At 44.9% G+C, this 72,089-nt stretch overlaps 1 protein-coding gene and 1 long non-coding RNA gene across 2 annotated transcripts; one reads left to right on the plus strand and one right to left on the minus strand.

Moving 5' to 3' along the window:
* Positions 1-17,732: 17,732 nt before the first annotated feature.
* On the minus strand, positions 17,733-24,232 carry LOC123130511 (putative UPF0481 protein At3g02645). The gene is made up of 2 exons (XM_044550395.1): positions 23,648-24,232; positions 17,733-19,101 (listed from the first exon to the last, which is right to left on the minus strand). The coding sequence occupies exons 1-2, from the start codon at positions 24,034-24,036 to the stop codon at positions 17,793-17,795; spliced, it is 1,698 nt and encodes a 565-aa protein (XP_044406330.1). The 5' UTR covers positions 24,037-24,232; the 3' UTR covers positions 17,733-17,792.
* An 819-nt stretch (positions 24,233-25,051) lies between these two features.
* Positions 25,052-27,630, plus strand: LOC123130512 (uncharacterized). The gene is made up of 3 exons (XR_006463856.1): positions 25,052-25,395; positions 25,491-25,543; positions 25,652-27,630. It is a non-coding gene; the product is annotated as an uncharacterized lncRNA (long non-coding RNA).
* The last annotated feature ends 44,459 nt before the right edge of the window (positions 27,631-72,089 follow it).

Genomic DNA, 72,089 nt, shown 5'->3' on the forward strand with positions numbered 1-72,089 from the left:
TCCAAACGATCCATCTGCATGGAGTTTCTTCATGCGTATACACCAATAGACATGGTTCGCATGTCTCACACTTTTCAAAAACGAGTGAGTCCAAAGATCCATCAACATGGAGCTTCTTCATGTGTTTTATACCAATATGACTTACATGGCAGTGCCACAAGCAAGTGGTACTATCATTACTATCTTATATCTTTTGGCATGAAAATGTGTATCACTATGATCGAGATTCAATAAACCATTCCTTTAGGTGCAAGACCATTGAAGGTGTTATTCAAATAAATAGAGTAACCATTATTCTCCTTAAATGAATAACCGTATTGCGATAGACATAATCCAATCATGTCTATGCTCAACGCAAACACCAAATGACAATTATTCAAGTTTAATACTAATCTTGATGGTAGAGGGAGCGTGCGATGTTTGATCACATCAAACTTGGAAATACTTCCAACACATATCGACAGCTCACCTTTAGCTAGTCTCCGTTTATTCCGTAGCTCTTTTATTTCGAGTTACTAACACTTAGCAACTGAACCAGTATCTTAATACTCTGGTGCTACTAGGAGTACTAGTAAAGTACACATTAACATAATGTATATCCAATATACTTCTATCGACTTTGCCAGCCTTCTTATCTACCAAGTATCTAGGGTAATTCTGCTCCAGTGGTTTTTCCCCTTATCACAGAAGCACTTAGTCTCGGGTTTGGGTTCAACCTCGGGTTTCTTCACTGGTGCAGCAGCTGATTTTCCGTTTCATGAAGTATCCCTTCTTGCCCTTGCCCTTCTTGAAACTAGTGGTTTCACCAACCATCAACAGTTGATGCTCCTTCTTGATCTCTACTTTCGCGGTGTCAAACATCACGAATATCTCAAGGATCATCATATCTATCCCTGATTTGTTATAGTTCATCACAAAGCTCTAGCAGCTTGGTGGTAATGACTTTGGAGAAACATCACTATCTCATCTGGAAGATCAACTCCCACTCGATTCAAGTGATTGTTGCACTCAGACAATCTGAGCACAAGCTCAACGATTGAGCTTTTCTCCCTTAGTTTGCAGGTTAAGAAAATCATCGGAGGTCTTATACCTCTTGACGTGGGCACGAGCCTGAAATCCCAATTTCAGCCCTCGAAACATCTCATATGTTCCGCGATGTTTCGAAAAACATCTTTGGTGCCTCTACTTAAACCATTTAGCTGAACTATCACGTAGTTATCTAAACGTGTATGTCCGATGTTCGCAACATCCACAAACGACGTTTGGGGTTCAGCACACTGAGCGGTGCATTAAGGACATAAGCTTTCTACTGTCCGCATAATCGCTACTTTCAACTTTCAACTATATTTTCTCTAGGAACATATCTAAACAGTGGAACTACAGCGCGAGCTTACGGCATAATTTGCAAAGATCTTTTGACTATGTTCAGGATAATTAAGTTCATCTTATGAACTCCCACTCAGATAGACATCCCTCTGGTCATCTAAGTGATTACATGATCCGAGTCAACTAGGCCGTGTCCGATCATCACGTGAGACGGACTAGTCATCATCGGTGAACATCTTCATGTTGATCGTATCCTCCATACGACTCATGCTCGACCTTTCGGTCTCTGTGTTCCGAGGCCATGTCTGTACATGCTAGGCTCGTCAAGTTAACCCTAAGTGTTTCGCGTGTGTAAATCTGTCTTACACCCGTTGTATGTGAACGTAAGAATCCATCACACCCGATCATCACGTGGTGCTTAGAAGCGACGAACTGTAGCAACGGTGCACAGTTAGGGGAGAACACTTCTTGAAATTGTTGTAAGGGATCATCTTATTTACTACCGTCGTTCTAAGTAAACAAGATGCATAAACATGATAAACATCACATGCAATCAAATAGTGACATGATATGGCCAATATCATTTTGCTCCTTTTGATCTCCATCTTCGGGGCTCCATGATCATCATCGTCACCGGCATGACACCATGATCTCCATCATCATGATCTCCATCATCGTGTCTTCATGAAGTTGTCTCGCCAACTATTACTTATACTACTATGGCTACCGGTTAGCAATAAAGTAAAGTAATTACATGGCGTTGTTCAATGACACGCAGGTCATACAATAAATAAAGACAACTCCTATGGCTCCTGCCGGTTGTCATACTCATCGACATGCAAGTCGTGATTCCTATTACAAGAACATGATCAATCTCTTACATCACATATATTCATCACATTCTTCTTGGCCATATCACATCACATAGCATACCCTGCAAAAACAAGTTAGACGTCCTCTAATTGTTGTTTGCATGTTTTACGTGGCTGCTATGGGTTTCTAGCAAGAACGTTTCTTACCTACGCAAAACCACAACATCATATGCCAATTGCTATTTACCCTTCATAAGGACCCTTTTCATCGAATCCGTTCCGACTAAAGTGGGAGAGACTGGCACCCGCTAGCCACCTTATGCACCAAGTGCATGTCAGTCGGTGGAACCTGTCTCACGTAAGCGTACGTGTAAGGTCGGTCCGGGCCGCTTCATCCCACAATACCGTCGAAACAAGATTGGACTAGTAATGGTAAGCATATTGAACAAAATCAACGCCCACAACTACTTTGTGTTCTACTCGTGCAAAGAATCTACGCAATAGACCTAGCTCATGATGCCACTGTTGGGGAACGTAGCAGAAATTCAAAATTTTCCTACGAATCACCAAGATCTATCTATGGAGAAACCAGCAACGAGGGGAAGGAGAGTGCATATACATACCCTTGTAGATCGCTAAGCGGAAGCGTTCAAGAGAACGGGGTTGAAGGAGTCGTACTCGTCGTGATTCAAATCACCGGAGATCCTAGTGCCGAACGGACGACACCTCCGTGTTCAACACACGTACAGCCCGGTGACGTCTCCCACGCCTTGATCCAGCAAGGATAGAGGGAGAGGTTGAGGAAGACTCCATCCAACAGCAGTACAACGGCGTGGTGGTGATGGAGGAGCGTGGCAACCCTGCAGGGCTTCGCCAAGCACCTACAGGAGAGGAGGAGGTGTCACGGGAGGGAGGGAGGCGCCAGGGCTTCAGGTATGGATGCCCTCCCACCCCTCCACTATATATAGGGGCAAGGGAGAGGGGGAGGCGCAGCCTTGCCCCTTCCTCCAAGGAAGGGGTGCGGCCAAGAGGGGGGAAGGAGTCCATCCTCCCCAAGGCACCTCGGAGGTGCCTTCCCCCTTGAGGACTCTTCCCTCCCCAAGTTTCCTTGGCGCATGGGCCTCTTGGGGCTGGTGCCCTTGGCCCATATAGGCCAAGGCGCACCCCCTACAGCCCATGTGGCCCCCCGGGGCAGGTGGACCCCCCCCCGGTGGACCCCCGGACCCCTTTCGGCACTCCCGGTACAATACCGATAAAGTGCGAAACTTTTCCGGCGACCAAAATAAGACTTCCCATATATAAATCTTTACCTCCGGACCATTCCGGAACTCCTCGTGACGTCCGGGATCTCATCCGGGACTCCGAACAACATTCGGTAACCACATACAAACTTCCTTTATAACCCTAGCGTCATCGAACCTTAAGTGTGTAGACCCTACGGGTTCGGGAGACATGTAGACATGACCGAGACGTTCTCCGGTCAATAACCAACAGCGGGATCTGGATACCCATGTTGGCTCCCACATGTTCCACGATGATCTCATCGGATGAACCACGATGTCAAGGACTCAATCGATCCCGTATACAATTCCCTTTGTCTAGCGGTATTGTACTTGCCCGAGATTCGATCGTCGGTATACCGATACCTTGTTCAATCTCGTTACCGGCAAGTCTCTTTACTCGTTCCGTAACACATCATCCCGTGATCAACCCCTTGGTCACATTGTGCACATTATGATGATGTCCTACCGAGTGGGCCCAGAGATACCTCTCCGTTTACACGGAGTGACAAATCCCAGTCTCGATTCGTGCCAACCCAACAGACACTTTCGGAGATACCTGTAATGCACCTTTATAGCCACCCAGTTACGTTGTGACGTTTGGTACACCCAAAGCATTCCTACGGTATCCGGGAGTTGCACAATCTCATGGTCTAAGGAAAAGATACTTGACATTAGAAAAGCTTTAGCATACGAACTACACGATCTTTGTGCTAGTCTTAGGATTGGGTCTTGTCCATCACATCATTCTCCTAATGATGTGATCCCGTTATCAACGACATCCAATGTCCATAGCCAAGAAACCATGACTATCTGTTGATCACAACGAGCTAGTCAACTAGAGGCTCACTAGGGACATATTGTGGTCTATGTATTCACACGTGTATTACGATTTCCGGATAATACAGTTATAGCATGAATAAAAGACTATTATCATGAACAAAGAAATATAATAATAACACTTTTATTATTGCCTCTAGGGCATATTTCCAACAAGAACACAAGGCATTACCACCATCCATGGGAAGAGATCGGAAGGCCTCCACGAAGAGAATCCACGGAGAGCCAAGGATCCGAAGCGCGAGATGCACTCTGGGGCAGGGGTAGAGATGGCCGGCGGCTAGGGCAAGAAAAAGAGGAATGAGGACGAAGGGAAAAAGACAAACCTTCAGCCCCGTCGAGATATATATAGGCCCGTACGCATGCCCCGGTAGAACCTCTTAGGGCAGCGGTTGTACCGCTCGTCTGGTACAGACCGGTGGATGGAGGCGGTACTTCCGGTGCCTGGAAGGTAGCGGTAGTACCGCACGGCAACAACTGGTAGTACCGGATGTGGGTTACTGTGGGATTGTGCGGTGGAACCGCCCAAGTACCGAACGGAAACCCTTGGGACGGCACAACCTGGTACCAGAGGTAGAACCGCTCGTGGTACCGGTTGTACTGCCCGACCACCCAAGCCCAAACCAAGATCAAATGAGTGCAATCTGGAGGGAGGAAGAAGGGGCACAAAGACAGGAGAGAAACAACACCCTAGGAGAACCTAACACAAAGAGCAAAGAGAGAAAGAGAGAAAACAACATGAGAACAGCAATGCTAACTCCAACTCCCCGAAGAGAGGACGGTGGCCGAGGCCACCTATGTTTGAGTCAATTGGTATGGCACCGCGAAGAATTATCCTTGGGTCCATGACCAAAACTCGTCTTTGAAGCACAAGTACCATCAAATATGGCTAATGTGAAAGACACAATCAATTTATGCATAATGGGGGAAGGGAGAGTTCATTGAGAGAACAACACTCCCCCTATGTCCATGCCTACACCTAAACTAGACAACAAGTTGAGCGTGGTAGGGTGTGCAAGGGTTCAAGCCACATTGCTCGAATCAATGATATTTAGATCATGCCTTAACTCGCGAAATCTTGCTTCATCTAAGGGCTTCGTGAAAATATCTGCAAGGTTGTCATGAGTGTTGACATAGTTGAGCTCGAACTCTCCTCGTCTAATGTGATCCCGGATGAAGTGATACCGGATCTCAATACGCTTCGTCTTGAAATGTTGTACCGGATTGAGAGAGATCTTGATGGCACTTTCATTGTCACACCAAAGAGGCACTTTGTCACAAGTGACACCGTAATCCTTTAAAGTTTGCCTCATCCATAGGAGTTGAGCACAACAACTACCGGCAGCAACATACTCCGCCTCAGTGGACGAGAGAGACACACAACTTTGCTTTTTGGAAGACCAACTTACCAAAGAGCAACCAAGGAATTGGCACCCTCCGGAAGTGGACATCCTATCCACTTTGTCTCCTGCCCAATCAGAATCCGAGTACCCTACAAGCTTGAAGTTTGATCCTCTGGGGTACCATAGGCCAAAATTTGGGGTATGAGCCAAATATTGAAAGATTCGTTTGACCGCCACATAGTGACTTTCCTTAGGTGCGGCTTGAAACCGTGCACAAATTCCCACACTCAACATGATGTCCGGTGTAGATGCACAAAGGTAAAGCAAGGATCCAATCATGGAACGATATACCTTTTGATCCACCACTTTACCATTGGGATCTAAGTCAAGTTGGCACTTGGTGGGCATTGGAGTGGAAGCCGGCTTGACGTCACTTAGCTTGAATCTCTTGAGCATGTCTTAAGTGTATATTGGATTGATTGATGAAAGTTCCTTCTCTTCTTTGCTTCACTTCGAACCCTAGAAAGAACTTCAACTCTCCCATGGAGGACATCTCGAACTTTGAGGTCATGAGAGCGGCAAATTCCTCAATGAAAGCTTTATTAGGAGAACCAAAGATAATATCATCAACATATAATTGGCACACAAACAACTCCCCTTTGACCTTAGTAAAAAGAGTGGGGTCCATTAGCCCAACTTCAAAACCACGGTCTTGTAACAACTCGGTAAGGTGGTCATACCACGCATGTGGGGCTTGTTTAAGGCCATAGAGCGCCTTATCGAGTTGATACACATGATCGGGAAAGTAGGGATCCTCGAACCCGGGGGGTTGCTTGACGTAAACCAATTCATTAATGGGACCATTAAGGAAATCACTCTTCACATCCATTTGTTGTAACTTAAAATTATGATGAGAAGCATATGCAATTAACAAGCGAATGGATTCAAGACGAGCAACGGGAGCAAAGGTTTCACCGTAGTCGATACCTTCAACTTGGGAGTAGCCTTGTGCTACCAAACGAGCCTTGTTGCGAATGATAATCCCATGGGCATCTTGATTGTTCTTGAATATCCACTTGGTTCCAATGACATTGTGGTTCCCCGTTGGCCTTGGCACCAATCTCCACACTTTGTTGCGCTCGAAGTTGTTGAGTTCTTCGTGCATGGCATTGAGCCAATCCAGATCTTCTAGCGCCTCATAGACCTTGTGGGGTTCCACACAAGAGACAAACGCGTGATGCTCACAATAATTTGCTAATTGTCTAGGAGTGCTTACCCCCTTTCTTAAGCTTCCAAGCACATTCGTCATGAGATGATCCTTGGTGGAGAGCTTGGATGCAATCTTGGCGGCACGACGCTCCAATTCCTCCTCGGTGGTGAGTTGAGGAGCGGTTACTTGATCATCTTGAGCGCCATCATGAACTTGTTCTTGATCTTGAACTTGCTCGGGGGAAAGAACTTGACCTTGGGCATCACTTGGTGTGTCAACACCGTCTTGAGTATGATCTTGCCCTTGGTCTTGTTCATGAGGTTGAGGGCCTTCACTTTGTTCTTCGGAAGCGTGTGGGCCTTGGGTTGGTGATGGCTCCACTTGAGTGGAGCATTGTACTTCTCCTTCGGCCACAAGGGGTTCCTCAATGGGTAGGATAAAACCAACACCCATTCTTCTTATGGCTTGAGGAGGAATTTCATCACCTACATCACAAGTGCCACTTTGCTCCACTTGGGAGCCGTTATTCTCATCAAACTCCATGTTACATGTCTCCTCAATAAGTCCCATGGATTTATTGAGGACACAGTAAGCATGAGAGTTTGTAGCATAACCAACAAATATGCCCTCATGAGCTCTAGCCTCAAATTTAGACAACCGAACACCTTTCTTGAGAATGAAACACTTACACCCGAACACCCGGAAGTACTTGAGGTTGGGCTTGTTACCGATGAGTATCTCATATGGAGTCTTGTTCAAGCCCTTGCGGAGGTAGAGCTGATTGGATGCATGACACACGGTGTTGATGGCTTCGGCCCAAAAGTTGTACGGAGACTTGAACTCCGCCATCATGGTCCTTGCCGCATCCATCAATGTCCGGTTCTTCCTTTCCGCAACACCGTTTTGTTGAGGGGTGTATGGTGCGGAATATTGATGCTTGATTCCCTCATCACTAAGAAATTCATCCAAGGTGTAGTTCTTGAACTTGGTGTCGTTGTCACTTCTTATTGTCAAGATCTTTGCATTGTGTTGACGTTGTGCTTCATTTGCAAAGTCAATGATGGTTTGTTGGGTCTCGCTCTTCCTCTTGAAGAAATACACCCACGTGTACCTTGAGTAGTCATCCACAATAACCAAGCAATACTTCCTACCTCCAAGACTATCAAAGGATGGAGGCCCAAAGAGATCCATGTGAAGGAGCTCCAAAGGCCTCTTTGAATAAATGATAGTCGTGGGAGGGTGAGCCTTCTCATGTAGCTTTCCTTCAATACAGGCACTGCAAGCACGATCTTTAGCAAAACCAACATTCGTTAGTCCACGGACATGGTCCCCCTTGAGGAGACTTTGTAAAGATCTCATATTGACATGGGATAAACGGCGATGCCAAAGCCATCCCACATCAACTTTAGCCATTAGGCATGTCACGGTCTTAGTGGGTCGCTCCGAAAAGTTAATCACATATAGACCGTTCTCGACATGCCCAACAAAGGCTACTTTAAGAGTCTTGCTCCACAAGAGGGCCACGGTATCGATATCAAAGAAAGTGGCAAAGCCCATGATTGCAAGTTGACGAACGGAAAGTAAATTGTATGCAAGGGACTCAACAAGCATGACCTTCTCGATCGTGAGATCATGAGAGATGACCACCTTGCCAAGTCCCAATACCTTAGAAGATGAGGCGTCACCCCACTCGACATTGGTGGGCATAGATGGAACCTTGTGCACGTCCACCACCAAGTCCTTGCTTCCGGTCATATGATTTGTAGCTCCGCTATCAAGCAACCATGATCCACCACCGGAAGCAAACACCTACAAGAGATCAATGCTTGGTTTTAGGTACCCATTTTGTAATGGGTCCTTTGATGTTAGTAACAAGGGTCTTAGGAACCCAAATAGACCATTCAATGTATTCATGAAGAGAACCAACAAATTTGGCATAAACATGCCCATCACTAGCACGGCATAACACATAAGAAGGATTAAAATCACCGGCTTTGTTGGAGGGGTGACATTGCCCTTCTTGACATTGTTCTTCTTCTTCTCCTCGGGGGCACTCTCTCCCTCCCTCACAAAGGTTTGCATGAGAGGAGGAGGCAGTTTGGTCTTGTCATTCTTCTTCTTGTTCTTGGAGTCGGGGACGTACCCAACCCCTTCCTTGGCCACACCTCCCTTTTGGTTGGTCAAGAGATCGTTGAGGTTCTTCTTGCCTTGTATGCAAGTCGCAAGACCTCTCTCAAGTTGCTCCTTCAACTTAGCATTTTCCTCAACAAAATGTATATGCTCACAACACGAGTTAGTAGCATTTGCATTATCAATTAAAACCATATGAGGAAAAGTAGCTTTCTCCTTAGTTAGCTTCACTTGGAGTTGATCATGAGACTCCTTGAGACTAGCGTGAATACCCTTCAAGGCCTTGTGGGCCTTGTCAAGTATATCAAACTCCTCTTTGAGTCTAGCAAGATCAACCCCGAGTTTGGCCTTCTCGGAATTTAGCACACGAGAAACAAAGAGGGCATGATCATAATCTTTCTCTAACTTAGCATGATCTACGTTGTGTGACTCCTCAAGAGCCAAACGAAGACCACGCTCTTCCTCAAGAGCATTGGAAAGATCCAAAATCTCATCGACATAGTCACGACTATGTCCTTCCATCTTAGAGATGGTGTCTTCGTGAGCCTCGATCATGTCATTGGCCTCACCAAGTTGTTCCAAGAGAGCAATAAAGTGCTTCTTGGATATATCCTTGAGTTTGCCCATAAAGGCCTCAAACTCGTTAGCCTCCACATTAGCTCCCTCAAATTCATTAATGCTATCCATTTGGGAAGGATGATTAATGATGGTAGTTTTGATGTTGGAGGTTACCTTGTTGGTGGCTTTAGCCATGAGGCACTTGGCGGTGATGCTCTCGTTGGGTGAGTCGAAGAGAGACACCCGTGACGTTGTTGCAATGGCAACGGAGGCCATGGCAACCGACTCATCATCTTCATCATCGTCATCATCCTCATTGTACTCTTCTTGCACAACCAAGGCCTTGGGATGAGTCTTCTTGGTGAAGTTGTTCTTGTTGAGGAACGACTTGGCCTTGTCCTTTCGGATGAGTTTGCCACCATTGTCTTCCCTCTTCTCATACGGGCATTCCGCAACAAAATGACTCACGTTGCCGCAATTGTAGCAAGTCCTTACACATTTCTTGCCCCTTGTACCACTCGAGTTGTTTTTGCTAAAGTTTGACCTTGAGTTTTTCTTGCTCCAAAATTGCCTTGAAGCAAGTGCCATGTGTTCATGATATGCATACTTCGTATCTTCGGGGTTGCTCTCCTCTTCTTCCTCTTCTCCGTCTTCCACTATGAGCTTGGCCTTCAATGCAAGGTTAGGCTTCTTTGCCCGTTGAGAACGGAGCACCGCATTGTCGGCGGTCTTGTCCAAAATTTTCATGGCCACAAACTCATCCAACACTTCGCTTGAGGTCAAAGTGTGGAAGTCCGGTCTTTGACGAATGACGGAGGATATGGCCTTGTGATAGGGCATCATTGCCTTGAGGAATTTGCGCTTGATCCAATTGTCATCCGTGTCCTTGCTCCCGTGATCTCGTAGTGAGACCGCGAGTTTGGTTACTCTCCGATAGAGCTCACGAGGTTCTTCATCTTCCTTCATTGCAAACTCATCGGCCTCATCTTGTACCACTTCATAGTTAGAGCGTTGAATGCTTGCGCTTCCCCGGTAGAGAGACATGACATAATGCCATGCATCTTTGGCCAAGGCGAAAGGACAAAGATGAGGTAGGTCTTCGGGTGGAATATCATCTTGAATGATGAAGAGAGCATTCTCATTGAGTTGATTGTCCGCGGCTTCTCGAGGAGTGAAGTTGCTTGGATCATGTGGATAGAAACCTTCTTTAATGATTCTCCAAAGGTTAGTGTTCACATGATTTAAATGACGTTTAAAGCGATAAACCCAAGAATCAAAATCCTCATTTTTCACAATCTTAGGGGGAGGACCGGCATGATTCAAATGAGTGGAAGGAACCGATCCACCATAAACAAGTGGTGGTTCCACATGGGCAAAGATGTCAGTGCCATTCTTGCCACTAGAAGAAGGAGCCTTTTCACTACTAGCTTCCCCCTTGTCGGGGATAGCATCCGTCACCTTGTTGGCGGGATCACCCACTTTCAACGGTGCGGTGGATAGTTTAAGCCCCTCAAGAAATTTAGTAAACATGCTTTCGACTTCGGTCGTCATGGAGGTTTTCAATGTCTCCAAGGCCATATTGAACTCCTCACGAGAGACCGAAGTTCCCCCATCTCCCGTAGACGAGATCGGATTCACACCGGAGTGTTCCTCCACACCGTCTACGGTATCAACCATACTCTTTGGACGGTAAAGTCCTTAATAAAGAGACGAGGCTCTGATACCAATTGAAAGGATCGATATGGTTGACTAGAGGGGGGGTGAATAGGCAACTAACAATTTTTTTGCTTTTCTTTAACAATTTAAACTTTGCATCAAAATAGGTTGTCTAGAAATGCAACTAGGTGAGCAACCTATATGATGCAACGAGGATAGGTACACAAGCAAGCAAGAGATATGAAACAAGTAAGCTTGCTTAAATAAAGGCACGAGATAACCAAGAGTGGAGACGGTGGAGAAGAGGATGTGTTACCGAAGTTCCTTCCCTTTGAGAGGAAGTACGTCTCTGTTGGAGCGATGTGGAGGCACAATGCTCCCCAAGAAGCCACTAGGGCCACCGTATTCTCCTCACGCCCTCACACAATGCGAGATGCCGTGATTCCACTATTGGTGCCCTTGAAGGCGGCTACCGAACCTTTACAAACAAGGTTGGGGCTCTCTCCACAACTTAATTGGAGGCTCCCAACAAAACCACGAAGCTTCACCACAATGGAATATGGCTCCGAGGTGACCTCAACCGTCTAGGGTGCTCAAACACCCAAGAGTAACAAAATCCACACAAGAAAGTATGGGGGAACCAAATATCCTTTGGTGGAAGTGTAGATCTAGGTCTCCTCCTTCAATCCCTAGCAAATCAACAAGTTTGAGTGGCTAGAGAGAGAGATCAGGCAAGAGAGCTTGAAGGGCATCAATGGTGGAGTGAGAGAGGTCAAAGGTAGGAGAGGAAGGTGGGAGAAGCTCCCTTATATAGTCACCCTCAATTTCCAACCGTTACTGCGAATTTAGCACTGTAGCGGTACAACCGGTCCTCGTCCCGGTACAACCGGGACTCATGGTGTATCTGCAGAACCCTACCAAGCGGTACAACCGGACCAAGGGGGCGGTAGTACCGGCTCAGAAAAATAACCGGACTAACCACCTGGCCACCGCACAATCACCGCATCAAAATAGGAGCTTGACCGGTACTTGAGTGGTGCCTGGCCGGAACAACCGTATGGCCTTGAGCTCTTGGGTGGCTAAGTCCTGAGAGGAAGAACCGCTCGGACCACCGGTGGTACCGGTCATCGTGGAACGACCGGACCAACCGGGCCACTATCACCCAAGAACCGCATCAAACCAGAAGCGAGAGCGGTACTTGAGCGGTGCATGGACGGAACCACCGCCCCAGCTGTTGCAGAGCATGGTGGCGGTACCACCGCCCGGAGGCAGCGGTACAACCGCTCGAGCACAGCTGGTGAGCGACAAGACCCAGCGGTACAACCGCTCCAGAGAGCGGTACAACCGCTGGGCAGAAACAGTGAGCAGAAAAGAAAAGAGGGGAAGAGGCAAGGAAAACTCTCTCACTCACACACACCGGAGGAAGGCAAAGAGAGGGTGAGAAAAGTGTACGTGAACTGATTCCCCCAGAGCTTCCTAATGAGGATTCCCTCTTGATAGTACGGGTACTCTACGACCAAAGAAAATAAAACCATAGAGGACACGTCTTTGATCTTTTCCTTCGAGAGGTAATAGCAATCCGATGTAAGCCTAAGCATCGAGAACCTGAAACATATAGCACACGTTTAGACCACAAAGGGTTGTCATCATCATCCAAAACATAAAGTAGGGAAATGTCCTTTCATACGGTCTCCGCCGCACATAACCCTTCCCTTGCCGGATCTCCGTCTGGTACGGCCGTGTCGACAAGGCCCGCAAGGACCTCCTCCGAGTACCCCACCCAGAGCACCTCGCACAAGGTGTCCAACGGTGTCGGCAACGGCGCCTCCGGTGAACCTCGAGGGTCGGCGTCTTCATCTTCATCTTCACAATCCGAATCTCCCGTGAGCGCCCAAAACCTCCCACCGACCCACCGGCGAATGGGTTTGCTGTCAGGGGTAGTGGGCGGCGGAGTCGCCCCGCGGGACTCCATTTTCCTGGGTCACCTTTAAAAATGGGAAAATCCATACAACAAAAAATGTTTATGATGTTTCACATGACAATTTAAGATATTTGTTTGTTTTCGTCATGATGGCAAGTTCTAAAAGAAGTGTGTGTGATGTAGACATGGAGAATTTTTTAAAAAAATGCCATCTACATTGTGGTAAATGAGTGTGTGCAAACTCATTCTAGAGTTTTTCCCCTGGAAGTTGCCATACAACAACTATAATAGCTGCCAGGAAGCAAACTAGAAATAAGTTTTTATGTTTGGTTTAATAAAGATTTTTCTTACGAAATCTAATAATAAGAAGAGATTAATCATTCTAGTTGGCACAAAAAGAGATGTGATGAAATTGCCACGTTTCTGGATTGGTGACACTAGACAACTAGATATAAACGCAAGTGCACACTACTAAGGAAAACTCTAGTAGTAGCGCTGGTTTTATAGCTACTAGTAGCACTTGTACAAGTGCTATCAGTAAGGCGCTACAGCTAACTGGTAGCAGTAGCGCTGGTTTTGCAGCGCTACTGCTATACCAAATTAGCAATAGCGCTTGGTAGGGAAAAGTGCTACTGATAATAGTAACTAGCAGTAGCGTTTCTTTTGAAAAAGCGCTACTGCTTATTTTTCCTGTATTTTTAAAAATGCAGCTTATTTTCACTGTATTTGTATTGGTTTTATATACAATATATACAACAATAGGTGAAATACTTGGACCTAATCCACATTCTATCATGATCAACATCATCGTCATATTAATATAAAAACTCTTGCATTATATCATCACCAACAACACTAGCTAATAATCATCAGTCATTACCACCAACACTATTTAATCATCATAGTCATAGTGTACTATCTAATCACCACCAACACTAGTTAATAATAATCATCATAGTCATTATCGTCAATACTAGCTATTTAATCATCATAGTCCTAGTGTAGCACACATCATCATCTTCAAACTCATTTTAGCTAGCTAATCACTCTTGCCACTCTCTCTCAGGTTAAATAGCATAAAACATGTGTAGCACTCCTGCTTCATCATATTAAAGAATGCAGATGAACCTGTCTCCTAATTGTGGGTTGCACTTTTGGTTGTTGCCCCTAGTACTTCTCTGCTATGATTCTTCGCAATTTTGTTCCAATCTTTGACTATTAAGACTTGCTCGCTTTGAGAAATCATGAATTCACGCTGTGTAATGTAGGATGTCTTGGCCGTAAGCTAACCATTGTCACGCGACCTTTAGGCTCTATCCAACGAGGCACAACATTCATCAGGAGTCCCTGTTGAAGAACATCATAATAGCATACTTAGCAATGAAGTTTAGCTTAAAAAATGTATGCAAAAGATGCACTGAGGACAAATAGTAAAAATCTTACCATCTTTCCTAAATAATGTGACCGTAGTGGTCACACGTTTTGAGTACTAATATTTCGAAGTCCAGGAAAATAACCTGTCTTGACAGTATCAAGATCCTCAAGCCATGGAACATAATGACTTATCTCCTTGCAGTTTAGTTCAACCCCGGAAGAGTAGTAGGTGCTGTCTACCAAGCGCCGGACATGTTTGCTTAAATGGAAATAAGCTGTCAATAGAAATTAGTTGTCAATTATTTTTAAATTGACAATATAAATTACTTAACAAATATGGTTGAAAAACTCACATAATGATAGAACTGGAGGCGTCTGCACATCGACCCAGATGTCGATATTACCTTCAATTTCATCTTCCGAACAAATATCAAAAGTGATAAGCATATTAGGCTCAAATGCATAAGCCTTGCATAGTGATCTCCAATTTTTGCATTCAAAATAGGAGTAGGTGTCTGCATTGTATAATTTTACGGCAAAAGTATAACCATACTCGGTCCTCAAGTGAACTCTCTTTACCTCCATACTTTCCATAGTACTGAAACCGATCTTATCCAAGACATAAATTCTTGCATGGCACGGGATACACTAGTAGAATAGTAAAAAATTAAAATTATAAGTTGAAGCAAAAGTAATAGAAGTCATGCTTAATTACGAAAAAGACTTGTCATTGTGACTTACTGTATCCACTTCGAAGTTCTCATCTAACATGATGCTCACCAACTAGGTGAGGCCTGTCGCACAGGTCACGCTCGTCTTTGCAGTATTCGCACATAATGAATTCCCTTTCGTTGTCAGACATTTCCTATGTTCATAGTTGAAACATTAATTGAAAATCGATCGAAGGCAACTATCAGGAAACTCAACACATAGATCACTATTACTCAATATGCAACGGGTTGACATTAGGTTTGTCGAGTCTTTCTTCCTAAGCTCTCATCTCATGTATATGGTGGGCACTCCCTCTCTGATATTGCGATCGTCGGTGATGGTCGCTACTCCTCCTTTCCCTAGTGTATTACAAATATCTAGCACAAGGAAAAGAAGGAGAAGCGACCCCTATGACAACAATCGGCTTTCTTCTTCTCTCATATATGATGGACACTCCCTCACCAATTTTTCGACCGTCGATGATGGTCACTACTCCTTCTTTCCCTAGTGCATAACAAAGGTCTAGCACAAAGAGAAGAAGGAGAAGAGACCCCCACGACAACAGTTAGCATTCTTCTTCTCTCTTATATGGTGGAGACTCTCCCTCGCTGATTTTTTGACTGTCATGTATGGAGCCCCGACAGACTTAAAGTCAACTCGAAATGTCGTTTAATTCTCTTTCTAGAAAATCCGGAGCACTTGATATTTCCTACATATTCTAGCACAAGTCATGCTTAAATTCATCGAAAAATCCGGCATGACCTTTGCTAAAATAGGACATATGGAGCGCCTGAAATTTGCCAGAACGGAAATGAATCAACACTCCGGCAAAACATAGGCCACTCGGATTCTCCCTGCGATACAAAGATGTCCATACACATACAACGTGGCATTTCAATGGTTCAATATTGACAAAAACATTTCAATATATCTTATAACCTGAACATTTCATTTGGTTAAGAAGCATAACTAAATACCCTAGTTGTACTCTATTCAACACTGAGGAGTACAGAAGGAGGAGGTGGACTTTTAGCTCACCAACTCGGGTGTAGAGGAAGTAGAGGTAGCTCAGATGACGTTCACTCCAAGGAGACACGACTCCACAAAGCCTACATATTCCACCGAGTAAAATTTTAGATCATCAAATCTCATATAGCATTCTTTGATGACAAAGTGATTATGACATAAAAATAATTAAATTTTCCAATACATTTCTATATTGAAAAACAAAATTACAAAAAATTTCTATACCTAAATTTTCTTACTAAAAATTTTTCTTATTAAATTTGATACCTAAAAATTTCTCATATAGCATTTCAATAGATTTCTATAATTGAAAATTTTCTATACCTAAAAAGTTATATTACTAAAATTTTCTATTAATAAAACTTTTGTATATTCAAAAAACCTATTCACTAGTCTATTAAGCACTTACTATAAATAAATTAGTTCTATTAACCACTTATTATAAATAAACTAGTTCTATTAACTACTTACTATAAATAAACTAGTTCTATTAACCACTTCCTAAATAAACTATTTCTATTAAACACTTACTAAAAACATCCTAGTTCTAGCCCTAACATTTACTAAAAATACCTTGTTCTAACCCTAAAAATTGAAAAGACCTATACATTTACTAAAAATACCCTAGTTCTAGCCCTAACATCCATCCATCTGTCCGTCCATCCATCTATCTACATTCTATTCCATTTGAAAAACATTAAAAAAGAACCTACAATCTACAAGAACAGAGGGAGGAGGGAGGTAGGAGGGAGGAGGGAGGGAGGGAGGAGAGAGAGGAGGAGGAGGGGGAGGAAGGGAGGAGAGAGAGGAGGAGGAGGGGGAGGAAGGAAGGAAAGAGAGGAGGAGGGCGGCCGACCGAGGAGGGAGAGAAGGGAGAAGAAAGGAGAGAGCAAGAGGGAAGGAGGGAGGAGAGGAGGAGAAAGGAGAGAGCAGGAGGAGGGAAGGAGGGAGGCGGCTTACCGATGAGAAAGGAAGAGGCGGCGACGACAATAGTGGGCGGCGGCGGCGACGCGACGACGACAGCGGGCAGCGACAACGGGGGTTGGACGATGAGAGTGTGAGAGTGAGAGTGATCGGGCCGGCGGGGGAAGAGGATAAGGTAGCATTAGCAGTAGCGTTGGTTCGTCACAAGCGCTACTGCTAAGTTCAGCCCACCGTGTAGACTTAGCGGTAGAGGTTGGCTGGTGGCCCAGTGCTACTGCTATGTCTCTAGTAGTAGCGCTGGTTCCAGCTGACCGCTACTACTATGTGTAGTCCCTGCGGGTGGCCATGGGACTACTTAGCAGTAGCGCTGCAAAAGGTCCCATCGCTACTGCTATTGTTGTACTTGTAGCGTTCGGTGTCAAACAGCGCTGCTACTAAGTATCAGTAGCGTTGTGCCTATAACCAGCGCTACTATTAAATTTCTATCTATAAGCATTTCCTTATTAGTGACGCCTTTCACAAGGAAAACAATTTTCGGCCATTCAAATTATCTTAACTACAGTGCGTAGCAGAAAGTATTCGTTTTCACTATCTCAGTACTGATGATATAGAACCACTGATTTACTGAATATATATAGTCACATGTGCAACCTACTGCAATGTATTGTACACACATGCATGCTACTGCCCTCCTCCGGGCGTTATCTGCGGCAGTTCCAGTATGCCGCCGAACCAGCGCTTGCAGTCGTAGACGGTGCAGAATGTCTGCAGCGCCGTCATGAGCAGCAGCACGACGGCGGCGAGCAGCGTGAGCAGCCTCCACGACCTGAACACGTAGCGCTTGAGAAACCTTCTCGCTTTCACGGCCGCCCTCCGGTTCCGGTGCGCGTTGACGTCCCTGATCACGCCGTCCAGCAGCGGCACCTTGCTCGGCCGCACTGCCCGGCACATCCCGTTCCACATGTCCGCGGCCTCCTTGTCGCTCTTCATGGTGTTGAAGATGATCCCACACTCTCTCAAGATCTTCACGTCCTTGGGGGTGTCGATGATGCCGTTCATCAGCTCCGTGTACCGCGCCAGCACGAGCGGCCCGCGCACGGCGGCCGTCTCGTATGCCACCAGGTTGCGGAGGATCACCTCCGTGTTGCTGTCGAGGTGGAGGACCGGCAGGGTCAGCGTCGCCGTGGCCGCGTCGAAGCCGATCCCTGCCATGCCCTCTGGAGCCGGCATGAACCGCACGCCGCACGCGGCCAGCTGCGCCACCGACGGGATCATGATCTCCTGCGCCAGCGGCGAGTTGATTATGGTGGACAAGTTCACGCCCTTGAGCCGCGCCTCGACGTCCGTCGAAGCCATGAACTTCCCGAGCAGCGGCGCCATCGCCGACAGCAGCGGCACCTTGCGCATGATCATCCCCGGGAGGCTCGAAGCCGCGCTCATCGGCTTGGAGATGAGGTTCTTCTTGATGAACCGCACAGGCACCACGTCGAAGCTGGACACCTGCATGCACGCCTGCTTCACCTTGTCGTAGTCCGGAATCTGCTGCTCGAGCGCGTCGAGGGAGAGAACCTCCTCTGGGACCAGCGGCGGGAGCTCCGCGGCGTCCTCCGCGAAGACGGCCGAGGCGGGCACGAGAAAGTGGTAGAGGAGCTCCAGCAGGTGCGCGTGCTTGGCGATGTCGCCGGCGATGGCAAGCGCGGTGGTCTTGATGGGGCACACCTCCCTGATGAAGCGGTCCAGGACGGCGTGCATGGCGTCGGCGGCGGCCTCCTCGGAGGCGTGGCAGAGCTGGAGCGCGCCCGCGAAGAGGAAGAGCGGGATCTGGTTCTCGAGCATCATGGCGTCGCGCACCATGGCGTTGATCCAGTTGGTGGCGGAGGACACCATGTCGGTGGCCCCGTCGACGTGGTAGCTCTCGAGGAAGTCGAGGAGGAAGCACGTGTCGATGGCCATCATCCATGCCAGCGTCTGCCCATTCAACTCAAGGAACCTACATTCATTGTATTTGTACGTATACATGATCAGTGATAGTATTAACTTTCATGACATCTTATATTGAACGCGCTTTTGCTTTAATAAAACATCAATAATGCTAAACATATAAAGAATGCACGCATGCATGCATCTGTTTCACGCATGCATGCAGGGAAGCATTCACCCGAATATGTCTATGCCTAACTGGTTGCGCGCGCAACTCGAATCGTCTTCGTCGCTGCATCATGTGGATCCGCACGAGCATGCCCCACCTGGTTCCACCCAACAACCCATATCCTTATTTTCTCAGCGCTATACGCGGCACGGCGGCAGGAATACATGTCACATCGTATCTCTCTCGTTCGGCCGTTCCCCACACCTCATTCCTTCTCTCTCTCGTTCCCCATCCTGTGTCTGTCGAATCCGGCTCGCCGCCGGCTCCCTCCTCCCTCGCCATGGCCGTGCATCGCCGGGTTACTCCTCCTCCATGGCCCCCTTCCCTCTCCTGAGACGTGCTTCTCACGGATAGTCGATTGTCCTCCGCCCATGCCCTGCTGCCTCTTTCGCCAGATCCGCCATCGAGGTAAGATGGAGCAGCGTGGTTGCCTCATCGCCATGGTGGGGGGTGGTGAGAGGATGTTGGGCATCAACGAACCACGAGCAGCATCATCACCACCGTGAGCAGCTTGGTTGTGGTCAGATCTAGAGTCCAGCGGCTCGGCGGCAAGGCACAGTGAGGAGTCTAGAGCTCCTCCTCATCTTCCCCGTCGTCTTCCTTGAAAAGTTTAGGTAGCAGTGATTCCTCTCCTTATTTTTTCTTAAACAAGATTTTTATTCTTTTCTCAATCTTTTCAGATGCATCTGGGTTCGCGTGCGATAGTGGCTTCTATCCGATGTATTTTTCATCCAGCAAGTTTAGGAATATTGATTGATCTTATTCTGTTTCCTCTCCTGCAGTTTTGGGATAGAAGACTGCACTTGTTTTGTCCCTCTCCATACTCAGGAAATTTTTTATTGATCTGAATGTGTATCTTGTAATCGTTACCTGAACTAGTGGAAGAAACGAGGACCTTTTTCTAATGCTATCTCTGAACTGTTTGGTCACTGTAATTATTATTGCCTTAGTTTTGTACATGAAACATAATAATTTAGTTTGCAAATATTTCTCAAGAATCATACTAACAATACATGAATATTTTCAGAAAAACTTTATCAAAAAATCCGAAGGACTTAATAAAAATTGAATCAAATAGCATATTTGTACTGAACTTTATGAAAGAAACTCGAAGGACTTTCTAAGATATGAAGAACTTATCTCATTAATTTTAGAAAGTTCTTTAATTGTCTAAGTCAAGTTCTTGGACGGTCAACATAAAGTTCTTTGTTGCTCAGTTGAAGATTTTTATTGAACATGAGGTGACTTTGTTAACACGGTATCCGAACTTTGCCATAAAAATCAAAAGAACTTTAGAGAAAACTTTGCCATGGCTAATAATTACTTTGTATTTTATTAAGTTCTGTGGGATTTCAAATAGAGTTCTCGACACCCATCTAAAAATTCCCTTGTTATTATCCAGTAACTAATTTCATTGGTTTTTTTTCTGACAATAAGTTTCTGACAATAAACTATTAATCACAGATAGTTAGACACACGATTAATCATTCATTAAGCATGTAATTTAATGGTCCATTAGCCATCGAAGCCCATCTGTCTCTCGCGTAGCTGTAGTTTAAAATTGAAATTGTACAGTGGAAACAGAGAGATTCCTTGTGCCAGTCTGGTGTTGATTTGACGCTAGATGTATATGCAATACGGGGGAGAGAGAATGTCATAAGAAAAACTCATATACACTAGAATACAGGGAATCTTTGTGGGACCTGCCTGCATGTTGATTTGACGTGCATGCTAGATATGTGGAAGAGATATGCGTTGGGCACGCAATGCGTTAGAAAAAATCCATGCCCACATTCACCCATGCAATATGGAATATGCATCCAATGAATGCACGCTTCTTTGGTCATGCAGTGGCTGGAAAGAGACGGACGCAAGGAAGGAATCCCGAGTTCAAGACTTTTGCCGCCTTCTATGAAAATAAGATGCACCTTTGAAGTACTCTCGCCAAAAAAAAATCCCAACTCAAATGCTCCTTCATAAATAGTAAAATCGAAACAAATAAAAAAATTCAAAAGATTTTCAATTTTCTTTTGAAGGCAAACATTGCTTAGTTTCCTTCCTCATTGCAATTTTTTTTGTGATTCCAAATCACGTTCATGGAGGTCTAGGTAAAAATAACAAAATCAACATTCCAAATTGCTTTTAAAATTAGTCCTTTTGGAACGACATTTTTTTTTCAACCAGAGCATTGGGAATGTTTTCTTCATGAATTTAACTAACCACTTTACTTGGTTCTATTTCTAATTATGAATTTAACTAAATCAGTTGCTCGTCGTTTTAGTTGTTGTATTTACCTTGCTAGCACACAAATAATTTCTTGCGTTTATCTTGCATATAATTTGTTGCTTATGTATAAAGCTTGCAATGACATCTTACCTCTCTTATAGGTTCAAAAGACTCCCGGAAAATCAATATGAAACAAAAAAAATTGCAATGAAAACAGAACAAAGCTCAGAGAAAAAATTACGACCATGCTAAAAAAACTGCAATGTGGTTTACGTTATTAGGTTCATGGAACAAGTCAAAAAAATTAATAGGCTATCCGAGTTATTGACAAGCATGGTGCATCAGATTGAAGAAACTGAAATAAACACAAAAATCAAGAATCCTAATGAGATCATGATTCAAAAATTTGATAGATGTTGCAACTATATACGGCTGCCTCAGTTTGATTTTATTGATTGACTAAACATAGTGCATTAGATTGAAGAAACTGAAACAAATATAAACATCTAGAATCCTAATGAGATGATGATAGTCATAGATTTGGTAAACGATGTAGGTGTGGAGTGGCTGTGACAACATTCACACTGAGTCAGGAGCGACCACCTACGGTCGGGGCAGTGGTCAATGATGGGAACATCTACCATCGACCGGCTAGTGACATCCCGGTCTAGCGCAAAGTACAAGCTAGCATGATTATTGGACGATCCGTCTTCAACATAATGGCTAGAACATTGTTTCATGTCTGGTGTGAAAACTCTTGTTTTGGCCTTGATTGGTTGGGCTCAGCAGCGATGAACTTATGTCATTACCTTGTTGAAAGTGTTGTCTCCTTGCATGTGTGTTGGCATTCAGTGATTGGTCTCGCCAAATAGGATAAAAATCCTTGTCTTGGACGTTTTTGGCCGGATATGGCAAGGGTGGCACGAGGGCGCTTAATTACTTCCTCTTGAAGACGTTGTTGCGCAAAAAGTAGTGTAGTAGATGTTTGTTTCATTTATGTTGTAGTATTCAATCATAGTTGCAATTGTTCAATACTCTGATTAATTATTAATAAAATGAATGTATGCATCGTAATGATGCAGGCAGGAGGTTTAACCTACTTTCCAAAAAAAAAGTGCCACTGCCATTTTGTTTTTGGGTGGCTAGCTTGCAGAAGTAACTGGATAATGCTAGTTAAACATTGAAAGTATTATGTTCTGTCTGTGTATACGTCCATGTCGTCAGTTTGAATGGTATTTATTATTATTATTTTATTGTTTGGGAGTGCAAGTTGCAATCCTCTATATAAAAAAAGGTTCCTATTTTATATTTGCCTATCAAATAGTACAACGCTAGATTACAGAATATCATTGAGGATAAGTGTTTCGTGAAAGCTACATGACACCGATTTTGTGATCGCCTGCCGGAAATGTCAAATTACTGTGCTTATCATTGCGTTGTCAAGTTCTCAGCAGCATGCCTTTAAGAAACATTCAAAGCAAAAGTAGACCCTCACTTGGCATTTCAATTTCAGGCAGCACAAGAGAAGATAGCACTCATGTCTGAAGTTTAAAACTCATGCATGGTTCTTAAATAACACAGAATAATAACGCAGAGAATTAATTTGGCGAGTGCTTGATTATAAAAGATAACCCCTAAGAGAGATGAGGCAGATGGATGTGTATAATTAGGGCCGGACCAAAAGCTTGTAGCTCACGAGCTTAATGAACGCTCGGTAGCTTGGTTCATTAAGCTTGCTGCTCACTTTTTTATGAGAAAAAAAGCACATGTTTCAGCTCATTAAACTTAACAAGCTTAATGAGACTAGCTAGTTTTATGAACAGCTCGTTAAGCTCACTGATATACAACAGACCACATTTTTTTTATTATAAGTGGCAACATTTTTTGGCACCTCAACATATCTATTCCATCTACTCAATCCGACCTAGCCCATGGGAGACAATCCCAATTCTTGTTAACAAGTACTTACGAGCGCTCGCGAGCTTAATGAGGTTAGAACGGACAGAGCAATCAGAGATTTTTTTGCTTGTTAATTTTAACGAGCTTAACGAGTCGAGTCTTAACGAGCACAAGTTTAATGAGCCAACCCTTAATGAGACGAGTAGCTCGTTAGTACAGTTTAATAAAAAGAAAAAGGAAAAAAAAAGTATACGTACGGTACCTGTTGTAGGGGGTCCGGATCATCTCCTGCATCTTGACAAACTTTTGCACGAGGTCGTCGAACCTGCGGTCGCCGGTGAAGAGCTTCCCGGCGCGCTTGGCTGCGGCGAGCTTGTAGCGCTCCATGTCCCTGAGCTCAGTCCGCTGGTAGTGGTAGGGCCCCAGGGCGAAGTGCTGCGGCGAGTACGCCTCGGGCTTGGTCGCCCGCAGCAGCCGCGGCACGTCGAAGACCTTGGCCACGGCGCCCAGCTCCTCCGCCCCGGCCTCCATCCGCCGCCGCACCTGGCTCACCCACCGCGACTGGTGGTCGTCCAGCTCCAGCTCCACGCCGGCGTTCGTGGCAGCCACCCCCACGAACCGCGCCTGCGCCTGCAGCTGCGCCAACGCCATCGAGCTAGCTAGCGCTCGCCGATCTAGATCTCTGCTCTGCTCTTCTCTCCTCCCCTAGCTTAGCTTAGCTGAGCTTAGTCGTTAGTAGCTACTTGGTGCTAGCTAGCTTCTTGCACGATCCGAATTGATCCGATCCGAGCTGTATGTAGCATGCATGTGAGCTGGTTGCCTCCAATGGCTTCTAACTTGATGGAGAGTTAACTAGGTCAATAGGGCATCATGGACTGTGCTGCTGGGTTAGTTGGGTGCTATATAGAGTATGCATGCAAGTGGGTGGGTGGTTGTGTGCGTAATCATGAGTTAAAACCAAGCTAATCAACAGCTATCGTGAAACATGCGCGGAAGTAGATTAGTAGGGTCGTCGTCACCGAGTGAATTTAGAAGAAACGCGCGACAGAGACCGGGGAATTTTAATGCCAGACGATGGATGAGCTTCTTCTTATGCGTACGTGCGTGTTGGCCGCATGCGCGTGGGCATCACGTCATGAATGTCGTCGTGTTAAACAAACGTTTTGTACGTGGTGGGTGTCGGGGAATGATGGTGCCATGAGCATATCTCGGTCGGACGTACGCGCCCAGTTGGTGCAGCTCAATGGAGCCATGATTTTTTTTTTTTTGCGACAATGGAGCCCTGATTATTGACTCAAGTCGGGCCAGCCAGGTTGGATTTGTCCATTAACTAGCAATCATATTTAGGACAGTATAACTGAGCCTAAACCCAGCCCTCTCACGCGCCCTCCATTTTTGGCCGTCCGTTTTAGAGATTAGGGCGTTTCTGGACGTTGGATGTGCTGTGTCTATCAATCTCCAGCGCTGTGAAGAATTCCTGGCCCAGCTGTCCTAATGGGCTGCTGCTCCAGGAGAAAAAACGGAGCCCTCTGGTTAACTGGGTCATTTCTACAGCCCAATTAGCTACCGCCCATGGTCCAGAGTGATCTGTCATTGTCCTTCCGTCCCCGTCTTCAGAAAAAAAGAGCGCTCAACAGAGGAAGAGCGGGTTTGTCGGCCAGATAGGTCATCGCTGACAGAGGGGGTCGATCGAGGCGCGTGTGATGCAGGCGATGTGGTCGATCGGTCCAGCCGATGCGGGCGATCGTCTGCGAGGGGATCGAGTCGTCACGCGAGAGGGGATCCAGCCGATGCCGTCGATCAGGCTCTGATTGAGAAAGCGAGGGGACGCGGGGATGAAGGCCAACGCTTCAGCTAATCAAAACTGCTCCATTGAGACTTGATAGATGCAATCATACTTCAGTTTCTCAGCCAATATTCATGGTGGGTGATCTATATATGCTTCCATCCCTGCCAGTCTTCGCTAACCCTTTCCACTCTCGGTACCACATCTTCCAGCATGTTTCTCGGGTAGGTTTCCTCTTTCCAGTTCATGTATGATTCATTGTTCTTCCAAGCAATTACGTTATCCTGATTTCCTCTCATACAAAAAATTCTACGTACAGGTTATGTTTATGCTGGCTGTACTTGACTGATTTGAGCATATCCTGGAGCTTTGGTACTGGGAATATTTTTGGTCAATATTTCATAATCTAAAATGACGTTCCGATCGACATGTAATTACTCCACACCTTATCCTTACACATTTTACCACCCATGTTTTTAGGCTGCACGATTTCTGTGATGATTGCAAGCGATGGGGATTGCTCGATCCCGATTCAGCATCGAGCACCTGGCCGACGGTACACGCGGACGTCAGGGAAGTTTTGGTTGGGGATCTCTGTTGAGACGTGCTGAGGGTGTGCGTCGCTTTTGCCGGGCAGGTTCTTTCACTTGCACACACCAACTTTCTACATCTACGGAAATCTGAACCGGAAGTTTTTAAACTTGAGTAACTGAATTTTATTTAGCCAAATGAGAATTTTGTCAGTTGTACATATTTTCTTTGATTTTCTTACCCAATTCTCTACGCAGTCATCCCTGACTATCAGGGAGACAATATACAATCTATTGTTACTTACACTGTTAAAGCTAGCAGCAGGAGGTTGTTAATGTCATCAAAACGTGCAACAAGAATCCAAGCCCAATAGAAATCATTTTGTTTGCATTGAACCAAAGTGCAACTACACTGGAGGTATGCTGATTATTTTCTCTAATACATCAAATGCTTCATCTGTCAATTATCTCCAAAAGATATGGCTTCACCGGGTACAGAGTTCGTCTTATTGGTGTCCGCTCCCTATTTTAATCTCTACGGAACCCTCTCCTTAATTATGACATGGTATCCTTTGAGAAGAAAATGTAACACTTTGGTTCTTTGTGGAAGTATCATGAAAAATAATAGGGGGAAATCGATATTTGCATCATGTAGACAAGAACATGTCACAACTAAGAGAGCTTCCCTTCTTTGTCAAAATTTTATTCTTGAGTTTATTGTCAATGAAAATTGTCTTCTTACAGGAATCCTTCATGCTGCAATCTAATTATCTCTGAAATACCAATATGGTGTTTTTATCAATTTGATCAGTCCAACGACATAGTATTTTTACTTTCAGAAATGTGTGTTGTGATGTATTTCTATTTACTTTATGCTTATTTCCCTTATTCCCTATTTGTAGGAAACAATACTAAGTTGAATGGCAAGAAAACAAAGCATGCACTATTATTCAGAATGGAGGTCCCCTTGACCCTTAAATCTTTAGATGAGTGTGTTCAATATTTTCCGGGCCTTTCATTTCTGGAATGTTCTTTTTCTTACATTATATTTTAGAATAAACAGTTGTTACATTTCCTTGGGATTCATGCAAGTTTAATGCTTGAAGTGGTCTACATTTTTGCAGTTAATGTTCAAGGCACCCTTTTGTGTATTAATACTTCCATTTCAATATCCATGCCATTTTGGCTAGCTGAAAGCCGATAGTGTTTGCTCCATGGAGAAGTTCCTTCTGCTTTTTTGGATCAGCAGACACCACAACTAATTGTGTGCATTCTTTTGGATAGCTTGCTATTGATTAGACTCAGTTCGAGTACTTTATGCAAGTTTTATATATGACAGTTAAGATGTTGGCTGACTTCTTTTTGGCAGCTCTGCATGTGTTGAAATTCACGTATTGAAGTCGAAGCTGTAGTATGAATATATTAATTAGCGAGTACTACTTAACATGCACTGTGTTATATGTAAATTGGTTGCGTACCATGTTGAGAACTTGCTTTCTTGGTTCAGGATTTCTTTTCTGGTTCTTTTTCTAAGGATAAAACTATTGAGATGCAGTCGTGAATTTTGCCTCTAATATTTCTACCATAATTTCATCAAGATGGACGCACGCCGCAATACACATCGTTATTTTCTCTACCAGCATGCTCTTGTTCTGTGTGACTAGGTGTCCAAAACATTGTCGTCTTAGTTCTGGCCAAGGCTATTCATATCATTGTATTAAATCACCTTTCTTTCCTCTAATGTTGTATTGCAGGGTTCAAGGATTCCTGATAAGTGACCAATGTTCAGTGAAACTGTTGTATGCTCTCGAGGAAAGTGGTGCTAAAAATCAAGTGTATTGCTCAATCATGAGCCATTAATTATATTAACCATGTTATATGTTTTCTGATTTCTTCGCTCAAAAGGTCATCGATTGCTGAATGTGTCGTCAATGCTACACTGCTTTAAGATATGAAATTCTATATATTAATAAATACAGACAAAAGAATTCCACAACCCCGGTTATTCTTTTAGCAGTACAACTTTGGGTTTGCGACCTATTGTCAGAGTGATAAAGTATATGACATCATCCATAAGGTTTGTCACCTTGATAAAGCAATATTATGTGTCCAGCACATCTAGGAACTTGAATATTTGAATTAAAGACATCACACGAAAGACTTTGGGCTTTTTCAACTGGATGCTATTAGTAACGGGTATTCATCTCTTACTACTTGAAAAAACATATACAACTATCTGTGTAAACTACTACCATTTTGTTGTAAAAATAGATGGGCGCGGCAACGCGGGCCATCAATGATCTAGTTATATGGATAACCCAACTGATCATCTAGAAGACGGGAAGAATTAACTATGGGAAAACATACATCGGGGCCGGGGTTAACAAAAGATGAATATGGAGATTGAGTTTAGCAATTCCCCAAGTGCAAGTGTTTGTAGTCATCGTTGGATGGTCTATGGACCTGAATGTAATTTTTACTTCTGACGTCATTTGTACTATACTACCTTAACAGTTGATGAATATATTGAAAGTTTCCCGCAATTTTTTCCCATGCGTTCCTGAACCAAACTGGTCTGCAGCGATGGCTTGGCCAACTTAGAGGAACTCTACCTGATCTCCTAAATTTTAGAGTAAACGGCCGAACCCTAAAATTTAACGGAGCAAAAAAAAATAGTGGCACATAAACACAAATCAGTGCTATCATCACCCCAATGTCTATCTTTGGGTTCAGGTTAGGGTGGTGGTGGGGCGGTGGTGTGGGGATTCGCCGGAGAAAAAGCTCAGTGTGCATGGGAGGGGGGGGGGGGGGTTAAAGGGATGGCCGGGGCGGCGGAGGACTGGCGATGGAGAGTGGTTCCAGGGAGGGCGGGGCAGTGAGGTGGCGCGGGAGCGCTGGCGGTTAGGCCGGTGTTGGCTGGCGACTCAAAGAAGGAGATGCGTCGAGAGGTTGAATAAAGACCGTGGGCCATTGATTTTCAAGAATCAGCTGACCTCAAAAAAATTCAACTGACTGATTTCTAGCCACGTCCAAACAAAATTTAGTGCTAGTTCAAAATATTTAATAGAAAAGTAGTACGTAAAACATACTAAACGAAGTTCGAAATTAAGATTAGAACTTTAAACTAATCACTAGTCCGATTTTTTCTCCACCTCCTTCTAGTCTGCCTTGCTCAGCCCGCCGATCATAGGGTTGGGGTTGTCGTCGTCACTGGGGAGGTTGATGACCTCTGTTTTCCCTGCTGCGTACTCGTACAGACGGCGCTCTGCCTCGACACATGCCGAGTAGCGGTGGCGGAGCTCCACCACAATACGCTCATGGACCTCCCGGTCTTCCTGCCTCTCACGTCGGGTGGCCACATGGGGGTCCACCAACTCCAATGGCGTCAGGCCGCCGAGGAAGTTGCGCTTCCTGGCGGCGCCGTACAGATTCACCGACTGAATGCCTATGTGTGCGCTACCTGCTGATCAGAGTGGAAGGAGCCAAGCCAATGGCGCTTGTTGGTGTCGCGGTCGTAAATCTCGTTCACCCACGCACCCACGCGCACTGCCGCACACCGATGTAATTCGGCTCCGGTGGCAGCGGAGGTAGGACGTCAAGGATGTGGGATGCGCCAAGGGAGGAGGATGCGCCGGCGCGGCGTGGATCCATGGGCCGAGCGCTGCGGATGGGCGACGGGGAGCGGCGGCGGTCGGATCTGGTCATTGTCGCCGGCGGTTGGAGCGGACGTGGGAGATGTTGGGGTTTCGCGGGCGTGGGTTGGCCAGGAGGGGAGGACAGTGGATTGGGCGACAGAGGCAGTTGTAAGTGAGGGAGATGGAGTGGAGATTTTTTTACTCAGCGGTCACGAGGTCGAGTATATTTAAGCATCGGCGGCACTGGGAGTAGATTTGTTACTCCACCAAATGCTTTAGGGCTTCGGCTCGTTCCGGTTTAGTGGAGAAAAACCTGACTTTTACTCCTCCAGTCAGTTATAGGGGGTCGGTTAGTGTTTCTCTTAGAGCATATCTAATAGGTGCCCTCTAACCAGGGCCGGTCCTGGTATTTCGAGGGCGGGGTGAAAATAAAACCCAAGGCCCTTTAATATAAACATAAATAATACCATGTTCAAGGCAAAAACTTCATCAGAGATACTAATTTCTGTGTCGCCTATGATTTCGCAAAAAAAAAATGTCGCCAAGGAGGGGGGGGGGGGGGGGATGATTTTGGCAGCTTTTTTCCCCACCGTGTACAACATGAAACAGGTACATAACTTCCTGTTGAACATCCTGATTTTTCTTTTTTGCCAACCAATATGTAGTTGGATGGTTAGAGGACAGTGGTATCCCCAGCCCACCGTGGTTCAAGTTCTGGTGCTCGCATTTATCCTAAATTTATTTTAGTATATTCGATGATGTGCGTTCAGTGGGAGGAGACTTTCCCGGCGATTAAAAGGCACATATAGTGACTTCATAAAATCTCAAGATGATGTGTCGGCTTAGCCTGCCGGGGGTGCTCATAGGAATAAGGTGTGTGTGCGCGCGTTCATAGGGGTCATTGTATGTGTGTATATACGAGTGCTTGCGTCTATATTCTGTTAAAAAAACATCCTGATTTTCTTGTTTTCTTGATTTGATAAAGTGGATCAACATTTTATAGCCTAGAAATTTGTATATGGCGTGCTTTGGAGTTTAAATTAAAGGGAGAATCCAAGCTATGCTTGTATATAAAACTACTCCCTCATGGTGAGAGGTCCGTCCCCACGTGGTAACGGTTTTGTTTCGTCCGGCGATTGCGGATGCGATTGGACTCCTTCATGTCTTCCCCAGCGGCTGTGGTCGTCTCCCGATCTCGTCGCCGGTCCTGCTCTCTGGGATCTCGTTCCAGCGAGCGCGGGCTCCCTGTGCGACTCCTCCATCCCCACTAAAGGCCTTTCTCGTGTCTCCTAGGGCACGGGATCGTAAAACACACACCTAGGGTTTCCAGGTCCAGTTTCTGTTAGCCGCCGCCATGGAGAGAGTGGAGGGTTTGATGGAGAAGTTGCAGCTCTCAAAGAAGGAACAGAAGGGGGTGAAGATCCGTTGGGCGTCCAAGGAGAAGATGGCGTACATGGAGATCCAGGCTGTGGGGAAGGTCCTGTCGGAGAGACCGGCGCACCCCGACGCGATCTGCTTGTCGTTGGGGCGCTGCTGGTGCCCGCTGAAGGGGGTGGCACCCCGACGTGATGGTGGACTTTGTGCCTACCAAGCGGATTGATCAGTATGTGTTTGAGGAGGTGCCAATTTGGTTTAGGGTGTTTGGGTTGCCGTTAGGAAAGATGGGTGAGGACACGGCGGAAGACATTGGAAATCTGGTGGGGAAGTTTGTGGAGATGGATACATGGGTAGACGGGTCGGCCATGGGTAGGTTCTTGAGGATAAAGGTGCGTATGCCGATCAATAAGCCTCTAATGAGGGGCGTTTATCTGGATGAGGAGGCGGAGAGTGATGAAGAGAACGGTGTCAAGCAGATTCTGGGTGAGGAGGAGGAGCGGCCATTCTGTCGCTTTGAGTTCGAGTACCTACCAGACTTCTGTTACATCTGTGGTATGCTAGGGCATGTTGACAAAGGGTGCTCGGTGAAGCTCAAGAAGGGAGAGAAAGCACAGTTTGGAAGATGGCTGAAAGCGGATATGGGTAGACGCCAGGGTGGTGAGGAAGGAAGGAGTTGGAGGAACCCCTCAAATGGTAGCGGGAGTGGTTTGGGGGGAAGCAGGGCGTATGGGTTTGGCAGGCCGGGGGCAAGGCGCGCAGCGATAGTTCCTCATGGCGCAAATCTGACCACCAGCAGGTCGAAGGGAAGACGGGAGAGGAGGAGGAGGCATCCCCAATAAGCTAAACTTTGGAGGCATCCCGGAGAATGCTGACAAGAAGACTGTTGGAGGAATGAGTGCTATGAAGGTGGTGGAGGTGGTGCAAGATGGGGGCAGCCATGCCAATTCCATGGCTGTGGAGGAACTGAAGGGGGGGAGGAGATTGGGTCATCTAGTCCTGTGGGAGGAAAGAAGGGAAGGAAGGAGGGGTACACCCCAAAGAAGTACAAGAAGTACAAGAAGGTTAGAAGGGAGAACAGGGCGTTAGGGAGTGGCGACGGGCTTGGAGCTAGGGTTCTTGGGCAGAAGAGGAATGCTGAAGAGGAGGGTGAATATGCAGCTACTAAAAGGGGAAGAGTGATCACGGAAGGGGGGGGTCCAGGAGAAGGGGCATGAGGCAAACAACTCCACCATTTCATTGGCCGGGCTGCAAGAGCAGCCCCGCCGGGCGCAATGAGGATCGTTAGCTGGAACTACCGGGGGCTCGGGAACAGCCCGGCAGTTCGTGGCTGATACGTCTCCGTCGTATCTACTTTTCCAAACACTTTTGCCCTTGTTTTGGACTCTAACTTGTATGATTTGAATGGAACTAACCCGGAGTGACGCTGTTTTCAGCAGAATTGCCATGATGTTGTTTTATGTGCAGAAAACAAAAGTTCTCGGAATGACCTGAAACTCCACAGAATATCTTACAATAAATAATAAAAAATCCTCACCAAAGATGAAGACCAGGGGGCCCACACCCTTGCCACGAGGGTGGCCTAGGGCGCGCCCCCTACCTCGTGCGCCCCCTGGAGATCTCCCGACTCCAACTCCAACTCTATATAACTGCTTTCAGGGAGAAAAAAATAAGAGAGAAGAAATCATCATGTTTTACGATACGGAGCCGCCGCCAAGCCCTAAAACCTCTCGGGAGGGCTGGTCTGGAGTCCGTTCGGGGCTCCGGAGAGGGGGATTCGTCACCGCCATCATCATCAACCATCCTCCATCACCAATTTCATGATGTTCACCACCATGCGTGAGTAATTCCATCGTAGGCTTGCTGGATGGTGATGGGTTGGATGAGATTTATCATGTAATCGAGTTAGTTTTGTTAGGGTTTGATCCCTAGTATCCACTATGTTCTGAGATTGATGTTGCTATGACTTTGCTATGCTTAATGCTTGTCACTAGGGCCCGAGTGCCATGATTTCAGATCTGAACCTATTATGTTTTCATCAATATATGAGTGTTCTAGATCCTATATTGCAAGTCTATAGTCACCTATTATGTGTTATGATCCGTTAACCCCGAAGTGACAATAATCGGGATACTTACCGGTGATGACCGTAGTTTGAGGAGTTCATGTATTCAGTATGTGCTAATGCTTTGTTCCGGTTCTATATTAAAAGGAGGCCTTAATATCCCTTAGTTTCCATTAGGACCCCGCTGCCACGGGAGGGTAGGACAAAAGGTGTCATGCAAGTTCTTTTCCATAAGCACGTATAACTATATTCGGAATACATGCCTACATTACATTGACGAGTTGGAGCTAGTTCTGTGTCACCCTATGTTATGATTGTTACATGATGAACCACATCCGCCATAATTATCCATCATTGATCCAATGCCTACGAGCTTTCCATATACTGGTTTAAGCTTATTTACTTTCTCGTTGCTATTGTTACAATCACTACAAAATACCAAAAACATTACTTTGCTTTCGTTACTCTTTTGTTACCGTTACCATCACTACCATATTACTTTGCTACTAAACACTTTACTGCAGATACTAAGTTTCCAGGTGTGGTTGAATTGACAACTCAGCTGCTAATACTTGAGAATATTCTTTGGCTCCCCTTGTGTCGAATCAATAAATTTGGGTTGAATACTCTACCCTCGAAAGCTGTTGCGATCCCCTATACTTGTGGGTTATCAAGACTAATTTCTGACGCCATTGCGGGGGAGCATAGCTCTATTCTTTGAGTCACTTGGGATTTATATCTGCTGGACACTATGAAGAACTTGAAGGACGCTAAGACAACAATTTATCCCTTAACTACGAGGGGAGGTAAGAAACTGCCATCTAGCTCTGCACTTGATTCACCTTCTGTTATGAGTAAGCTTGCGACTCCTAAACCTGCTTCTGCTATTCGTTCTGATATGTCGCATGTTATTGATGATGCTACTTCTGTTATACATGATACTTATGATGAAACTGTCTCTATGCCTGATACTACTATGCCACTTAGTGATTTTCTCGAGGAACGACTTGCTAGGGCTAGAGAGATTGAAAATATTGAATCTGATTATGAGGATAAAAGTGATGATGAAGAATCACTTGTTATTCCTGAGGGTTATTTATTTGATCAAGAAGCTTCTTTAGCTATTTTAGCTTGCAAAGATAGATACGAACTCAAAAAGTTATTAGCTAAATGGAGTAAGCAATCTCTAAATGCTAGAATGAAACCTGACCCTGCTTTTGCTACTTCAACTATATTTGTTACTGATAAGGATTATGAATTCTCTGTTGATCCTGATATAATTACTTTGGTTGAATCTGATCCTTTTCATGGCTATGAATCTGAAACTGTTGTGGCACATCTTACTAAATTAAATGATATAGCCACCCTGTTCACTAATGATGAGAGATCTCGCTACTTTTATATCCTTAAAATATTTCCGTTCTCATTAAAGGGTGATGCTAAGATATGGTTTAATTCTCTTAATCCTGGTTGTGTGCGTAGTCCCCAGGATATGATCTATTACTTCTCTGCTAAATATTTCCCTGCTCATAAGAAACAAGCTGCTTTAAAGGAAATATACAACTTTGTGCAAATTAAAGAAGAGAGTCTCCCACAAGCTTGGGGGAGGCTTCTCAAGTTACTTAATGCTTTGCCTGATCACCCTCTTAAGAAAAATGAAATACTTGATATCTTTTACAATGGACTAACCGATGCTTCCAGAGATTACCTGGATAGTTGTGCTGGTTCTCTTTTCAGGGAAAGAACACCGGATGAAGCTGAAATCTTATTGAATAATATGTTGACAAATGAAAATAATTGGGCACCTCCTGGGCCAGCTCCTGCTCCAATTAATGATCCTATTCCTAAACCAACCCCGAAGAAGAGAGGTATCCTATTTCTCAGTCCCGAAGATATGCAAGAGGCAAAGAAATCTATGAAAGAAAAAGGTATTAAAGATGAAGATGTTAAGAATTTACCTCCTATTGAAGAAATACATGGTCTTAATTTACCGCCTGCCGAAGAAACATATGATCTTGATCCTTTACTTATTGAAGAACCTCCAGACCTCGATAACCCGACACAGGTAGTAAAGGTAAATTCTCTCTATAGATATGATAAAGCTGAAATCCCATTTACTAAAATTGCTAGCCCATGCTTAGATGAGTTTGATAAATTTATGGCTAAGCAAGAAGACTTTAATGCTTATTTTGGTAGACAATTAATATACAATTCAAATATGCTTGGACACTTGGGTGATTATATGGCTAATGCCAAAGGTGAACTTAAACTTATTAGTAAACATGCTTCCATGGTTACCACTCAAGTAGAACAAGTACTTAAAGCTCAAAAGGAATTGCTCAATGAGATGAATAGTAAGAAAAATAATTATGTTGTTAAAGTGGCTACTAGAACTGGTAAAATGACTCAGGAACCTTTGTATCCTGAAGGCCACCCTAAGAGAATTGAGTAAGATTCTCAGAGAAATAAAATTGATGCACCTAGTTCTTCTAAAAGGAAGAAAAAGAAAAATGATAATCTGTGCAAACTTCTAGTGAACCTATTGCTGAACCACCTGATAATCCAAATGATATCTCTATGTCTGATGCTAAAACACAATCTGGCAATGAACATGAACCTAATGAAAATTTTAATGATGATGTTCATAATAATGCTCAACCTAGTAATGATAATGATGTAGAAATTGAACCTGCTGTTGATCTTGATAACCCAGAATCAAATAATCAACGTTGTGATAAGAAAGACTTTGTTGCTAGGAACCATGGTAAAGAAAGAGAGCCTTGGGTTCAAAAACCCATGCCCTTTCCTCCCAACCCATCCAAGAAAAAGGATGATGAGGATTTTGAGCGCTTTGCTGAAATGATTAGACCTATCTTTTTGCTATGCGATTAACTGATATGCTCAAAACCAATCCTTATGCTAAGTACATGAAATATATTATTACAAATAAAAGAAAGATACCGGAAGCTGAAATTTCCAGCATGCTTGCTAATTATACTTTTAAGGGTGGAATACCAAAAAACTTGGAGATCCAGGAGTACCTACTTGACCATGCTCCATTAAAAGAAACTATGTTAAAACTGCTTTATGTGATCTTGGAGCCGGTGTTAGTGTTATGCCTCTCTCTTTATATCGTAGACTTGACTTGAATAAGTTGACACCTACTGAAATATCTTTGCAAATGGCTGATAAATCAACTGCTATACCTGTCGGTATTTATGAGGATGTGCCTGTTGTGGTTGCAAACGTTACTATTTTAATGGACTTTGTTATTCTTGATATTCCCGAGGACGATAGTATGTCTATTATTCTTGGAAGACCTTTTCTTAATACTGCAGGGGCTGTTATTGATTGCACTAAAGGCAATGTTGAAAGTGCATTATATCGACTAGAGGGGGGGTGAATAGGCGATTTTTATGAAAGTCTTCAAAACGTGGAAGTTATGAAGACAAACGATAGAAATAAACCTATTACCCTGCAGCAGAAGGTAGACTACACTAGGCAAGCCATAGTCAAGTATTCAATAGAGTGAAAGCACAATGACTAATAGCAGCAATGTAGTAAGGATTAGGTAGGAAGATATTGTGAAGCCACACAGAACACGCAGTCACTCAGTGAAGACAAAAGATAGTGCGAACATACAATGACTTCACAAGGAGTAACAGTAAGTAAAGGGAAGGGAAGATGAAACCAGTGACTCGCTGAAGACAATGATTTGTTGGACCAGTTCCAATTGCTGTGACAACTGTACGTCTGGTTAGGGCGGCTAGGTATTAAACCTTAGGACACACAGTCCCGGACACCTAGTCCTGAACACGCAGCTCAGGACACTCAGTCCTCACCGTATTCCCCTTGAGCTAAGGTCACACAGACCTCGCCCAATCACTCTGGTAAGTCTTCAAGGTAGACTCCCAAACCTTCACAGACTTCGTTCACCGGCAATCCACAATGTCTCTTGGATGCTCAGAACGCGACGCCTAACCGGCTGGAGGATGCACAGTCCTCAAGTGTAATAAGTCTTCAGATCACACAGACAAGAAGACTTAAGTGATGCCTAATTCTCTTTGGCTCTGGGTGGTTAGGGCTTTATCCTCGCAAGGAATTCTCTCTCAAAGGCTTCGAGGTGGGTTGCTCTCAAATGACAAAAGCCGTACTCTGAATCTGAGCAGCCAACCGTTTATGGTTGTAGGGGGTGGGCTATTTATAGCCACTTGGCAACCCGACCTGATTTGTCCGAAATGACCCTGGGTCACTAAGGAACTGACACGTGTTCCAACGGTTAAATTTTAAACTCACACGGCAACTTTACTTGGGCTTCAAGCAAAGCTGACTTTCCTGACTCTGGACAAGATTCGCTCTCAAAGTCTTCACTCGAAGACATAGGTTTTGTTTAAGCATCACTTCAGTCATTCTGACTGGTTCTCTTGGACCCCACTTAACAGTACGGTGGTTCCTATGACTCAACACAGAAGAAAGAGAACTACGAAAGACCTAAGTCTTCGAGCTCCATAGGCTTCATGTGGTGTCTTCTCTTGTCATAGTCTTCAATGTGAGTATCTTCATATACCACCTTTGACTTCAATGTCTTCATACATTTTTAGGGGTCATCTCTAGTAGGAAAACCGAATCAATGAGGGACTTCTACCTGTGTTATCCTGCAATTCTCACAAACACATTAGTCCCTCAACTAGGTTTGTCGTGAATACTCCAAAACCAACTAGGGGTGGCACTAGATGCACTTACAATCTCCCCCTTTTTGGTGATTGATGACAAACTAGTTGAAGTTTTCAACAGGGAATATAATCTGTGAAATTGTAAAGGATAAGGAATTGTCTTCATAAGTTGCAAGGGCTCCCCCTGAAGATGTGCATATAAGTAATTTGCTTTTGGAATGCAAATGCACATGGCAGGTTGTATTTGTGGAGATCCACTTCAACTTATGATGACAATCCACTATGCATGTGAAAGTATATGAAGATAATGACATGCATAATGGAAAATGGACGTCTGCAGAATGATCTAAGTGCAGAATTTATCGTCGCACATGCAGAATTTATCATCGCAACACAAGGTGGCAAATAAGTAGTAGACGACCATCGAGTTTAAGTGTTACAACTCAAAGAACCAAATGTAGCAAAACGAGAGTTGTAAGCACAAAGCAAAATATAAAGCACCCGCCCATATGGACCCGCTTGAAGACTATCAACCTCATATGCTTCTCCCCCTTTTGTCAGTAAGGACCAAAAAGGTTTGAAGACAAAGAGCATCTACTCGTTCCCATGAGGAGTAGGTGAAGCAGCAGGGTCGTTGGTTGTGTTTGGCGGTGCTGAAGAGCTTGGAGCAGAGTCGAAGCGTGCTGAAGGAGGTGGCGGTGAAGTAGCATCGTCTTCATCCTCGATTACTCTGGCATTCACAGTTGCAGCAGAGGAAGAGAACTCAAAGTATTCAAGGGATGGAGTTCGTCGCAGCACTGCCCTTCGAGGAGGTGTGGAGTCAAACTTGAATCGCTCAGTGAGGCCATCCTCTTGAAGATCATCTTCAGAACACATCAGTGTTAGCCCTTTCCATGTTGCGAGAGGTTTCATGGGCAACAAAAGCATTCTTGGTGGCAAGATTGCGAATGCGATTAACATCCACCAAGAGGCTTTGCATCTGACGCTTCAGCCAGTCATGATGCCTATCCTGTTTCTGATGAAGAGCCACAAGAAGCTCTCGGTCGTTGAGAACACGAGTGCGCTTCTTGGGTCGTGGAGCAGTTGTACTGTCAGTGGCTTCAGTGAGAGCAAGATGCGGTGCACGTGTAGTGCCAGCCAAAGAATACACACGAGTTACGGCTTCAACGCCTTCAACGTTCTGAGTGAAACTTTGATGCTCTGCATTCTAAAGACTGAGAGGTTCCTTGGCAGGCTAAGGATAGATGGCTTCAATAGACATATCCACATCAGGCAAAAAGATCCGATGGTTGCGGGCCGAGGGCTGATATATAGCGGAGTGAAGTTTGATCAGCCGCATCACCCAAGGGGCGTAGAACTTCAAACCAAACAGATCAGAGCCAGATACAGCAAGTTGGCGAATGAAGAAATCCTGTGTATTGAAGCATTTTCCATGAAGAATGTAGAAGACCAAGGTCTTCATTGCAGCTTCCAGCTTGGCATGGGGAGAATGTCCTTTGATTGGCCAGAGAGTTCGCCTTATGATGTGATAAATGGTTCTTGGCAGATACTCAAGGTCTTCAATGAAGAACTCCGTGGGATAAGCAGCATCTTGGGGCAATGGCTTCATCATACTGAGCATCTGACTCATATTAGGTTCAGTCTTCTGAAAGATACTCTCAATAGCTTCACTATGAAGCCGACAGCCATGCTCGTAGAGGTCGCCAGGAGTGGGCAAACCAGTGAGCTCAATGATGTCAAAGGCATTGGCTTCGTGATGAACGTTTCCTGTCATCCACTCCAGGACCCAAGTCTTCGGATCTCTGCTATACCCGCGGATGTGAAGTGTGGCATAGAATTGGAGCAGCAACTCTTCATTCCAATGCTCTTGGTCAGTGACGAACGGCAGCAGTCCAACCTCTTTGAAGCAATCCAGAGCTTCTTCCAGACAGGGCAGACCAGCTATTGCTTCAATGTCAAGGCGCTTGTGTGGGAAGATGCGACCTTGGTTGTAAAGAACGCATGAGTAATAGCTTCGTTGCGGATAACTCCAGAACCGATCAGATGATATTCTTTCCTTGGAGTAGGGGTTCCTGGAGCTGTTGAAGAATGTGTTGTCTGCTCTGAAGCCATTGATATTGAAGAAGCCAGGTGCTGATGCAGAACCTGGGAACCTTGGCAATCTTGGGATTGGCTTCTGTACCTGAGGCCTGTGCTCAACATGATAGTTGAATTGGGGACCGGTAGTAGACGCAGGAATAGAAGTAGCGGGATCAGTGGCTTCGCTGACTTCTGGTGCTTTTGTTGGTGAGGGCTCCACATTTGCTTCAGCCATGACAACGTCAGTGGCTTCAGTGGTGTTGGTGGTGGCAGCCGCAAGATTTTCAACCTCCATTTGACGAGCTAGAGGGTCGCTTACGATCACGTTCTCCTCGAGAACTGCTTCTTGGTGGGACAGGGGAGTAGCAGCTTGTGGTACTTCTTCTTCATCGGCTGATGCAGCCGGAATGTCTTCAGCAGTTTTAGCTTCAGACGTAGAGACTTGAGGCCTTGGACCTTTGCGAAGCCTGCGCAACGCGGGCGACACCTGTGGAGTTTGTGTTGGCTGGGCCTCAGAGTCTTCTTCCTCTTGTGGGCGATCCGCCCATGAAGCATCCTGTGCTATTGGTGTCAGTGGACGACCAATGCTCATGAGTTCACTGTGCGTGAGCACAGGCGATGATACCTGTTGGTGCTCTAGCTGAGGAAGGGCTGCATCATCTTCAACATGGTCATGGTGACCAATGTCCTCAGCAGCGAGGGGATCAGCTGCTAGAAAGTCTTCAGCTTCATGAGTCTCTATGAAAGCAGGCTCATGGACAGTCAGTTGACGTTCTTGTGGATCGGCGTCGGGGTGAACCATGGAAATGGGTTCAACAATCAAGGGCTCTGTGGGAGCAGCCCGTTCCTTCTTGGTCATTCTTTTCTTCTTGGCGGGGGCAGTAGCAGAGGCTTCAGGATGTTTTCTCTTCCTTGCTTCAGCCTCAGCAGTCCTGGTCTTCTTCAGTTCTGAAGCGGTTGACCTGGCCTTTGGCTTCGGGCCAGTCATGCTAGTTGGGAAGACAAGGGGATCTGCCTCCTGCCTTGGTGCTTCAGGTTCAGCCATAGCGGGCTTCTTCTGCTTCTTGGCAGCCATCCTGGGGTCGATGCCAGGACGCCCAAGGGCCTTGCGCTTCTCAGCCTCATTGTAGGCTTGCACACACCTATCAGCCAGGACCTTCATGCGCTCACGAGAACCCTGAGCTTCTGCACGTTTCTTTAGAAAGGCTTCCTTGAGCTCGTGCAGCATAATCTTGAAATTCTTCACGTCTTGCATGCTGAGCTTGGCCATATGCTTCTTGAACTGAGATTTCTCAAAGTCAATCTTCTGCTTCAGTTCGACAATGCGCTGGGCGATAGCTAACTCTGAATCAATGGCGCCATGGAAGGCGACACTGAGGCCAATGGGTAGTTGGAGATCGTCGAAGCTGATGTTTGGCGTGTCAAACCATTCATCAATGAAGTTGTGAATGACTGTTACATCAAAGAGAGGCATATCATTAAAGATTTCTGCTTCTTCTTTGCTCTTGATGAGTTGCTCAAGAGCGTCATCTGCAAGATCTTCATCACTTGACAGATCAATGGCATCATTGCGCAGAATGGCAGCAGCTGTTAGCTCTTGGCCGGTGTGTGGCAGAGGCATCTTGACCTTCTGGGGCTTGGAGATGCGTGATAAATCTTCGGACTGCACACTGTCTTCAGGAGGTGCAGTTGCCAGTGGCTTCGCCCGTGAGATTTTTGGTGAAGGGGCAGGCTTTGAAGCTTTAGGCTTCTTCAACTTCTTTGGCTTCGGCGCTGCAGGCACTTCATCTGATTCAGCGTCAGCTGCAGGCTCATTCACTACAGTCCCTTGAACCAAGATATGGGTGATGAGGCCTTCAAGGTTGTAGAAAGGACCAACGACATTGGGTTCTGCATCTCGTGTGCCATCAGCCCTTGGAGCTGAGGGACCAGGGTTGAAGTCTAGTCCCAATGTCTTCTTGTTTTGCTTCGCTGAGTTCTGGGCAAATTGGAAGTTGCGCTTGAACAGAATGTCGTCACGACACCATAGTAGTGACGATGGGTGTGCATTAGCAGGCTGTGGCCCACGGACCATGCAGGGATAGAAGCCTTGTTCAATGGCTTCATCTCTGGACCTGGGTTGAAGATTCTTGTATAGGATGTCTCCCCACGGTCTCTTGATGGCATTTTTCTCAGCATATTCCTGGGTTACAAATCGGTATTTGAACCATTGTTCTGCCCAATATCTTCGAATCCATTGGATTCAGGTCTTGCGCTGATTGTAGTCCTCTTCAGGATCTGTCTTGTACAGTTCTGAGAGGTCATCTGGCAGATCTCTAGATGTTTCTCCACGACGCTTTCTGCCACCCTTCCTTGCTGATTTCTCTGAAGCCATGAACTTTAAACTGAAAGGCTTCAACACGTTCAAAGGCTTCAAAGATTTTCGCTTGCTGGACAAACAAGAACTTGCTTCGGGAGAATTTATATGATGCTATAAGAATTCTGCAAATGAATGCAGACTATGAGAACCAAGGGATTCTCCCATGGACATGTACGTGTGACAACATTAAGGTGCGAGGGAAGGGGAAGAGGTCATATGCATTCTCAGAAGATTTTGAATATAAATAAGTTTAGAAGACATTGACATCATCGTGCGAAGACATTCACTCATAGATAAGGAGTTGGTTCCAGATTTGTACGAATCCAGAGATCAGTACAAGTGAGGAATCTAACTATTTTGTGAAGCATAAGTGAATATACTAGGCATGTTATGAGATGCAGTATGAGAGAGATCTAACTTGTGTGAATAGAAACTGCTTGTGGTAGAAAGTGACAAAGCCATAGGATCAACGGTGCCGTAAAAAGGAAGTTTTATTTACCACACTAAGAACTGCTAGACGGAGTGGAAGATGAGGCCGAGCAGTTCGATCTTCTGTGCCCTAACTTGGCAACGGAGGACACCTACAACGACGGCGGAGAGGACGATGTCCGCGGTCGGCGTGAAGACGGTGTCGGAGAGGTTGCGGCAGTGAAGCGCTTCGTCGCCGGCGTCGTCGAGGGCTAGTGGTGGCGCTAGGGTTCATGCGAGAGTGGAAGAAGAGATAATGACCGCCGTGAAGTGTGTATTTATAGGTACAGGGGTGGCACTGCGTTATTACACAGGTGCCCCTGGCGATTCGTGAAGGAAATATGCCCTAGAGGCAATAATAAAGTTATTATTTATTTCCTTATATATCATGATAAAAGTTTATTATTCATGCTAGAATTGTATTAACCGGAAACATAATACATGTGTGAATACATAGACAAACAGAGTGTCACTAGTATGCCTCTACTAGACTAGCTTGTTAATCAAAGATGGTTATGTTTCCTAACCATGGACAAAGAGTTGTCATTTGATTAACAGGATCACATCATTAGATGAATGATCTGATTGACATGACCCATTCCATTAGATTAGCACCCGATCGTTTAGTATGTTGCTATTGCTTTCTTCATGACTTATGCATGTTCCTATGACTATGAGATTATGCAACTCCCGTTTGCCGGAGGAACACTTTGTGTGCTACCAAACATCACAACGTAACTGGGTGATTATAAAGGAGCTCTACAGGTGTCTCCAAAGGTACATGTTGGGTTGGCGTATTTCGAGATTAGGATTTGTCACTCCAATTGTCGGACAGGTATCTCTGGGCCCTCTCGGTAATGCACATCACATAAGCCTTGCAAGCATTGTAACTAATGAGTTAGTTGTGAGATGATGTATTACGGAACGAGTAAAGAGACTTGCCGGTAACGAGATTGAACTAGGTATTGAGATACCGACGATCGAATCTCGGGCAAGTAACACACCGATGACAAAGGGAACAACGTATGTTGTTATGCGGTCTGACCGATAAAGATCTTCGTAGAATATGTAGGAGCCAATATGAGCATCCAGGTTCCGCTATTGGTTATTGACTGGAGACGTGTCTCGGTCATGTCTACATTGTTCTCGAACCCGTAGGGTCCGCACGCTTAAGGTTTCGATGACAGTTATATTATGAGTTTATGAGTTTTGATGTACCAAAGTTAGTTCGGAGTCCCGGATGTGATCACGGACATGACGAGGAGTCTTGAAATGGTAGAGACATAAAGATTGATATATTGGACGGCTATATTCGGACACCGGAAGTGTTCCGGGTGATTTCGGAGAAAACCGGAGAGCCGGAGGGTTACCGGAACCCCCCCGGGAGAAGTAATGGGCCATATGGGCCATATGGGCCTGAGTGGAAAGAGATAGCGGCAGCCAAAGGTGGGTCGCGCGCCTCCTCCCCCTGGTCCGAATTGGACTAGGAGAGGGGGGGCGGCGCCCCCCTTTCCCTCTCCCTCCCCACTTCTTTGCCCCTCCTAGTAGGAGTCCTACTCCTACTAGGAGGAGGACTCCTCCTTGGTGCGCCTATAGGGCCGGCCGGCCTCCTCCCCTTTCTCCTTTATATACGGGGGCAGGGGGCACCCCTAAACACACAAGTTGATCCATGTGATCATATTCTTAGCCGTGTGCGGTGCCCCCTTCCACCATAGTCCTCGATAATATTGTAGCAGTGCTTAGGCGAAGCCCTGCGACGGTAGTGCATCAAGATCGTCACCACGCCGTCGTGCTGACGGAACTCTTCCCCGACACTTTGCTGGATCGGAGTCCGGGGATCATCATCGAGCTGAACGTGTGCTAGAACTCGGAGGTGCCGTAGTTTCGGTGCTTGATCGGTCGGGTTGTGGAGACGTACGACTACATCAACCAAACGCTTCCGTTGTCGATCTACAAGGGTACGTAGATCACACTCTCCCCTCTTGTTGCTATGCATCACCATGATCTTGCGTGTGCGTAGGAATTTTTTTGAAATTACTACGTTCCCAACAGTGGCATCCGAGCCTAGGTTTTATATGTTGATGTTATATGCACGAGTAGAACACAAGTGAGTTGTGGGCGATATAAGTCATACTGCTTACCAGCATGTCATACTTTGGTTCGGCGGTATTGTTGGACGAAGCGGCCCGGACCGACATTACGCGTACGCTTACGCGAGACCGGTTCTCCCGACGTGCTTTGCACATAGGTGGCTTGCGGGTGACAGTTTCTCCAACTTTAGTTGAACCGAGTGTGGCTACGCCCGGTCCTTGCGAAGGTTAAAACAACACCAACTTGACAAACTATCGTTGTGGTTTTGATGCGTAGGTAAGATTGGTTCTTGCTTAAGCCCGTAGCAGCCACGTAAAACTTGCAACAACAAAGTAGAGGACGTCTAACTTGTTTTTGCAGGGCATGTTGTGATGTGATATGGTCAAGACATGATGCTAAATTTTATTGTATGAAATGATCATGTTTTGTAACCGAGTTATCGGCAACTGGCAGGAGCCATATGGTTGTCGCTTTATTGTATGCAATGCAATCGCCCTGTAATGCTTTACTTTATCACTAAGCGGTAGCGATAGTCGTAGAAGCATAAGATTGGCGAGACGACAACGATGCTACGATGGAGATCAAGGTGTCGCGCCGGTGACGATGGTGATCACGACGGTACTTCAAGGATGGAGATCACAAGCACAATATGATGATGGCCATATCATATCACTTATATTGATTGCATGTGATGTTTATCTTTTATGCATCTTATCTTGCTTTGATTGACGATAGCATTATAAGATGATCTCTCACTAAATTTCAAGATAAAAGTGTTCTCCCTGAGTATGCACCGTTGCCAAAGTTTGTCGTGCCCAGACACCACGTGATGATCGGGTGTGATAAGCTCTACGTCCATCTACAATGGGTGCAAGCCAGTTTTGCACACGCAGAATACTCAGGTTAAACTTGACGAGCCTAGCATATGCAGATATGGCCTCGGAACACTGAGATCGAAAGATCGAGCGTGAATCATATAGTAGATATGATCAACATAGTGATGTTCACCATTGAAAACTACTCCATTTCACGTGATGATCGGTTATGGTTTAGTTGATTTGGATCACGTGATCACCTAGATGATTAGAGGGATGTCTATCTAAGTGGGAGTTCTTGAGTAATATGATTAATTGAACTTAAATTTATCATGAACTTAGTCCCTGATAGTATCTTGCTTGTTTATGTTAATTGTAGATAAATGGCCCGTGATGTTGTTCCGTTAAATTTTAATGCGTTCCTTGAGAAAGCAAAGTTTAAAGATGATGGTAGCAATTACACGAACCGGGTCCGTAACTTGAGGATTATCCTCATTGCTGCACAGAAGAATTATGTCCTGGAAGCACCGCTGGGTGCCAGGCCTGCTGTTGGAGCAACACCAGATGTTATGAACGTCTGGCAGAGCAAAGCTGATGACTACTCGATAGTTCAGTGTGCCATGCTTTACGGCTTAGAATCGGGACTTCAACGACGTTTTGAACGTCATGGAGCATATGAGATGTTCCAGGAGTTGAAGTTAATATTTCAAGCGAATGCCCGGATTGAGAGATATGAAGTCTCCAATAAGTTCTATAGCTGCAAGATGGAGGAGAACAGTTCTGTCAGTGAGCATATACTCAAAATGTCTGGGTATAATAATCACTTGATTCAGATGGGAGTTAATCTTCCAGATGATTGCGTCATTGACAGAATTCTCCAATCACTGCCACCAAGCTACAAGAGCTTTGTGATGAACTATAATATGCAAGGGATGAATAAGACTATTCCCGAGCTCTTCGCAATGCTGAAAGCTGCGGAGGTAGAAATCAAGAAGGAGCATCAAGTGTTGATGGTCAACAAGACCACTAGTTTCAAGAAAAAGGGCAAAGGGAAGAAGAAGGGGAACTTCAAAGAAAAGCAAGCAAGTTGCTGATCAGGAGAAGAAACCCAAGTCTGGACCTAAGCCTGAAACTGAGTGCTTCTACTGCAAGCAGACTGGTCACTGGAAGCGGAACTGCCCCAAGTATTTGGCGGATAAGAAGGATGGCAAGGTGAACAAAGGTATATGTGATATACATGTTATTGATGTGTACCTTACTAGAGCTCGCAGTAGCACCTGGGTATTTGATACTGGTTCTGTTGCTAATATTTGCAACTCGAAACAGGGACTACGGATTAAGCGAACACTGGCAAAGGACGAGGTGACGATGCGCGTGGGAAATGGTTCTAAAGTCGATGTGATCGCGGTCGGCACGCTACCTCTACATCTACCTTCGGGATTAGTATTAGACCTAAATAATTGTTATTTGGTGCCAGCGTTGAGCATGAACATTATATCTGGATCTTGTTTAATGCGAGACGGTTATTCATTTAAATCAGAGAATAATGGTTGTTCTATTTATATGAGTAATATCTTTTATGGTCATGCACCTTTGAAGAGTGGTCTATTTTTGATGAATCTCGATAGTAGTAACACACATATTCATAATGTTGAAGCCAAAAGATGCAGAGTTGATAATGATAGTGCAACTTATTTGTGGCACTGCCGTTTAGGTCATATCGGTGTAAAGCGCATGAAGAAACTCCATACCGATGGACTTTTGGAACCTCTTGATTATGAATCACTTGGTACTTGCGAACCGTGCCTTATGGGCAAGATGACTAAAACACCGTTCTCCGGTACAATGGAGAGAGCAACATATTTGTTGGAAATCATACATACAGATGTATGTGGTCCGATGAATGTTGAGGCTCGTGGCGGATATCGTTATTTTCTCACCTTCACATATGATTTAAGCAGATATGGGTATATCTACTTAATGAAGCATAAGTCTGAAACATTTGAAAAGTTCAAAGAATTTCAGATGAAGTTGAAAATCATTGTAACAAGAAAATAAAGTTTCTGCGATCTGATCATGGAGGAGAATATTTGAGTTACGAGTTTGGTCTACATCTGAAACAATGCGGAATAGTTTCCCAACTCATGCCAACTGAAACACCTTAGCGTAATGGTGTGTAAGAACGTCGTAATCGTACTTTACTTGATATGGTGCGATCTATGATGTCCCTTACAAATTTACCGCTATCATTTTGGGGTTATGCTTTAGAGACGGCCGCATTCACGTTAAATAGGGCACCATCAAAATCCGTTGAGACAACACCTTATGAACTATGGTTTGGCAAGAAACCAAAGTTGTCGTTTCTTAAAGTTTGGGGCTGCGATGCTTATGTGAAAAACCTTCAACCTGATAAGCTCGAACCCAAATCGGAGAAATGTGTCTTCATAGGATACCCAAAGGAGACTGTTGGGTACACCTTCTATCACAGATCCGAAGGCAAGACATTCGTTGCTAAGAATGGATCCTTTCTAGAGAAGGAGTTTCTCTCGAAAGAAATGAGTGGGAGGAAAGTATAAGTTGACGAGGTAACTGTACCTGCTCCCTTATTGGAAATTAGTACATCACAGAAACCTGTTTCTGCGACACCTACACCAATTAGTGAGGAAGCTAATGATAATGATCATGAAACTTCAGAACAAGATACTACTGAACCTCGTAGATCAACCAGAGTAAGATCCGCGCCAGAGTGGTACGGTAATCCTGTTCTGGAAGTCATGCTACTAGATCATGATGAACCTACGAACTATGAAGAAGCGATGGTGAGCCCAGATTCCGAAAAATGGCTTGAAGCCATGAAATCTGAGATGGGATCCATGTATGAGAACAAAGTATGGACTTTGGTTGACTTGCCCGATGATCGGCAAGCAATTGAGAATAAATGGATCTTCAAGAAGAAGACTGACGCTGACGGTAATATTACTGTCTACAAAGCTCGACTTGTCGCAAAAGGTTTTCGACAAGTTCAAGGGGTTGACTACGATGAGACCTTCTCACCCGTAGCGATGCTTAAGTCTGTCCGAATCATGTTAGCAATTGCCGCATTTTATGATTATGAAATTTGGCAGATGGATGTCAAAACTGCATTCCTGAATGGATTTCTGGAAGAAGAGTTGTATATGATGCAACCGGAAGGTTTTGTCGATCCAAAGGGAGCTAACAAAGTGTGCAAGCTCCAGCGATCCATTTATGGACTGGTGCAAGCCTCTCGGAGTTGGAATAAACGCTTTGATAGTGTGATCAAAGCATTTGGTTTTATACAGACCTTTGGAGAAGCCTGTATTTACAAGAAAGTGAGTGGGAGCTCTGTAGCATTTCTGATATTATATGTGGATGACATATTACTGATTGGAAATGATATAGAATTTCTGGATAGCATAAAGGGATACTTGAATAAGAGTTTTTCAATGAAAGACCTCGGTGAAGCTGCTTACATATTAGGCATAAAGATCTATAGAGATAGATCAAGACGCTTAATTGGACTTTCACAAAGCACATACCTTGACAAGATTTTGAAGAAGTTCAAAATGGATCAAGCAAAGAAAGGGTTCTTGCCTGTGTTACAAGGTGTGAAGTTGAGTCAGACTCAATGCCCGACCACTGCAGAAGATAGAGAGAAAATGAAAGATGTTCCCTATGCGTCAGCCATAGGCTCTATCATGTATGCAATGCTGTGTACCAGACCTGATGTGTGCCTTGCTATAAGTCTAGCAGGGAGGTACCAAAGTAATCCAGGAGTGGATCACTGGACAGCGGTCAAGAACATCCTGAAGTACCTGAAAAGGACTAAGGATATGTTTCTCGTATATGGAGGTGACAAAGAGCTCATCGTAAATGGTTACGTTGATGCAAGCTTTGACACTGATCCGGACGATTCTAAATCGCAAACCGGATACGTGTTTACATTAAACGGTGGAGCTGTCAGTTGGTGCAGTTCTAAACAGAGCGTCGTGGCGGGATCTACGTGTGAAGCGGAATACATAGCTGCTTCGGAAGCAGCGAATGAAGGAGTCTGGATGAAGGAGTTCATATCCGATCTAGGTGTCATACCTAGTGCATCGGGTCCAATGAAAATCTTTTGTGACAATACTGGTGCAATTGCCTTGGCAAAGGAATCCAGATTTCACAAGAGAACCAAGCACATCAAGAGACGCTTCAATTCCATCCGGGATCTAGTCCAGGTGGGAGACATAGAGATTTGCAAGATACATACGGATCTGAATGTAGCAGACCCGTTGACTAAGCCTCTTCCACGAGCAAAACATGATCAGCACCAAGGCTCCATGGGTGTTAGAATCATTACTGTGTAATCTAGATTATTGACTCTAGTGCAAGTGGGAGACTGAAGGAAATATGCCCTAGAGGCAATAATAAAGTTATTATTTATTTCCTTATATATCATGATAAAAGTTTATTATTCATGCTAGAATTGTATTAACCGGAAACATAATACATGTGTGAATACATAGACAAACAGAGTGTCACTAGTATGCCTCTACTAGACTAGCTTGTTAATCAAAGATGGTTATGTTTCCTAACCATGGACAAAGAGTTGTCATTTGATTAACAGGATCACATCATTAGATGAATGATCTGATTGACATGACCCATTCCATTAGCTTAGCACCCGATCGTTTAGTATGTTGCTATTGCTTTCTTCATGACTTATACATGTTCCTATGACTATGAGATTATGCAACTCCCGTTTGCCGGAGGAACACTTTGTGTGCTACCAAACGTCACAACGTAACTGGGTGATTATAAAGGAGCTCTACAGGTGTCTCCAAAGGTACATGTTGGGTTGGCGTATTTCGAGATTAGGATTTGTCACTCCGATTGTCGGAGAGGTATCTCTGGGCCCTCTCGGTAATGCACATCATAAAAGCCTTGCAAGCATTGCAACTAATGAGTTAGTTGTGAGATGATGTATTACGGAACGAGTAAAGAGACTTGCCGGTAACGAGATTGAACTAGGTATTGAGATACCGACGATCGAATCTCGGGCAAGTAACATACCGATGACAAAGGGAACAACGTATGTTGTTATGCGGTCTGACCGATAAAGATCTTCGTAGAATATGTAGGAGCCAATATGAGCATCCAGGTTCCTCTATTGGTTATTGACCGGAGACATGTCTCGGTCATGTCTACATTGTTCTCGAACCCGTAGGGTCCGCACGCTTAAGGTTTTGATGACAGTTATATTATGAGTTTATGAGTTTTGATGTACCGAAGTTAGTTCGGAGTCCCGGATGTGATCACGGACATGACGAGGAGTCTCGAAATGGTCGAGACATAAAGATTGATATATTGGACGGCTATATTCGGACACCGGAAGTGTTTCGAGTGATTTCGGAGAAAACCGGAGAGCCGGAGGGTTACCGGAACCCCCCCCCCCCAAGAGAAGTAATGGGCCATATGGGCCTTAGTGGAAAGAGAGAGGGGCAGCCAAAGGTGGGCCGCGCGCCTCCTCCCCCTGGTCCGAATTGGACTAGGAGAGGGGGGGTGGCGCCCCCCTTTCCCTCTCCCTCCCCACTTCTTTCCCCCTCCTAGTAGGAGTCCTACTCCTACTAGGAGGAGGACTCCTCCTTGGCGCGCCTATAGGGCCGGCCGGCCTCCTCCCCTTGCTCCTTTATATACGGGGGCAGGGGGCACCCCTAAACACACAAGTTGATCCACGTGATCATATTCTTAGCCGTGTGCGGTGCCCCCTTCCACCATAGTCCTCGATAATATTGTAGCAGTGCTTAGGCGAAGCCCTGCGACGGTAGTGCATCAAGATCGTCACCACGCCGTCGTGCTGACGGAACTCTTCCCCGAAACTTTGCTAGATCGGAGTCCGGGGATCGTCATCGAGCTGAACGTGTGCTAGAACTCGGAGGTGTCGTAGTTTCCATGCTTGATCGGTCGGGTCGTGGAGATGTACGACTACATCAACCAGACGCTTTCGTTGTCGATCTAGAAGGGTACGTAGATCACACTCTCCCCTCTCGTTGCTATGCATCACCATGATCTTGCGTGTGCGTAGGAATTTTTTTGAAATTACTACATTCCCAACAATTCGCATCTGAGGAACACGTGGCCATCATGCAGAATTTTGGGGTTTGTTCCACGTCCCACGCACGCCTGGATTGTCGGGTGGTCGCTCCTACTTCTCTGGGTTTCATGTAGAGGAATGAGCATTGAAAGTGGACTTAAGGTTTGTCTTTGTATCTTCTGCTGACAAGGACGCAGAGAAGACATTCGACAGTTTCAATAGAATGCATATGATTTGGAGAGATAGAGTTTGAGATAGATAGCATAGAGAGGTTAGGGTCCGATCACATTCACTTAGTTCAAAAGATTCAACAAGAAGACATAGCTATAAGTGAATGCTGTAGAGGACAGAACACTAGTATATATATATAATCAACATAGCGAAGATAATCATGAAGACATGTTGAGATTGAAGCCAAACCAAATGTGAAGACATAGCAAGGTAACGCCATGAGTGAAACACTTCAAAATAGAACATTTGGTGGTGGCGTTACCCACCGTATAGGAAGTATTAGACCCAGACACGGCGCACAATTATCGTGGCGCTCCGAAGTCAAATTCCATATTAATGTATTCACACTTAGAATGTATGTCTTCACTGATTGAAGATATACTTTACTTCGTGTGTTGCACATCTAAGTCATCAATATGCATAAGGGTTAGGATGTGTGCCTGATCACAGGACATTTCAGGATTCCAGGATATTTAGCTCACACCATAACTTGCAAAATCTCTTCTCATCCAAGGGCTTGGTGAAGATATCTGCCAATTGCTCTTCAGTGTTGACATGTATGATATCAATATCTTCCTTCACAACAAGAAAGTGATGATGAATTTCAATGTGCTTTGTCTTCGAGTGCTGAACTGGGTTGTTGACAATCTTGATGGCGCTTTCGTTGTCGCAGTAGAGTGGCACTTGCTTCAGATGAATGCCATAGTCCTTGAGCGTTTGCTTCATCCACAGAAGCTGAGCGCAGCAATATCCAGCAGCAATGTATTCAGATTCAGCAGTGGAGAGAGATACACAGTTCTGCTTCTTTGAAGACCAACATACAAGTGATCGTCCCAGAAAGTGACATGTGTCTGATGTAGACTTGCAATCAACTTTGTCACCAGCATAATCAGCATCCGAGAATCCAACCATATTAAACTCTGAGCCCTTTGGATACCATAATCCTAGAGTTGGGGTGTGAGCCAAATATCGAAGAATTCGCTTCACAGCTAAGTGATGCGACTCCTTTGGTGCCACTTGGAATCGAGCACACATGCAAACACTAAGCATAATATCTGGCCTAGATGCACATAGATAAAGTAAAGAACCAATCATGGAGCGATATACCTTTTGATCAAACTCTTTACCATTATCGTCAGGACCCATATGATGCTTGGCTGACATTGGCGTCGTGAAGCCTTTGCAGTCTTGCATACCGAACTTCTTCAGGCAATCTTTGAGATACTTCTCTTGAGATATGAAGATGCCATTGCGTCGCTGTCGTATTTGAAGACCGAGAAAGAACTTCAGCTCTCCTATCATAGACATTTGATATTGCTCTTGCATCATATATCCAAACTCTTCACTGTACTTCTGATTGGTGCAGCCGAAGATAATGTCATCCACATATATTTGGCACACAACCAGTTCACCATCATATGTCTTCGTGATGAGAGTGGGGTCGAGAGAACCAGGTATGAAGCCTTTGCTCTTCAGGAAGTATTTGAGTGTGTCATACCAGGCCCGAGGGGCTTGTTTGAGGCCATACAGTGCCTTGTTGAGCTTGTATACCATGTCAGGATGTTTTGGATCTTCAAAGCCAGGAGGTTGTGCAACATACACTTCTTCTTCAATCTTGCCATTGAGGAAGGCGCTCTTCACATCCATTTGATAAAGAAGTATGTTGTGATGATTTGCATAGGCCAGCAGTATGCGTATGGCTTCAAGTCTAGCCACAGGGGCAAATGTTTCATCAAAGTCAATGCCTTCCACTTGAGTATATTCTTGAGCAACGAGACGAGCTTTGTTTCTGACAACTTGACCATGCTCATCTTGCTTGTTGCGGTATATCCATTTGGTGCCTATTATGTTGTGCTTCCGAGGACAGGGACGCTTGACTAGTTCCCATACATTATTCAGCTCAAACTGTTGAAGCTCGTCTTGCATAGCTTGAATCCATTCAGGTTCCATGAAGGCTTCTTCAACTTTCTTGGGTTCTGTTATTGAGACGAATGCGAAGTGCCCACAGAAATTTGCTAGCTGAGTTGCCCTTGAACGAGTGAATGGACCAGGTGCATTGATGCTATCAATTATTCTTTCAATATGCACTTCATTGGCAACGCGAGGATGTACAGGGCGAAGATTTTGCTCTTGCTGATCATTGTCGTTGTTAGAAGGAATGTCTTCAGGCTGAGCATTGTCTTCATGTTGATCAGGTGCTGAGATGATAAGTTCTTCTTTAGGATGAGCTTCAGAAGGTATAATTTCTCCAGTTCCCATTAGCTTGATTGATTCACTGCATGGAACTTCATCTAGCATATTTGGCAGTTGCTCTCTTTGTGAACCATTGGTCTCATCGAACCGCACATCCACTGTTTCAACCACTTTGTAATGAAAGAGATTGAAGACTCTGTAGGAGTGCGAATCCTTTCCATATCCAAGCATAAAACCCTCATGTGCTTTTGGTGCAAACTTTGAGGTGTGATGTGGGTCCTTGATCTAGCACCTGGCGCCAAATACTCTGAAGTAACTGACATTTGGCTTCTTGCCAGTAAGGAGCTCATAAGATGTCTTGTTCAGAAGCTTGTGAAGATAAACACGATTGATTGTATGGCATGAAGTATCAATGGCTTCAGGCCAGAATTTTCTTGGAGTCTTGTATTCATCTAGCATTGTTCTGGCCATCTCAATGAGTGTTCTGTTCTTGCGTTCGACGACCCCATTCTGCTGTGGCGTGTACGGGGCTGAGAATTCATGTGTGATGCCCAAGGTATCAAGATATGTATCAAGGCCAGTGTTCTTGAATTCAGTGCCATTGTCACTTCTGATGTGCTTTATCTTGGCGCCATAGTTGTTCATTGCTCGATTGGCGAAGCGTCTGAAGGCATCCAGCACTTCAGTCTTGTAAAGGATTATGTGCACCCAAGTATATCTAGAATAATCATCAACAATGACAAAGCCATAGAGACAAGCAGTAGTAGTAAGAGTTGAGTAATGAGTGGGACCGAAAATATCCATGTGAAGCAGTTCGAAGGGTCGAGTAGTGGTCATGATTGTCTTCGAGGGATGTTTGGCCCTCGTCATCTTTCCTGCCTCACAGGCACCACATAAGTGATCTTTCTTGAACTTGACGCCCTCGATGCCTATGACATGCTTCTTCTTTGCCAGGGTGTGGAGGTTCCTCATGCCAGCATGCCCAAGCCTCCGATGCCAGAGCCAGCATTTTGAAGCTTTTGCTAGAAGACATACGGTAAGCTGTGGTCCTGCTGAGAAATCTACCACGTACAAATCATCTTTTCGATACCCTTCAAATACTAGAGACTTGTCAGATTCCATTAGAACAAGGCAACGATATTTTCCAAATATTACGATCATGTTTAAATCGCAAAGCATTGAGACAGACATTAAGTTGAAGCCAAGGGATTCAACAAGCATGACTTTATCCATGTGTTGATCCCTTGAGATTGCAACTCTACCTAGACCCAATACCTTACTTTTACCAGTGTCAGCAAATGTGATGTGGCTCTTGTCGGATGGACGTAAGGTTGAGTCCATAAGAAGACTTCTTTTGCCAGTCATGTGATTTGTACACCCACTATCAATAATCCATTCTGAAGACGCTGGTGTCGTACCCTACAGTGCAGTTAGGGGGATAGGCTTCACGAAGAGCATTGTGAAGCAAAAACATTTGACGAACCAGTGGGTTATGAAAGCTTAGATCCAGATTAGGACTAATAGGGAGAGTAGCAAGCGATTCAGGAACGAAGTACATAGTAAGACCATTCGGGCATTTGATCTTGCGTCCTACAAGATGTTTAAGGTCCCCAGCAATAGCGTCAGACGATTTTGGTTTTCTGCTGGAGACCTTTCCCTGCAAAAGAGGTTAAGCTTTCTTAGCCACCCACATCTTCAAGGGTGGCTTAGAAGCAATAAGTCTAAGTGCAGCATCTGAGAACTTTGGCTTTGGAGCCCTAGCAAACAGTCTTGCAGGCGGACAATAGTACTCATAAGAATAAGCAGAATAGTTCTTGGTCTTATGAACATCGCGGTTTGATGAACCGCTCTCATATTCATATGCCTGAGTATGGTTTCCCTGCAAAACATTTGTGCTAATGCGACTCAGGTGAGTCCTCTGTCTGTATGAAGCCTTTGGACCGTATGAAGCCTTTGGACCGTATGAAGCCTTTGGTCTGAGGTTTGTCTTCTTCACGTGAGGTGTCATGATGACATTCACAGGAAGATTCTCCAGACACCTTTTCGGAGCCCACATCTTCTTCATAGGCGGTCCATTCCTGTAGTTAGTACCAATGTACCTGGCAAACACTTCACCATTCTGATTCTTAAACAGTTTATAGTTTGCATCAAAGGATTCATCAATGACAATGGGGTTAGCACAAGTGAACCCAGATAGAGTGGATGGATCTGCTGAAAATTCCTTTACAGCAACCCATGTGGTTTTGGGGTACTGCTCAGGTTTCCAGTAAGAGCCATCAGCATTCAATTTCCTTACGAACCCAACACCCTCTTTCCTCGGGTTTTGGTTCAAAATCTGCTTTTTGAGGACATCACATAGTGTCTGATGCCCTTTAAGACTTTTGTACATCCCTGTTTCAAGCAATGTCTTCAACCTAGCATTCTCATCAGCAATAGCAGTGGAATCCTCAGCAGAGGGGTTAGTTCCCACATCAACAGTTGAAGATATTGCAACAGTAGCAGCAGTAGAACATTCAGCAACAGTAGTAGCATTATCACGCTCAATGCATTTAAGACATGGTGGTTCAAATCCTTCCTGAGCGGAGCTGATCTGTTCGGCGCGAAGTGACTCGTTTTCCTTTTGAAGATCTTCATGAGCCGCTCTCAATTTCTCAAGATCTTGCTTCCTTTGAAGATAATCATAGGAAAGCTTTTCATGAGTTGTTGAGAGAGTTTCATGACGACTTTCAAGTTCCTCATACTTAACGTGAAGATTTTTTATGTCTTCAATTAAGGATTCAGATCGAGTCATTTCAGCACCTAACAGATCATCGCTTCTGTCTAACAGTTTTTGAATATGTTCCATAGCTTTCTGTTGTTCAGTTGAAATTTTAGCAAGTGTTTTGTAGCTGGGTTTTGAACCACAACCAGAGTCATCGCCACTAGAGGTTTGATAGTGAGTAGTGCGTGTGTTTACCTTGGCACCGCGTGCCATGAAGCAGTAGGTAGAAGCGGAGTAGTCCTTGTCATTTGCATCGGTGTCGGTGATGAAGTCATTGTCTTCAGTGTTGAAGATGGACTTGGCAACGTATGATGTAGCCAGACTTGCGACGCCTGAATCGGACTCCTCCTCAGACTCCACCTCCACCTCCTCAGAAGCGGACTCCTCCTCTGAATCCATTTCCTTGCCAACAATCACACGTGCCTTGCCAGATGAGCTCTTCTTGTGCGATGAAGACTTTGAGGAAGACTTGGAAGAAGACTTTGAGTATTTCTTCTTCTTCTTGTCGTCAGAGTCATATTCCTTGCTCTTCTTCTTCTTTTTGTTCTCATTGTCCCACTGTGGACACTCAGAGATGAAGTGACCAGGTTTCTTGCACTTGTGACATGTTTTCTTCTTGTAGTCATGAGCAGAAACTTCATCATTCCTTGAGCTTGATCGGGAAGACTTTCTGAAACCTTTCTTCTTGGTGAATTTTTGGAACTTCTTCACAAGCATAGCAAGTTCCCTTCCAATGTCTTTAGGATCATCCGAACTGCTGTCAGATTCTTCTTCAGATGAGGAGACAACTTTTGCCTTCAAGGCACGAGTTCGCCCATAGTTTGGACCGTAGATATCTCTTTTCTCAAAAAGCTGAAACTCATGTGTTTTGAGCCTCTCAAGTATGTCAGACGGATCGAGTGTCTTGAAATTAGGACGTTCTTGAATCATCGGGGCTAGGGTGTCAAACGAACTATCAAGTGATCTTAGTAGTGTCTTGACGACTTCATGTTTGGTGATCTCAGTAGCGCCGAGGGCTTGAAGCTCATTTGTGATGTCAGTGAGTCGGTCAAATGTGAGCTGGACATTCTCATTGTCATTTTGCTTGAAGCGGTTGAAGAGGTTGCGAAGGACACTGATTCTCTGATCTCTCTGGGTTGAGACGCCTTCATTGACCTTGGAGAGCCAGTCCCAGACCAGCTTAGATGTTTCCAAAGCACTCACACGGCCATACTGTCCTTTGGTCAGATGACTACAGATGATATTCTTGGTAGTAGAGTCCAGTTGAACGAACTTCTTGACATCAGCAGCAGTGACACCTTCTCCAGCCTTGGGAACGCCGTTCTTGACGACATACCATAGGTCGACGTCAATGGCTTCAAGATGCATGCGCATCTTATTCTTCCAGTAGGGATATTCAGTTCCATCGAAGACGGGGCACACAACGGAGACTTTAATTATCCCTGCAGTCAACATAGCTAAAACTCCAGGTGGTTAAACCGAATCACATAGAACAAGGGAGCACCTTGCTCTGATACCAATTGAAAGTGCGTTATATCGACTAGAGGGGGGGTGAATAGGCGATTTTTATGAAAGTCTTCAAAACGTGGAAGTTATGAAGACAAATGATAGAAATAAACCTATTACCCCGCAGCGGAAGGTAGACTACACTAGGCAAGCCATAGTCAAGTATTCAATAGAGTGAAAGCACAATGACTAATAGCAGCAATGTAGTAAGGATCAGGTAGGAAGATATTATGAAGCCACACAGAACACGCAGTCACTCAGTGAAGACAAAAGATAGTGCGAACATACAATGACTTCACAAGGAGTAACAGTAAGTAAAGGGAAGGGAAGATGAAACTAGTGACTCGCTGAAGACAATGATTTGTTGGACTAGTTCCAGTTGCTGTGACAACTGTATGTCTGGTTAGGGTGGCTAGGTATTTAAACCTTAGGACACACAGTCCCGGACACTCAGTCCTGAACACGTAGCTCAGGACACTCAGTCCTCACCGTATTCCCCTTGAGCTAAGGTCACACAGACCTCGCCCAATCACTCTGGTAAGTCTTCAAGGTAGACTCCCAAACCTTCACAGACTTCGTTCACCGGCAATCCACAATGTCTCTTGGATGCTCAAAACGCGACGCCTAACCGGCTGGAGGATGCACAGTCCTCAAGTGTAATAAGTCTTCAGATCACACAAACAAGAAGACTTAAGTGATGCCTAATTCTCTTTGGCTCTGGGTGGTTAGGGCTTTATCCTCGCAAGGAATTCTCTCTCAAAGGCTTCGAGGTGGGTTGCTCTCAAACGACAAAAGCCGTACTCTGAATCTGAGCAGCCAACCGTTTATGGTTGTAGGGGGTGGGCTATTTATAGCCACTTGGCAACCCGACCTGATTTGTCTGAAATGACCCTGGGTCACTAAGGAACTGACACGTTTTCCAACGGTCAGATTTCAAACTCACACGGCAACTTTACTTGGGCTTCAAGCAAAGTTGACTTTCTCGACTCTGGACAAGATTCGCTCTCAAAGTCTTCACTCGAAGACATAGGTTTTGTTTAAGCATCACTTCAGTCATTCTAACTGGTTCTCTTGGACCCCACTTAACAGTACGGTGGTTCCTATGACTCAACACAGAAGAAAGAGAACTACGAAAGATCTAAGTCTTCGAGCTCCATAGGCTTCATGTGGTGTCTTCTCTTGTCATAGTCTTCAATGTGAGTATCTTCATATACCACCTTTGACTTCAATGTTTTCATACATTTTTAGGGCCATCTCTGGTAGGAAAACCGAATCAATGAGGGACTTCTACCTGTGTTATCCTGCAATTCTCACAAACACATTAGTCCCTCAACTAGGTTTGTCGTCAATACTCCAAAACCAACTAGGGGTGGCACTAGATGCACTTACAAATGTAACTTTTCATGTTAATGGTAATGAGCATACGGTACACTTTCCGAGGAAACAACCTCAAGTTCATAGTATTAATTCTATCGGAAAAATTCCATCTATTACATTGGAGGTTTTGAATTTCCTCTTCCTACTGTCAAGAAGAAAATATGATATACTTATTATTGGGGATGTGCATATCCCCGTTGAGGTAACCTAGTGTTATTCGAAATTTCTCCGGTTTCATGTTAATCGGAATGAGTTTGTTAACAAGAGTTGATCAACCTTGTTAGTGAATTCCTTTTGACGAGCATGAGATGGATGAAACTAGAAGTACAACCTTCTGTACCCCACTTTTACTTTCTGTTATTTAGTTGAAATAAAGTACAAATAAATAATTTTTTGTCTGTTATCTGATTATCCGTGCAATATAAAAATACCTCGAAAATAAAAGTTCTCCAAATGCCCTGAAAATTAAATATGATTTTTTTCTAGAATATTTGAGGATTTATGGAACAAATAACACACTAGGGGGCCAACCACCTTGCCACGAGGGTGGAGGGCGCGCCCCCCTGCCTCGTGGGCCCACGGTGGCCCTCCTCCACTTATTCCTGCACCTATCCTCTTCTTCTTCCTCCCACAAACACGAAAAACCAACTCAAGCACGAGTTCTAGCTCATCTTGCTGCCATTTTCGATCTCCTTGCTCAAAGCACCTCTCACAAAACTGCTTGGGGAGATTGTTCCTTGGTATGTGACTCCTTCATTGGTCCAATTAGTTTTTGTTCTAGTGCTTTATTCATTGCAAATTTTTGCTGCTTAGGTGACCCTGTTCTTGAGCTTGCATGTCAAATTTATATGGTTAAAAGTAGTTTTGATGCATGATATAGGCCCTAGGCACTTGTAGGAGTAGTTGCTATCAATATTATTGAGTTTGGTTTACTTTTATTTTGAAGTTACTAAAAATTTCAGAATTTTTCAGAAAATGATGAGGAGATTATTGAGGGGCTCATCGAGCCAAAGCTTGAAGGAAAAGGCACCGAAGCCTTAGTATAATTTGCCGCGCACCACGGAGGTCTGGGCGTGTGAATGGCCTTTCAAGGATTTCTTGAGAGCAGCCGGGATTTATGAAGATTTTTATGAATTGGCTCATAATGCAGGCCTCACCGCTTTCCTCCACGACCAATGCGATCAGTATCTCTTACTCACAAATACCTTTGTGCAAAACTTTCATTTTCATTCTAGGAACTCACCACCTACGGTGGAGTTTCATTTATATGATGAGCATAAGGAGATGTCACTTTATGATTTCTGTCGGATTTATTTAGTCCCTTTTGGGGGCAAGACAGAAGAACGACATCATGATGATGTGGAGGGGTTTACTGATACTATCACTGTAGGAGAAACTAGGAAGGTTTCCGATGCACGAATCACTAGTATACATTTTCCTGTTTTATGTTAATTTGCATTATTTGTTAGTCGTTGCTTAATTGGACGTGGGAACTGTGGAAACCTTAGTATCCCTGATATAATTATTCTGCTCCACGGTTTATACAGTGATAACACTTTTAGTATGGGTGGTATTATTGCTAAACGGTTAAGTCTGAAATGTACAAAGGGCCCCATCTTTGGAGGCATCTATGCTACACGCCTAGCTGCACATTTTAACATACCTATTAGGCATACTGAGAAGGAAGAAAAAGTGCTGCCTCTTGTTTATCTAGATTATAAAAGTATGGTGGCACATGATTTTATTATTAAGAATAGGGCAGGAGAGCTTAAATATCAATTGTTCTTTAATAAACATCATCCTGAGACTATTACCTTTCCTGCTCCTTCTTTGTTTGATTTGACTGTAGGCAAGTACCTTGTTCCGTTGATGGCTATCCACGCTTACCGGAACCCTTCACCAGCCGAGGAGGCAGAACCGGAACCACAATTTGATCCTTCACGACAGTCTAACTATCAGTGGGATCCAGAGATGATTGCCAGCCAGTGGCAATCGGAGCCTTCTTCTTCCTCATCGCAGTACGATCTCAACTATTATTATGGATATCAGCCAGGCCAGCCGTGGCCATAGACCAACTTAGGCCAAAAGCCTAAGCTTGGGGGAGTACGTATTTCTCACCGACATTACATTTATGTTCACACACACTCATTGCTAGATGTCGGTGCTCATACTTTTTCATTGTATCATCCATGCTAGTTTATTTTCCTTTTTTTATTCTTTCTTCTTGTGTGTTTAATAAACATTAAGAAAAACCAAAAAAATAGTTGTAGCTTTTAATTAGTTTACTTCCCATACTTGTAGTAATAATTAAAAAGAAAACCCAAAAATATTTCCCGTTCTTCTTTTGCTTGTTGGGAGCTTTCCCGTGTAAATAGTTTTATTTCTTTTCTTTTCTTTGGGGGTCAGTAGGAGAAGACCGTGATTAAATTGTTGAAGTGGCTCTTATATGCTTTATTGTTGATTTAACCAAGAGTCCATATTGCTTTGTCTTCTCCTATTTATTGAATGCTCGCAGATTCCATCTTAGTCCAATGCACGTGCACTCTTATTACTATTCACATCGTTCGGTCGTGCAAGTGAAAGGCAATTATGATGATATATGATGGACTGACTGAGATGAGAAAAACTGGTATGAACTCGACCTCTTTTGTTTTTGTAAATATGATGAGTTCATCGTTCTTCATTCAGCTTGTTATGAATAAACATGTTTGCAATGACAATTAGAGATCACAGTTTCTTGTGCCATGCTTGATTAGCTATGAGTTATAATGGTTTACCTTGCGTGCCAACATGCTATTAAAATGGTTATGATGTGGTATGATAGGGTGGTATTCTCCTCTGAATGATTTAAGTGACTTGACTTGGCACATGTTCACGCATGTAGTTGAAACAAGTCAACATAGCCTTCACGATATTTATGTTCGTGGTGGATTATATCCTACTCATGCTTGCATCCAATGTTTATTAATTTTAATGCATGTACATGGCTGTTGTTGCTCTCTAGTTGGTCGCTTCCCAGTCTTTTGCTAGCCTTCACCTGTACTAAGCGGGAATACTGCTTGTGCATCCAAACTCCTTAAACCCCAAAGTCATTCCACATGAGTCCAGTATACCTTCCTATATGCGGTATCTACCTGCCGTTCCAAGTAAATTTGTATGTGACAAACTCTAAACCTTCAAATAAATATCCTGTTTTGTATGCTCGAATAGCTCATGTATAACCTAGGGCTGTCCATATCTTCCATGTTAGGCGGGTTATTCTCAAGAGGAGTGGACTCCGCTCCTCACTCACGAGATAAATGGCTGGTCACCGGGATGCCCAGTCCCATGCTTTATGCAAACTAAATCAAAATAATTGCAAAACAAAACTCCCCCTGGGACCTGATGTATGTTGGAGGCACTCGTTGTTTCGAGCAAGTCATGGATTGATGTTTGTTGGTGGAGGGGGAGTATAAACTTTACCATTCTGTTTGGGAACCGCCTATAATGTGTGTAGCATGGAAGATATCGCCATCTCTTGGTTGTTATGTTGACAATGAAAGTATACCGCTCAAAATATTATTCACCTTTATTTCAAAACCGAGCTCTGGCACTTCTACAAATCCCTGCTTCCCTCTGCGAAGGGCCTATCCATTTACTTTTATGTTGAGTCATCATCCTCTTATTAAAAAGCACCAGTTGGAGAGCACCACTATCATTTGCATTCATTACTGTTAATTTATATTGGGTGTGACTATGATTGGATCTCTTTTACCATGAATTACAATGTCTAGTCAGTCCTTGATCTTTAAAGGTGCTCTGCATTTACGTTTTGCGGTCTCGGAAAGGGCTAGCAAGATACCATCTTATTATATCATATTATGATTGTTTGGAGAAAGTGTTGTCATCCGAGATTTATTATTATGGCTTGCTAGTTGATTATGCTATTGATATGGGTAATCATGAGACCTGAGAATTATTGCAAATGTGGTTAGTTATAATCTTTGCTGAAAACTTGAATGCTAGCTTGACATATTTACAACAGCAAGAGCAAACAGAGTTTGTAAAAGTTTTTTCTTTATTTCTTTCAGTTTGTCAACTGAATTGCTTGAGGACAAGCAAGGGTTTAAGCTTGGGGGAGTTGATACGTCTCCGTCGTATCTACTTTTTCAAACACTTTTGCCCTTATTTTGGACTCTAACTTGTATGATTTGAATGGAACTAACCCGGACTGACGTTGTTTTCAGCAGAATTGCCATGATGTTGTTTTATGTGTAGAAAACAAAAGTTCTCGGAATGACCTGAAACTCCATGGAATATCTTACAATAAATAATAAAAAATCCTCGCCAAAGATGAAGACCAGGGGGCCACACCCTTGCCACGAGGGTGGGGGCGCGCCCCCTACCTCGTGGGCCCCCTGGAGACCTCCCGACTCCAACTCCAACTCTATATAACTGCTTTCGGGGAGAAAAAAAATAAGAGAGAAGAAATCATTGCGTTTTACGATACGGAGCCGCCGCCAAGCCCTAAAACCTCTCGGGAGGGCTGATCTGGAGTCCGTTCGGGGCTCCGGAGAGGGGTATTCGTCACCATCGTCATTATCAACCATCCTCCATCTCCAATTTTATGATGCTCACCGCCGTGCGTGAGTAATTCGATCGTAGGCTTGTTGGACGGTGATGGGTTGGATGAGATTTGTCATGTAATCGAGTTAGTTTTGTTAGGGTTTGATCCCTAATATCCATTATGTTCTGAGATTGATGTTGCTATGACTTTGCTATGCTTAATGCTTGTCACTAGGGCCCGAGTGCCATGATTTTAGATCTGAACCTATTATGTTTTCATCAATATATGAGTGTTCTAGATCCTATCTTGCAAGTCTATAGTCACCTACTATGTGTTATGATCCGTTAACCCCGAAGTGACAATAATCGGGATACTTACCGGTGATGACCGTACTTTGAGGAGTTCATGTATTCACTATGTGCTAATGCTTTGTTCCGGTTCTCTATTAAAAGGAGGCCTTAATATCCCTTAGTTTCCATTAGGACCCCGCTGCCACGGGAGGGTAGGACAAAAGATGTCATGCAAGTTCTTTTCCATAAGCACGTATGACTATATTCTGAATACATGCCTACATTACATTGACGAATTGGAGCTAGTTCTGTGTCACCCTATGTTATGACTGTTACATGATGAACCACATCCGGCATAATTATCCATCATTGATCCAATGCCTACGAGCTTTCCATATATTGGTCTATGCTTATTTACTTTCCCGTTGCTATTGTTACAATCACTACAAAATACCAAAAACATTACTTTGCTTTCGTTACTCTTTTGTTACCGTTACCATCACTATCATATTACTTTGCTACTAAACACTTTGGTGCAGATACTAAGTTTCTAGGTGTGGTTGAATTGATAACTCAGCTGCTAATACTTGAGAATATTCTTTGGCTCCCCTTGTGTCGAATCAATAAATTTGGGTTGAATACTCTACCCTCGAAAGCTGTTGCGCTCCCTTATACTTGTGGGTTATCAGTGGCCTCTTGGATATCAAGAGGATGGAGGATCCCGACGTCTTGTTTCTGTGCGAGACGAGGCTGTTTGAGAAGGAGATGGAGTAGTACAGGTGAAAACTAGGGTTGGTTAACATGTGTGTGAAAAACCCGGAGGGCAGAAGCAGAGGCCTGGCTATTCTATGGAGGAGGGGTGTGAATCTGTCTCTTCGGTCGGTGGGGAGACGACATATTGATGTTGACATAACGGAGGATGATGGGACGGTGTGGAGGATGACGGGGGTGTATGGGGAGTCGCAAGCGAGTAGGAAGAAGGAAACATGGACTACACTGAATCCTCTGAACCAGCAACACCAGGAGGGGCGTCCATGGATTTGCATAGGAGACTTTAATGAAATCTTGTCGAATGATGAGATGAGGGGAGGGGTTGAACGCTCACAGGGCTGCATGGATCAGTTTCGTCATGCTCTCGACGGGTGCAAGCTGAGTGACTTGGGCTATGATGGTGACACTTTCACTTGGTGGAATAAATGTACCGATGCCGCAGGGTACATATGTGGCCGCCTTGACCGTGCGGCTGCTAACACTGAGTGGTGCGCAAAATTCCCAGAGTTTCGGGTCTGTAATGAGCTTCCAAGGAACTTAGATCATCGTCCAGTGGTGGTGGATACAGTGGACATGGGAGTAAGAAGAATGGGAGGCGGGGAGTCGTTCAAATTTGAAGCCAGGTGGTTGAGGGAGGATGGTTGTGACTTGGTTGTGGAGGAAGCTTGGAGGAGGGTGCACGAGGGGGGTGTGACTGATGTGGCTGCAGCTTTGAAGGGGGTGGCGCGCGACCTGACGAGGTGGAGTAGGGATGTTGTAGGTGATATAGAGAAGAAGCTAAAGGATGCTAAGAAGAAGTTGGAGGACTGTAGGAAGCTTGCTATTACACCGGATAAGGTGGCTGAGGAGATCAGACTTAGGTGCTTGGTGGACCATCTTGAGGAGGTGATTGATATAAAATGGAGACAAAGAGGGCATGTGTGGTGGCTGAAGGAAGGGGACAGAAACACCAAATTTTTCTTTAGATATGCGTCTGCGAGGCGTAAGGCGAATAGGATCAGACGTTTGACAAGGGAGGATGGAGTGGTCGTGGAGGATGGAAGGGGTTTAACTAACTATGCCATGTCTTATTTTCAGGGTCTTTTTACCTCAAATGGGAACAATCATTATGAAGAGCTGCTTCGTGCTGTCCCCGTGAAGGTCTCTGCTGCTATGAATGAGCGCCTCACGGCAGAATTCACTGAGATGGAAATCAAGGCTGCGCTTTATCATATCGGAGATCTTAAGGCGCCGGGTCCTGATGGCATGCCGGCGGTGGTATACAAGAAATATTGGACGCTTATGGGCAGAAGCATCACTGAGGAGGTGATGAACATTCTCAAGGGTGGTGAGATGCCAACTGGGTGGAATGACACTAGTGTGGTGCTTATACCAAAAGTAAAGAACCCGTCGAGCATTAAGGACCTTAGGCCCATCAGTCTATGCAACGTGTTATACAAGATTGTCTCCAAGGTCTTGGCGAACCACCTCAAACTCATTCTCCCTCAAATAATCTCCGAGAACCAGAGTGCATTTGTGCCTGGGAGGTTGATCACCGACAACATCTTAATGGCCTATGAAATGTCGCATTTCTTGATGAACAAGAGGTCAGGGAGGGAGGAGTTTGCAGCTGTTAAAGTGGACATGAGTAAAACCTATGACCGGGTAGAGTGGTCATTCCTGGAAGCAATGATGCACAAACTTGGTTTTGATAGCAATTGGGCGAGCCTTGTGATGAAGTGTGTTAGATCGGTGCGCTACCAGATTAAGGTGAACGGAGACTTATCCGAGCAATTTGTGCCATCTCGAGGGCTTCGGCAGGGGGACCCTATATCACCATATTTGTTTGTGATCTGTACTGAAGGACTGTCGGCAATGCTCAATGATGCCCAACGTAGAGGTGTGTTTAGTGGCATTCAGATTTGTTCGGGTGCTCTGGCTATTTCGCATTTGTTCTTCGCTGATGATCCGGTCTTACTTATGAAAGGAAAAGACAGTGAGGCCTTGGAACTCAAACGCATCCTTGAGGTCTATGAGAGGTGCTCTGGACAGTGCGTCGATCATGAGAAATCGGCCATTATGTTTAGTAAGAACAGCTCAGCTAGCACTAAGGCAAATGTGAAAGGAGCCACAGGCATTACTAGTGAGGCCTACAACGAGAAATACTTGGGTCTCCCAGTGTATATTGGACGGTCCAAGCGACATGCGTTTGCATACTTAAAAGACTCTATCTGGAATCATATGCAAGGATGGAATGAGCGCACTTTGTCTCGGCAGGGCAAGGAAATTCTGGTCAAGGGAGTGGCGCAGGCGATCCCAACCTTCGCCATGTCAGTGTTCTATCTTACTAAAACCTTCTGTAAGGAGTTAAGCGCCATGATCGGTCGGTACTGGTGGAGCCAGCAGGAGAATGACAATAAGATCCACTAGATAAGCTGGCAAACACTGACAAGGTCGAAGGGCAGAGGAGGGCTCGGATTTAGGGATATCCATGACTTCAACATCGCCATGCTAGCCCGTCAAGTGTGGCGCCTTCTCCAGCAACCGGAGAGCCTATGTGCACAGCTCATGAAAGCCAAATACTACCCAAACAGCAATGTGTTAAGGGCCGAACAAACGACTAATATGTCCTATGCGTGGCGTAGAATTTTTCATGGCATTGAGTTGGTGAAGCAGGGGGTGATTTGGTGTGTGGGCGACGGGCAGCATATTCGGATATGGGAGGACCCGTGGATCCGTAGAGCCTGGTCGCGAAGGGTGATCACTCCGAGAGGTGGTAGTCTGTTGACCAGGGTTTCAGAATTAATCGATCCTGCTACTGCCAACTGGGACGAGGACCTGGTCAGGGACACATTTTGGGAGGAGGACGCCAATCTTATCCTTCAAATGCCGTTGCGGGAGGGAGCTGAGGATTTCATGGCCTCGCACTTCGACCCCAAGGGCAATTTCTCAATCCGTCAGGCCTACAAACTGAAGCGGGCTCTCTCCGAGGCTTCTACAGAGGGTAGTGAAGGTGCCCCACAAGGGGTTGGTAGTTTAACAGATGGGGGAGATGGCAAGTGGAAAAGGCTCTGGAAAATGCCATGCCCGGGGAAAATCAGTCACTTCTTGTGGAGAATAGCACACAATACTCTTGCCACTAAGGACATATTGTGCAGGAGGGGTGTGAAAATTGAGGACCACCGATGCTTTCTTTGCAAATCTAGACATGAGTATGGGAAACACTTGTTTGTTGAGTGCCAGGAGATCAAGCAAGTGTGGAGGGGACTGAACCTCGAACATGTAAGACAACAGCTGGCGGACTGTACTTCAGTTGATGAAGCTCTGAACAAGCTGTGGGAACAGGCAGAGAACGTTCGTATGCAAATTATTGTTATGTGGTGGCAGTGGTGGACTCAGCGGAACAAGGTGCGAGAGGGTGAGAAGCCTTTGGAAGCCGACCAATTCGCTAGTAGAGCGGCATGTACAGCTGCAGAGTATCGGCAGTGTTTCTTTAAAGCGCCCAAGCCAGCTGAGCAGAGACAAGCCTGGCGTCCCCCACCCCCTGATGTGATAAAGCTAAATGTGGATGGAGTTCATACTCCTGGGAACCAGCATGGTGCATGGGGGGTACTGGCCCGAGATAGCACTGGCACAGTAGTAGCTGCAAGGGCAGGGCGTGTGGAGCATGTGGCCGAGGCGTTTGACTCTGAACTACATGCAGTAGTGAAGGCAGTGGACCTGGCGGCGGAACTTGGGATGACGAGGCTGATAATCGAGACGGATGCGATCCTAGTCAAGCAAGCCCTCAACAAGAGTACACCAGATTTCTCACGCCAGGCTCATGCAATTGCAGATGTCAGAGCTCAAGCTAGCCTTTGGTTTTTAGCCTGCGAGTTTGTCCACTGTAAGCGAGAGGCAAATATGCCTGCACACCATCTAGCCCAGCTTGGCTCGTTACTCCCTCAGGGAGGAGTTGCTGTTTTTGATGATGATGTTCCAACTCATGTAGCTGCGTCTGTAATGGACGATTTAGCCCAAAACGTTGCGTAATAAAGCTTTAGGCTTACTTTCAAAAAAAAGCTATGCTTGTATATAAATATGCATAGATTTTTGGATATTCAAGAGCCGAGGCCAAAACTTATTTAATACTACAGTAGTACATATGACAAAATAACTCTTTCCATACATGCTTGGCTTTTAGGTGTTCAAAAGTTAGGACCCATTGACAGTGGCGTAGCCAGCCCAATACACTAAGGTGGTTCATTAATAGAAATATTAACATAAATTATTTATTTTTCAAAGAAATGTTTATTTTAGTACATTATATACAAGCTATGGGGAAATTCCAGGGTGGTCCATGGACCACCCTGGCCAGCCCCTAGCTACGCCACTGCCCATTGACCCGTAAACTACGCCAAGAACATAGTTTCTTATTTTAAGGGAATCAGCAGAGATAATTTAGTAGAGAACGTGAAACATTTCTTTTTGCGGGGTAGAGAACGTGAAACATGCATGGAGTGAAATTGCAAAATTTGGTCATGGTCGCCTTTTTTCGACAGTATATGTAAACCAACCTACACCGTCACCCAGGCCGGCAGTGGAAATGATAAACTCAATCTTATGCCTTTGTATGTGAGTGATGGCCCCACATGTTATACTGTACTTGCCATGGCGCCATTATTGGTACACGCAGCTTCAAAGGTGGTTGAAGTAAGCCATGTGCAACAGTGCAAGTATTTTAACGCAGCCAGAGTTTGAAGGGATAAGTGTGCTGATGTAGCAACCGAATTAACTAAGGACCGCCTCTGTGCAGGATTAACGCATGCAAGCTGGTTTTTCTTGTTATGGCGGCAACTAGGGCCGGATCGCACGTCCCAAACTGCACATCACACAAATCCGTGGACCGTGGTCGCATTTTTTCTTTCTTATTCCTGTTTTTTTTTTCTGAGGGAACTTTCTTATTCCTGTTCTGAGAACGTGATAGCATTTTCTTTTAATACAGAAACACTATCTTTTGCGGCGAGTAGACAGAAACATTTTATTAAGCCTGAACCAGACTGCCTTGGAGACAACATTTCGTGGGGCTGGAACATTTCCCTAATACTTCTGCACCAACTTCGTACAGCACACTAGATTTTGATTTGAGAACGGTCATTATTTTATGGAATTATTAATAAATTCAGGTGAATTATGATTTCTTTCAAATAAACTGTTATTTCACAGTTGATTTTTTTTGGGGGGGGGGGGGGGGGGGGGGTTCTAATTGGTGTCGAATTACTTGATCAAATATGAGAATTCAAACTAAAAAGAAGTGTCACACTCGAGTTATACAGATGCAATCCAGTTGCCTCCTCCCCAATTAGGGTTTCTCTGCCTCCCCCAGCGCTACTGCCGGTCTGCCTCGTCTGTGCTGGCTTTAGGACCATGGAGACGCGGTGGATCCCGGCCCTTGCTGGTGGAAGGGATCCGTTTTTAGATGTGTCTTCGAGATTTGTTAGGGTTTTGTGTCCTCCTCAATAAGGCGAGACAACTGCATCTCCCTGAAGATAGAATAAGGTTCTCCCGGCCCGCCTAACCCCCCGTTCTGATAGTGTGTCTAGTGTCATCGGTGGGCGTGTGGAGGTGTGTCTCCAATAGATCTGTCCTTGGTGGATTTGCTCGGATTTGTTCGTCATTCGTCTATGTTTATGTGTCTTCAGGTTGGATCCTTTCGATCTATGCTACTCTTCATCGACGACGGTTGCTATTCTGATGCTCTGGTTCTAAGCGGTCTTAGCACGACAACTTCCCGACTGTCTACTACAACAAGTTTTGCCTAGCTCCGGTGAGGGAGGGGCGATGACGGCGGCGCGGCTTCAGCTCGTCTCAGTGCTTGTAGTCGTCGCTAGGTAGTCTACGAATCTGGATGTAATTTTTCTTATTTCTGGTGTTTGTTGTACTATCATGATGTAACGCCCTCGATGCGGCTATAGCTCCCACGTGTCGAGGCACGACTTAGAGACATAACCGCGTTGAAAGCAATGTCGCAAGTTAGGCAATCATCACAACATCCCATGTAATGTATAGAATAAAAGGGGAGAAACATAGTTGGCTTACACTCGCCACGTCACATCAAAGTACATAAATAACATCCATCATACAAACACTCATGGCCCGACTACGGCGCCAAAATAGAAGAAAACCCAACATGCGACAAGGCCCCGAATCAAACCCCAACTAGGCACCACTACTGATCATCAGGAAAAGACACGTAATATCGCTGAGAGTCTTCGTCGAACTCCCACTTGAGCTCGTACTCGTCACCTGGAGCGGAATCACCTGGACTTGCATCTGGAGTTATAGTATCGGTGAGCCACAGGGACTCAGCAATCTCGCACCCTCGCGATCAAGACTAGGAAGGGGTAAGGAAAATATATGTGGAGCTGCAGCAAGCGACTAGCATATATGGTGGCTAACTTATACGCAAAAGAGAGCGAGAAGAGGAGGCAAAGCGCGAGCGAGAATCTAGAAGAACAACCTGCGCAAGCATAACTCCAACACCGTGTCCACTTCCCGGACTCCGCCGAGAAGAGGCCATCACGGTAACACACACAGTTGATTCATTTTAATTAATTAAGGTTCAAGTCATCTACAACCGGACATTAACAAATTCCCATCTGCCCATAACCGCGGGCACGACTTTCGAAAGTTCAATCCCTGCAGGGGAGTCCCAACTTAGCCCATGACAAGCTCTCACGGTCAACGAAGGAATAGACCTCCACCTGAGACACTCCGATCAGACTCGGTATCCCGGTACAACAAGACATTCCGACCAGGTTAAAACAAGTCCAGCAACACCACCCGAATGTGCCAACAAATCCCGATAGGAGCTGCACATATCTCTTTCTCAGGGCACACTCAGATGAGCCAGACGTCGGGTAAGCCAGCCCAGAGTTGCCCCTGGTAGCCTCGGACATCGCTCAGTGGGACCAACACTCAGAGGAGCACTGGCCAGGGGGGTGAAAATAAGATGACCCTTGAGTCTGCAGAACCCAAGGGAAAGAAAAGGGGCTAGGTGGCAAATGGTAAAACCAAGGTTGGGCATTGCTGGAAAAGCTTT

This window comes from Triticum aestivum, chromosome 6A, assembly GCF_018294505.1.
Source record: "Triticum aestivum cultivar Chinese Spring chromosome 6A, IWGSC CS RefSeq v2.1, whole genome shotgun sequence".
NCBI lineage: Eukaryota > Viridiplantae > Streptophyta > Magnoliopsida > Poales > Poaceae > Triticum > Triticum aestivum.

What these genes read in the sequence shown, in the direction of transcription:
- LOC123130511 (XM_044550395.1), bottom strand. Translation starts at nt 24,036, where the DNA reads ATGGCGTTGGCGCAGCTGCAGGCGCAGGCGCGGTTCGTGGGGGTGGCT. An exon ending in ATCCGGACCCCCTACAACAG is followed by an intron (nt 19,102 to 23,647) that starts GTACCGTACGTA and finishes CAATGAATGTAG; the next exon opens with GTTCCTTGAGTTGAATGGGC.